This window comes from Carassius gibelio, chromosome A11, assembly GCF_023724105.1.
Source record: "Carassius gibelio isolate Cgi1373 ecotype wild population from Czech Republic chromosome A11, carGib1.2-hapl.c, whole genome shotgun sequence".
In the NCBI taxonomy this organism is placed as follows: Eukaryota; Metazoa; Chordata; class Actinopteri; order Cypriniformes; family Cyprinidae; genus Carassius; species Carassius gibelio.
Genome location: NC_068381.1, coordinates 1117872 through 1189960, shown reverse-complemented (window position 1 = coordinate 1189960; position 72089 = coordinate 1117872). Strand labels below are relative to the sequence as shown.

The 72089-nt window shown below is 37.3% G+C and overlaps 3 protein-coding genes across 5 annotated transcripts in view; 1 reads left to right on the top strand and 2 right to left on the bottom strand.

The window, feature by feature from the left end:
* Positions 1-37091: 37091 nt before the first annotated feature.
* Positions 37092-40167, bottom strand: LOC128021951 (stonustoxin subunit alpha-like). The gene is made up of 3 exons (XM_052609055.1): positions 39271-40167; positions 38653-38700; positions 37092-37879 (listed from the first exon to the last, which is right to left on the bottom strand). Exons 1-3 carry the CDS (start codon positions 39557-39559, stop codon positions 37332-37334), a joined length of 885 nt encoding a protein of 294 aa, XP_052465015.1. The 5' UTR covers positions 39560-40167; the 3' UTR covers positions 37092-37331.
* Positions 40168-40300: 133 nt separating this feature from the next.
* Positions 40301-55648, bottom strand: LOC128021950 (LIM domain-binding protein 1). 3 transcript variants are annotated; one of them, XM_052609053.1, is made up of 10 exons: positions 55519-55648; positions 46241-46343; positions 45692-45736; positions 45456-45531; positions 45153-45255; positions 43914-44209; positions 43741-43824; positions 42445-42568; positions 42209-42357; positions 40301-42094 (listed from the first exon to the last, which is right to left on the bottom strand). In XM_052609053.1, the coding sequence occupies exons 1-10, from the start codon at positions 55544-55546 to the stop codon at positions 41864-41866; spliced, it is 1239 nt and encodes a 412-aa protein (XP_052465013.1). In that variant the 5' UTR covers positions 55547-55648; the 3' UTR covers positions 40301-41863. The 3 variants fall into 3 exon arrangements, with proteins under 3 accessions (XP_052465013.1, XP_052465012.1, XP_052465014.1); XM_052609052.1 differs by lacking the exon at positions 55519-55648 and adding an exon at positions 51089-51238; XM_052609054.1 differs by lacking the exon at positions 55519-55648 and adding an exon at positions 49464-49704.
* A 10399-nt stretch (positions 55649-66047) lies between these two features.
* Positions 66048-72089, top strand: part of LOC128021949 (peroxisome proliferator-activated receptor gamma coactivator-related protein 1) — an 8688-nt gene continuing 2646 nt past the window's right edge. The window contains exons 1-9 of the mRNA XM_052609051.1: positions 66048-66210; positions 67450-67707; positions 67810-67869; positions 67995-69096; positions 70321-70371; positions 70595-71114; positions 71335-71514; positions 71588-71654; positions 71735-71856. Coding sequence (XP_052465011.1) covers positions 66124-66210; positions 67450-67707; positions 67810-67869; positions 67995-69096; positions 70321-70371; positions 70595-71114; positions 71335-71514; positions 71588-71654; positions 71735-71856 — 2447 coding nt within the window. The 5' untranslated portion in view covers positions 66048-66123. The remainder of the gene's footprint in view (positions 66211-67449; positions 67708-67809; positions 67870-67994; positions 69097-70320; positions 70372-70594; positions 71115-71334; positions 71515-71587; positions 71655-71734; positions 71857-72089) is intronic.

The following is a 72089-nucleotide window of genomic DNA, read 5'->3' as shown; positions in this document are numbered from 1 at the left end:
GACTACACTGATGAGAGTAATGTTCACTGTGAAGCTTACACTGTGATGAAACTGAGAGAAAACAGAGATGACCATCTGATCTTCACCAGTAACAACAAAGTATTTTAAAGTTTGTGGTTTTACAGAACATCACAGTTATATATGACATGATGATAAGGCCTGAAGTTAGGAAGAACATTTTAAGGAAAATATAATTATATTTTCATAATGATTTTTTCCTTCTCAAATCTTGTATGTGGTGTAAAAACACCCCTGTCTGATGAAAACAACGGGTTTATGATCGTGATTATTCTCTGATTCAATGTTTGAGATCTGCAGTGTGGATTTAATGATGATATTCACTGAATATTCTCTGATCTTTTATTCCTGTTCAAATAAATGTAGTCGTGGTGATATATACAGTAAATATATATATATATAGGCTATACACACACACACACACACACACACACCATAAATCAAATATATGGAATATAAAAAATCTTCTGCAAAGAAAACCAAATATAAAACATTTAAATGTATTTTTTTTAGTTGTTTATTTTTTGTATAATTTATAATAAGGACAAAAACCCTGATAAAATATGTATGTATGTATATATATTATATATAGTTATTATTTTTTTGCAAATAACTATAGTTCATTAGTGTGTGTGTGTATACATTCTGTGTGTATACACGATCCTGCGATCGTGAATTCAGATCTCTTTCAGCAGTTCCTGCACTTCAGCAGTCAAAAATACACACTATGTCTCGTAACTTTGAACGCTCCTCTGGTTTCAGTTGTGTTTTTATTTATTTTGGTGACGTATAAATAAAGTCTTCCCATCTGCCTGCACTTGAGTCTTCGCCTCTTGCGATCCGTGACACTACGTCCTTAATAACAATGGATGAAAAGTTTAGAGCCCTACTGATGATTAAGTCTAGAGTGTGTCCACCTTTGTGTGTGGGTCCATGTACATGCTGAATCGACAGGTAAAAAAAAAGCCTCAAGTCCAAATATTCATTTATCACCAATTAACTGTTTGACAAACACTTCCTGCTTCGATGTCCAGATCTGAATTTAAAAAAATCTCAAACATGCCCCGAAGTCCCGATCTGAATCAACCGAGTCGCGAACAGGCTCCGAAGCGCCGATCTGAATCAACCGAGTCGCGAACAGGCTCCGAAAGTGCCGATCTGAATCAACCGAGTCGCGAACAGGCTCCGAAGTGCCGATCTGAATCAACCGAGTCGCGAACAGGCTCCGAAGTGCCGATCTGAATCAATCGAGTCGCGAACAGGCTCCGAAGTGCCGATCTGAATCAACAGAGTCGCGAACATGCTCCGAAGTGCCGATCTGAATCAATCGAGTCGCGAACAGGCTCCGAAGTGCCGATCTGAATCAACCGAGTCGCGAACAGGCTCCGAAGTGCCGATCTGAATCAACAGAGTCGCGAACATGCTCCGAAGTGCCGATCTGAAAACTTTGACCAAAGAATTTAAAAAATAACTCTATTTCTCTAATAACTCTAATAACTCTACAACTCTATGAAAGACTCAGATCACGTATCTAAAAATAAATCGCTATAGTAAAAGAGAAATAATAAGAGGAGTGAAGTTTCCTACCGTTCTGCTGTGTTTGGTCCTCACGCGCGTCTGACGCTCCGCGGCGCGTCTCCGCCCCTCACACGCGCGTTTACAGCGCTAAATTAATCATCTTTGCTAATTATTATACATTTACTTCATTGTCAGCTTCAGGTACTTCATTTATTATTGTTCAATGAACTGTTTGAAACAAAAAAAGGTTGTATTTCAGTAATAGTTCTAAATGATCAAAATAAAATATATAAAATAATGGTTTCTATTTTAATATCCTTTAAAATATAATGTATTTCTGTGATGCTCCGCTGTATTTCCAGCATCATTCCTCCAGTCTTCAGTGTCACATGACCTTTAGAAATCATGAAAATATGATGATTTATTATTAGAACTATTAATAGTTGTGCTACCAAATATTATTTTGGAATCTGCGATACTTTTTTCAGGATTCTTCGATGTATAATTTAATTTAATTTTAGAATTATCAACCGTTTTGCTGATAAATATTATTTTCGAATCTGCGATACTTTTTTCAGGATTCTTTGATGAATAAAAAGTTAAAATTAAATAAATAAACTTGAGTAAAAGTACAGATACGTATAATAAAATATTACTCCAGTAAAAGTAAAAAAGTACTGAAAGATAGATGTTTGCAATTTTATATAGGCTAATTTAGTTTTATATTAGCACATTTTTTTCTTTATAATCCTACTGCTCAAAATACCTGGGATTTTTTCCAAAATAACCACTATGGAGTCAAGATATATTTTTGTTGTTGATATGGACTACACTGATGAGAGTAATGTTCACTGTGAAGCTTACACTGTGATGAACCTGAGAGAAAACAGAGATGACCATCTGATCTTCACCAGTAACAACAAAGTATTTTAAAGTTTGTGGTTTTACAGAACATCACAGTTATATATGACATGATGATAAGGCCTGAAGTTAGGAAGAACATTTTAAGGAAAATATAATTATATTTTCATAATGATTTTTTCCTTCTCAAATCTTGTATGTGGTGTAAAAACACCCCTGTCTGATGAAAACAACGGGTTTATGATCGTGATTATTCTCTGATTCAATGTTTGAGATCTGCAGTGTGGATTTAATGATGATATTCACTGAATATTCTCTGATCTTTTATTCCTGTTCAAATAAATGTAGTCGTGGTGATATATACAGTAAATATATATATATAGGCTATACACACACACACACACACCATAAATCAAATATATGGAATATAAATATCTTCTGCAAAGAAAACCAAATATAAAACATTTAAATGTATTTTTATTTCAGTTGTTTATTTTTTGTATAATTTATAATAAGGACAATCACCCTGATAAAATATGTATGTATGTATATATATTATATATAGTTATTATTTTTTTGCAAATAACTATAGTTCATTAGTGTGTGTGCGTGTGTGTATACACGATCCTGCGATCGTGAATTCAGATCTCTTTCAGCAGTTCCTGCACTTCAGCAGTCAAAAATACACACTATGTCTCGTAACTTTGAACGCTCCTCTGGTTTCAGTTGTGTTTTTATTTATTTTGGTGACGTATAAATAAAGTCTTCCCATCTGCCTGCACTTGAGTCTTCGCCTCTTGCGATCCGTGACACTACGTCCTTAATAACAATGGATGAAAAGTTTAGAGCCCTACTGATGATTAAATCTAGTGTGTCCACCTTTGTGTGTGGGTCCATGTACATGCTGAATCGACAGGTAAAAAAAAAGCCTCAAGTCCAAATATTAATTTATCACCAATTAACTGTTTGACAAACACTTCCTGCTTCGATGTGGCGATCTGAATTTAAAAAAATCTCAAACATGCTCCGAAGTCACGATGTGAATCAACGGAGTCCCGAACATGCTCCGAAGTGCCGATCTGAATCAACGGAGTCACGAACAGGCTCCGAAGTGCCGATCTGAATCAACCGAGTCGCGAACAGGCTAAGCGCCGATCTGAATCAACCGAGTCGCGAACAGGCTCCGAAGTGCCGATCTGAATCAACCGAGTCGCGAACAGGCTCCGAAGTGCCGATCTGAAAACTTTGACCAAAGAATTTAAAAAATAACTCTATTTCTCTAATAACTCTAATAACTGTACAACTCTATGAAAGACTCAGATCACGTATCTAAAAATAAATCGCTATAGTAAAAGAGAAATAATAAGAGGAGTGAAGTTTCCTACCGTTCTGCTGTGTTTGGTCCTCACGCGCGTCTGATGCTCCGCTGCGCGTCTCCGCCCCTCACACGCGCGTTTACAGCGCTAAATTAATCATCTTTGATAATTATTATACATTTACTTCATTGTCAGCTTCAGGTACTTCATTTATTATTGTTCAATGAACTGTTTGAAACAAAAAAAGGTTGTATTTCAGTAATAGTTCTAAATGATCAAAATAAAATATATAAAATAATGGTTTCTATTTTAATATTCTTTAAAATATAATGTATTTCTGTGATGCTCCGCTGTATTTCCAGCATCATTCCTCCAGTCTTCAGTGTCACATGATCTTTAGAAATCATGAAAATATGATGATTTATTATTAGAACTATTAATAGTTGTGCTACCAAATATTATTTTGGAATCTGCGATACTTTTTTCAGGATTCTTCGAAAATTAAATTTAAATAAACTTAAAATTAAATAAATAAACTTGAGTTAAAGTACAGATACATATAATAAAATATTACTCCAGTAAAAGTAAAAATACTCCTTTTTCAATTTTACTCAAGTGAAAGTAAAAAAGTACTGAAAGATAGATGTTTGCAATTTTATATAGGCTAATTTAATTTTATATTAGCACATAATTTTTTTTTATAATCCTACTGCTCAAAATACCTGGAATTTTTTCCAAAATAACCACTATATGGAGTCAAGATATATTTTTGTTGTTGATATGGACTACACTGATGAGAGTAATGTTCACTGTGAAGCTTACACTGTGATGAAACTGAGAGAAAACAGAGATGACCATCTGATCTTCACCAGTAACAACAAAGTATTTTAAAGTTTGTGGTTTTACAGAACATCACAGTTATATATGACATGATGATAAGGCCTGAAGTTAGGAAGAACATTTTAAGGAAAATATAATTATATTTTCATAATGATTTTTTCCTTCTCAAATCTTGTATGTGGTGTAAAAACACCCCTGTCTGATGAAAACAACGGGTTTATGATCGTGATTATTCTCTGATTCAATGTTTGAGATCTGCAGTGTGGATTTAATGATGATATTCACTGAATATTCTCTGATCTTTTATTCCTGTTCAAATAAATGTAGTCGTGGTGATATATACAGTAAATATATATATATAGGCTATACACACACACACCATAAATCAAATATATGGAATATAAAAAATCTTCTGCAAAGAAAACCAAATATAAAACATTTAAATTTATTTTTATTTCAGTTGTTTATTTTTTGTATAATTTATAATAAGGACAATCACCCTGATAAAATATGTATGTATGTATATATATTATATATAGTTATTATTTTTTTGCAAATAACTATAGTTCATTAGTGTGTGTGCGTGTGTGTATACACGATCCTGCGATCGTGAATTCAGATCTCTTTCAGCAGTTCCTGCACTTCAGCAGTCAAAAATACACACTATGTCTCGTAACTTTGAACGCTCCTCTGGTTTCAGTTGTGTTTTTATTTATTTTGGTGACGTATAAATAAAGTCTTCCCATCTGCCTGCACTTGAGTCTTCGCCTCTTGCGATCCGTGACACTACGTCCTTAATAACAATGGATGAAAAGTTTAGAGCCCTACTGATGATTAAGTCTAGAGTGTGTCCACCTTTGTGTGTGGGTCCATGTACATGCTGAATCGACAGGTAAAAAAAAAGCCTCAAGTCCAAATATTCATTTATCACCAATTAACTGTTTGACAAACACTTCCTGCTTCGATGTCCAGATCTGAATTTAAAAAAATCTCAAACATGCCCCGAAGTCCCGATCTGAATCAACCGAGTCGCGAACAGGCTCCGAAGCGCCGATCTGAATCAACCGAGTCGCGAACAGGCTCCGAAGCGCCGATCTGAATCAACCGAGTTGCGAACAGGCTCCGAAAGTGCCGATCTGAATCAACCGAGTCGCGAACAGGCTCCGAAGTGCCGATCTGAATCAACCGAGTCGCGAACAGGCTCCGAAGTGCCGATCTGAATCAACAGAGTCGCGAACATTCCGATCTGAATCAACCGAGTCGCGAACAGGCTCCGAAGTGCCGATCTGAATCAATCGAGTCGCGAACAGGCTCCGAAGTGCCGATCTGAATCAACCGAGTCGCGAACAGGCTCCGAAGTGCCGATCTGAATCAACAGAGTCGCGAACATGCTCCGAAGTGCCGATCTGAATCAACCGAGTCGCGAACAGGCTCCGAAGTGCCGATCTGAATCAACCGAGTCGCGAACAGGCTCCGAAGTGCCGATCTGAATCAACCGAGTCGCGAACAGGCTCCGAAGTGCCGATCTGAATCAACGGAGTCGCGAACAGGCTCCGAAGTGCCGATCTGAATCAACAGAGTCGCGAACATGCTCCGAATTGCCGATCTGAAAACTTTGACCAAAGAATTTAAAAAATAACTCTATTTCTCTAATAACTCTAATAACTCTACAACTCTATGAAAGACTCAGATCACGTATCTAAAAATAAATCGCTATAGTAAAAGAGAAATAATAAGAGGAGTGAAGTTTCCTACCGTTCTGCTGTGTTTGGTCCTCACGCGCGTCTGATGCTCCGCTGCGCGTCTCCGCCCCTCACACGCGCGTTTACAGCGCTAAATTAATCATCTTTGCTAATTATTATACATTTACTTCATTGTCAGCTTCAGGTACTTCATTTATTATTGTTCAATGAACTGTTTGAAACAAAAAAAAGGTTGTATTTCAGTAATAGTTCTAAATGATCAAAATAAAATATATAAGATAATGGTTTCTATTTTAATATCCTTTAAAATATAATCTATTTCTGTGATGTGCAGCTGTATTTTCAGCATCATTCCTCCAGTTTTCAGTGTCACATGACCTTTAGAAATCATGAAAATATGATGATTTATTATTAGAACTATTAATAGTTGTGCTACCAAATATTATTTTGGAATCTGCGATACTTTTTTCAGGATTCTTCGATGTATAATTTAATTTAATTTTAGAATTATCAACCGTTTTGCTGATAAATATTATTTTCGAATCTGCGATACTTTTTTCAGGATTCTTTGATGAATAAAAAGTTAAAATTAAATAAATAAACTTGAGTAAAAGTACAGATACGTATAATAAAATATTACTCCAGTAAAAGTAAAAAAGTACTGAAAGATAGATGTTTGCAATTTTATATAGGCTAATTTAGTTTTATATTAGCACATTTTTTTCTTTATAATCCTACTGCTCAAAATACCTGGAATTTTTTCCAAAATAACCACTATATGGAGTCAAGATATATTTTTGTTGTTGATATGGACTACACTGATGAGAGTAATGTTCACTGTGAAGCTTACACTGTGATGAACCTGAGAGAAAACAGAGATGACCATCTGATCTTCACCAGTAACAACAAAGTATTTTAAAGTTTGTGGTTTTACAGAACATCACAGTTATATATGACATGATGATAAGGCCTGAAGTTAGGAAGAACATTTTAAGGAAAATATAATTATATTTTCATAATGATTTTTTCCTTCTCAAATCTTGTATGTGGTGTAAAAACACCCCTGTCTGATGAAAACAACGGGTTTATGATCGTGATTATTCTCTGATTCAATGTTTGAGATCTGCAGTGTGGATTTAATGATGATATTCACTGAATATTCTCTGATCTTTTATTCCTGTTCAAATAAATGTAGTCGTGGTGATATATACAGTAAATATATATATATATAGGCTATACACACACACACACACCATAAATCAAATATATGGAATATAAAAAATCTTCTGCAAAGAAAACCAAATATAAAACATTTAAATATATTTTTTTTAGTTGTTTATTTTTTGTATAATTTATAATAAGGACAATAACCCTGATAAAATATGTATGTATGTATATATATTATATATAGTTATTATTTTTTTGCAAATAACTATAGTTCATTAGTGTGTGTGTGTATACATCCTGTGTGTATACACGATCCTGCGATCGTGAATTCAGATCTCTTTCAGCAGTTCCTTCCCTTCAGCAGTCAAAAATACACACTATGTCTCGTAACTTTGAACGCTCCTCTGGTTTCAGTTGTGTTTTTATTTATTTTGGTGACGTATAAATAAAGTCTTCCCATCTGCCTGCACTTGAGTCTTCGCCTCTTGCGATCCGTGACACTACGTCCTTAATAACAATGGATGAAAAGTTTAGAGCCCTACTGATGATTAAGTCTAGAGTGTGTCCACCTTTGTGTGTGGGTCCATGTACATGCTGAATCGACAGGTAAAAAAAAGCCTCAAGTCCAAATATTAATTTATCACCAATTAACTGTTTGACAAACACTTCCTGCTTCGATGTGCCGATCTGAATTTAAAAAAATCTCAAACATGCTCCGAAGTCACGATGTGAATCAACGGAGTCGCGAACATGCTCCGAAGTGCCGATCTGAATCAACCGAGTCACGAACAGGCTCCGAAGTGCCGATCTGAATCAACCGAGTCGCGAACAGGCTCCGAAGTGCCGATCTGAATCAACGGAGTCACGAACAGGCTCCGAAGTGCCGATCTGAATCAACCGAGTCGCGAACAGGCTCCGAAGCGCCGATCTGAATCAACGGAGTCACGAACAGGCTCCGAAGTGCCGATCTGAAACAACCGAGTCGCGAACAGGCTCCGAAGTGCCGATCTGAATCAACCGAGTCGCGAACAGGCTCCGAAGTGCCGATCTGAATCAACCGAGTCGCGAACAGGCTCCGAAGTGCCGATCTGAATCAACGGAGTCGCGAACAGGCTCCGAAGTGCCGATCTGAAAACTTTGACCAGAGAATTTAAAAAATAACTCTATTTCTCTAATAACTCTAATAACTGTACAACTCTATGAAAGACTCAGATCACGTATCTAAAAATAAATCGCTATAGTAAAAGAGAAATAATAAGAGGAGTGAAGTTTCCTACCGTTCTGCTGTGTTTGGTCCTCACGCGCGTCTGATGCTCCGCTGCGCGTCTCCGCCCCTCACACGCGCGTTTACAGCGCTAAATTAATCATCTTTGCTAATTATTATACATTTACTTCATTGTCAGCTTCAGGTACTTCATTTATTATTGTTCAATGAACTGTTTGAAACAAAAAAAGGTTGTATTTCAGTAATAGTTCTAAATGATCAAAATAAAATATATAAAATAATGGTTTCTATTTTAATATTCTTTAAAATATAATGTATTTCTGTGATGCTCCGCTGTATTTCCAGCATCATTCCTCCAGTCTTCAGTGTCACATGATCTTTAGAAATCATGAAAATATGATGATTTATTATTAGAACTATTAATAGTTGTGCTACCAAATATTATTTTGGAATCTGCGATACTTTTTTCAGGATTCTTCGAAAATTAAATTTAAATAAACTTAAAATTAAATAAATAAACTTGAGTAAAAGTACAGATACATATAATAAAATATTACTCCAGTAAAAGTAAAAATACTCCTTTTTCAATTTTACTCAAGTGAAAGTAAAAAAGTACTGAAAGATAGATGTTTGCAATTTTATATAGGCTAATTTAATTTTATAGTAGCACATAATTTTTTTTTATAATCCTACTGCTCAAAATACCTGGAATTTTTTCCAAAATAACCACTATGGAGTCAAGATATATTTTTGTTGTTGATATGGACTACACTGATGAGAGTAATGTTCACTGTGAAGCTTACACTGTGATGAACCTGAGAGAAAACAGAGATGACCATCTGATCTTCACCAGTAACAACAAAGTATTTTAAAGTTTGTGGTTTTACAGAACATCACAGTTATATATGACATGATGATAAGGCCTGAAGTTAGGAAGAACATTTTAAGGAAAATATAATTATATTTTCATAATGATTTTTTCCTTCTCAAATCTTGTATGTGGTGTAAAAACACCCCTGTCTGATGAAAACAACGGGTTTATGATCGTGATTATTCTCTGATTCAATGTTTGAGATCTGCAGTGTGGATTTAATGATGATATTCACTGAATATTCTCTGATCTTTTATTCCTGTTCAAATAAATGTAGTCGTGGTGATATATACAGTAAATATATATATATAGGCTATACACACACACCATAAATCAAATATATGGAATATAAAAAATCTTCTGCAAAGAAAACCAAATATAAAACATTTAAATGTATTTTTATTTCAGTTGTTTATTTTTTGTATAATTTATAATAAGGACAATCACCCTGATAAAATATGTATGTATGTATATATATTATATATAGTTATTATTTTTTTGCAAATAACTATAGTTCATTAGTGTGTGTGCGTGTGTGTATACACGATCCTGCAATCGTGAATTCAGATCTCTTTCAGCAGTTCCTGCACTTCAGCAGTCAAAAATACACACTATGTCTCGTAACTTTGAACGCTCCTCTGGTTTCAGTTGTTTTTATTTATTTTGGTGACGTATAAATAAAGTCTTCCCATCTGCCTGCACTTGAGTCTTCGGCTCTTGCGATCCGTGACACTACGTCCTTAATAACAATGGATGAAAAGTTTAGAGCCCTACTGATGATTAAGTCTAGAGTGTGTCCACCTTTGTGTGTGGGTCCATGTACATGCTGAATCGACAGGTAAAAAAAGCCTCAGGTCCAAATATTAATTTATCACCAATTAACTGTTTGACAAACACTTCCTGCTTCGATGTGCCGATCTGAATTTAAAAAAATCTCAAACATGCTCCGAAGTCACGATCTGAATCAACGGAGTCGCGAACAGGCTCCGAAGTGCCGATCTGAATCAACCGAGTCGCGAACATGCTCCGAAGTGCCGATCTGAATCAACCGAGTCGCGAACAGGCTCCGAAGTGCCGATCTGAATCAACCGAGTCGCGAACAGGCTCCGAAGTGCCGATCTGAATCAACCGAGTCGCGAACAGGCTCCGAAGTGCCGATCTGAATCAACCGAGTCGCGAACAGGCTCCGAAGTGCCGATCTGAATCAACCGAGTCGCGAACAGGCTCCCCAGATAGCAAACAGTCATTGAAACTATGTTGAATCAACATTCTGTTGTCAACGTTAAGTCATTGATTCAACATCATTTTGCACCCTGATTTAATATTGAAACAATGTTGAAATTCTGTCCATAGATCAACGGAATTTCAATGGTATTTCAATTATCAGGAATATTGAAACAATGTTGAAATTTCAACTGAACTAAGGATCAACGTGATTTCAATGGAATTTCAATCGTTTTTAAATGTTAATTTTAAATGTAATGCCATAAATTAAATAGCCTGCTTTATCTACAGCCAGGATGTTAAAAATTAATGGAACGTTTTAAATCTTGAATAAAACACAGAACACACCATACAATTTAAAATCAAATTAATGTTTATTAGCCTCTCTACTCTTTATTTACACTTCACTGTCATCTGATGCCTGCATAAGTTGTCGCCCAGTCCCTCCTGCCCCGGTCTGGCGCATAGCGCAGCCACTTTTGGGTGTAAATTGGGTGATGGTAGCTGTCCCCATCTGCTGAGTAAGAGTATCTAAAAGAGAAGATAAAATCACAATGCAAAAAAAATATAGCATTTAAGTTAAACAGAACATATACTTGAACTAATTCAGTAGTGCAGTAGGAGCAGCAGTGTTGTAGGCTAGATCATATTTCCCCTATATTCAAAGCACTTTTCAAAACTGCCTGTTCATGGATGTATATTGACTCAAAAAAAATGAATTAGTTTATTATTTTATTAGTTCAGAAGTAGTTGTTAACACCACAAATTTAATATAAATAACTGGATACTAATTAAATAGTTAATGTAGATTAGAGTTACCATAGACAAAAGATGCTTTGACAAAATAATCATAGACAAAAACCGTTGCATTCAGTTTTTGACGAGGTTTTGGGCTGGAAAACCAATTGCAAGTGATGCAAGAATTGCATTCAAGAAATAAATGTAAAATATAAGAAACAAAATACACTTTAATGTAGGCCTATAAAATATAAAATTCTCATTAAAGCTAATGAATTACGCCCCATTAACTGGACTCCCCCGCCCTCTCAGATCACCATAAATGTGTAAGAGATTTTAATGCTAAAATATGCTATTTTTTATGCTGCACTTTCTTCCTATAGTGAATATCAAGCTACAATATATCTGTTTGTCAGCTCAAATGTTTCAGTGGTAGAACTTTTGCCTAGCGTGTCAGAGGTCCGGGTTTGGGTTTTAAACCACACTTGTATGTTGTTTTTTTTTAATGTATTTATCAAAACTGATTATGTTTATCAGTTGTTGTATATCAGACAGGGATACGTTTGTGTATATTTATGTTTAGTAATTTCACCGGAACGAATAGACCGTCTGGTCTCCACAACGGATTGAAGCGCGTGTCCGAGTGCAGACCTTATACAGTGCAGACTGTACACAGCATCCAGGCCACTGATCGCAGCGACAACAAACACTTTGATCACTTGATAAAAAAATAATAAAAAATAAAACATTTCAACTCTAGATCGCCTCTTATTAAATTAAACTTATTGTACTAACGTACAATTGATGCTCAGCTAAATAACTGGAGATGTTATATTTATTTGTATTGATACATTCGTGCCGCAAGATGTTTCTATTATGAAGACTGGAAGACTCTAATAGACTGGACTCTGAGGTTTTGCTAACTTTATAACATAGAAGACAACCACGAAGTACTTTTGGCAGATTTTGACATATTGGTAAAATGAAAATCAATTTCAGTGAATGCAGCACTGCGTCGGTTAACCAACTCAAACAGTACACTGACTGAACTGCTGTGAAGAGAGAACTGAAGATGAACACAGAGCCGAGACAGATAACGAACAATAGACTGACTCGTTCACAAGTGAAGAACCGGTTGCATCGGTTTTCGGATCACCAGTAGTTCTTTCGGACAGTTCGATTCAATAAACCGGTTGAAGAAAACAATTCACCGGTTCTTTTGCACTCGACGTAATGGCCTTCGGTTTACCTGCGCTCATAACACTAGCACAGAATCAGTTCGGTTCAGGCACTCTGTGTGTCAGTCTGCTTCACGCTGAATCACACATGCGCAGTATCATCAGCTCCTCGATTCTTCTTATCTGTCTCGGCTCGCTGTTCATCTTCAGTTCTCTCTTCACAGCAGTTCAGTCAGTCACTGTTTGAGTACATGAATTACTCCGGGATATTGGTTTGTTTGAACTCAGAGGGAGTGTCAGCCACATTAAAAAAGTGAACAGTTTAAGTAATTTGTGGATTAACGCGTATTGGAGATGCGAACCGTTTAAAACGATTCAGTTTGATTTGGTGAACTGAATGATTCTTTCGCGAACCGGATATCCAGACTGCTTTGTTTTGAACTCTCTCACAACAGACACGGAAGAGAAGACAATGCTAAATAAAGTCGTTGTTTTTGCTATTTTTGGACCAAAATGTATTTTCGATGCTTCAAAAAATTCTAACGGACCCTCTGATTTCACATGGACTACTTTGATGATGTTTTTCTCACCTTTCTGGACATGGACAGTAGACCGTACACACAGCTTCAATGGAGGGACTGAGAGCTCTTGGACTAAATCTAAAATATCTTAAACTGTGTCTGAAGATAAACGGAAGTCTTACGGGTTTGAAACAACATGAGGGTGAGTTATTAATTACATAATTTTGCTATCTGGGTGAACTAACCCTTTAAGCATGACTGTTGAAATTAAATTGTAATACTTAACAATAAGGGTCCATTTGTAACATTAAGGAAAGCTGCAGAAGTATTGTTCCTTGTTAGAGTGTGTTCATTACTATTACTAATAGGTTTCCTTTTTACATTTTAAAGTTTTTTTTTTTTAACATTGGTAATCTATGAAATAACTTTAATGATCAATATAATAATTAATATTAATATTAAATTTTTATTCATTTACAAAGTATGGTTCAGTACTTTTACTGATTTTTTTTTTTTATAGTAAAGCTCTATTTTAGTTTTCATTCAGTATCCATTTTAAAAACTATTGGTTGACAAATTTGGTATATTGGCCAGTGTGGTCCAACCTAGCTATCAGTATCGGTAAAATCCACTATTGGTCAATCTCTAGTTGATAATACTGTGGTGCGGTGTGTGGATGTCCAGCATTTGTACAGTTCTGCTGCTTTGGGCGTCGTCATTCCCGTCACCAGTGTATTGGCTGATTACTTTTACTGAGCATGTAGGGAAATTTACTCTGCATTTAAAGGGATGGTTCACCCCAAAATGAAAATTTGCTGTTAATTTACTCACCCTCAGGTCATCCAAGGTTTTTGCAGTAGAACAGTAAAGGTTTTTAGGTGAAACCGTTGCCCTTGGTGATTCTTAAATGCAAGTCAGCGGCTGCCGGTTTTTGAGAAAAAAACAACAGGACCAAATACCGGTGGCTCCTGGTGACACATTGAGATCTAATGAAAATAAATTATTGGTCTGTACAAGAAAATGAACACTACTTACAACAGTATTACCTTTAACCCAAAGCCTGGGCAACCACGGATGCACGCACGAGATACTGGAGCTCATGACGCTGTTTGCCGGCGCAGCATCGTGATGTCTATCAGCCATCGGCGATGGACGATGGAATCGTCTATCGGCCCAACCCTAACCAGGATGACATAATTAAACAATTGTACACCATTTTGAATACATTTTTAATATTTGTTAGCTAAACAAATGCACAGCTTCCACCAAGAAAAAAAAGCAAGCACACCAGGTCATGTGACTAGAACCGACTCAATCAGCTTCCTTCGGGGTGAAATTCCCCGTTGTTTTTGAAAAACGGGGTGCACAAAAACACTGCAGGGTTTGTTTTACTTTTCTTCGAAAATAAATCCTGTACCAGAGTTACAGCAAGGGTTTTTCAGTGGTGGAAATCCTTTACTGAAATGTCCTTGTTGTAACGGAGATCCCAGCTGATGGATGCCTAGCAACGACAGACACCTCAGGCACGTGCGTGTGTGTTAACTGGGCGCATTGACACACGCAACCACACGCCTACAGACATATTTAGCTGAGCAAGCCAAATGAAGCGAGCGAAAAGACCAATTTCGACAAAGGGCAATGAAGTTACTTAATATGTTGCGCGGTATTAAAATGAAGTAAAATACTTGTGCAAGTACAATGCTGTATCATTTGCGATGCAAACATCCACAAGCAAATGAAAGCCGATGAGTACAACTGATGAGTAGTTTACACCTTAGATTGGGGGGTGCAGAAAGCTTTGTAAATGATTTATAATGTTTATTGAGATAATAGTACAATGTTGACATTTCAATGATTTATAAGTGACTAATAATATATTAACTAGTAACTATTAACCCTTAAGGATTTTGTTTGATTCAGTTGTTTACTGAAGGCCCTGACTGAAACCCCAGGGTACTCAGGGTACTTACTGTCTGACAGCAGGTTCACTCAGACTCTGCTCATCAACACTGAAGAATCCAGGAACAAAATAAGCCATCTGACACAGAGACAACAATATTTACTCTGCAGTTCCAGGTTCATTAGAAGGAAACAAGCTAGAGTAGAGGTGAAATGCAGATAAACGACAGAATAATATATATAACAACAATAATAACATATGTGATATAAAAATTATACTAATAATAATATAATCTTAAAATAACGGAATCTATATTTTTAATTTTAGGTTGAGTGTGACTTACGTTTTGATGTCAGGGACTTCTTAAAATTGGTGAAATATATTCTGAAAAAGGCATATTAATGTATTTCATGCAGGGGCGTCGCACCCGTGGGGGATGTGGGGGTTTTAACACCCACACTTTTCCCGGTGAGAGGGTTCGACACCCGCACATTTTCTGCAGTTTTTCCGCAGTTTTGCACAAACGCTTTACTACAGTCGTTCCTCCGTTTCTCTGACCGCTCTGTGTCTGCGCTCGCCGCGGCTGCCTCCTCCCCCCTCCCTCTCAAACTTGACACCGGCTTTGAGTGTGATCGGCTGATGATTGGCTGTTCTGCCTTAAGTCCCGCCTCTCTTGGTGTTATCGGTCAGCTCGTGCTGAGGAGGCGGGAACTTAGGGTTATTTACATCTCCCTTTTCCAGGTACTTTGAGTGTTTATGCTTTAGAGGTTTTTAAATAAGCTTGATATGTGTTTGGGAAGATGTTCTTTTAATCGTTTTGTTGACATGTCGAGTGTTTTCGGTATTATATTTCGTTTTTTTGACTAATGCTAATTGCTATTATTGGGATATTGTTTGCATACCTGTTGAAGAACTATGAAATTAAAGTGTATATTATTTTAATGTTTAAAAACAGTAAATTGTTACATTATTTATACCACCAGAAAAAATATTTGTGTGGGCGTTTTTTTCTCTCCTTTTCTGATTTTGCGTTTTTTTCTCCCCTTTTCTGATTTTTTTTTTTCTTTTTTTTTTTTTATGTAGGATTATTTTTTTCCCAGCCAAACGCTGCAAGCCGGAAATTCCGCACAGTGCCAGAGAACTTTAAGCCCTGCATTTTGTACCCCTCTGTCAATGTGTTCATCATTTTTGTTTATAAACAAACCACATCCATCCCCCACACTTTTGAAAAGCTTGCTACGCCCCTGATTTCATGAGCTTCTTTCATGAGTATTTCATGAGCTTTTTGAGTTCACCTGTATTTCTAAGTCAGTATCTCCCGTCAGCAACATTTCTGAAGGGAGATACTGACTTAGAAATACAGGTGAACTGAAGAAGCTCATGAAATACATTAATATGCCTTTTTCAGAATATATTTCACCAATTTTCTTTTCAAAAATCTTGGAGTTTCACTTTGTTCTGTAGAGTTTCTTTCTGTCATCCTGAAATCACAGAACAATTTGTATTAATATCTGTTTATCATGAAATATCAAAACTCATGTGAACTTGTTTTCAGCCGATTAACGTTACACTCAGTGTAAGCGACGTCATCGATTCAGTAAATCAGCCTTTTCCCAAAAAATACACTGACAAATCAACAGCAAAACATTCAGAGCCATCAAAATATCTCATACACACACACGAAGATTTGATTTAAAGCCCAGAGTTTCATCAACAAGAGCTAAATCTATAGAGTTAGCCTACCTGAAAACTGCTAAGACGCTAACGGATTTTTCGAATACATTAAACCATTTCTATAAAATAAATTTAATTGAAATATGCAATAACAAGTAAGAAACGTGTCAGGAACATTTGTATATCATATTTGTATGATTTTAGCGACTAAACTTACCTAAAACAGTGTAAACCCCAGCGAGAGACGGAGATTAACGTTACTGCTTGCCAGTAACGGTTTTTGTGTTGACGCCCCGTTTCCATGGCAACTCTGCTCCCCGCTCACGCAGAACTCACCGCACACACAGCATTCACACAAACAAACATCTCGAGTTAAAACATTACATTTATAATGTACAGCCTCATTCAATAATCACTCACTATAGAGACGGATTCTTTCTGGCAGCCTGTAAAAGAGTGAAAAACACGACGATAAAGCAGTCAGGACTTCTCTTTAATAAACCGCTTTTACATTTTCCCTCCGAGAAACTGCTGGAAAACGCAAGGCTTTAACATTAATTTACCGTGACCGTTGTCTAAACAAGTTAACGGTAACATTATTTGAAAATGAGCCAGTCTCTTCAGCTGCCCACAGACTGTATAAAAACACACCGCGTGCCTGTGCTGTCTGGGTTCATATCGAACATTAAGCAAGCTTACCTGTACTTGTGCCAAGGGTCCAGAAATGAGCTGTGTCCGGTGCAGTACGTTGGGTATACCACCCGTTGATCTCCCGGTCAACCAAAAATCGAGGGATTTTCAATCATATTTCCCGGTCAACTATATTTCGATGCATTTTCAATCATATTTCCCGGTCAACTATATTTCGATGCATTTTCAATCATATTTCCCGGTCAACTATATTTCGATGACTTTTCAACAACCGCATCGTTTCTCTGTCCACTATAAATCAATTACTTTTCAACACATTCAGGGATCACCCGCGGTAACCAAATATCAATGATTAATCAATCATAAAGATAACTATAGATCAATGTTGTTCCAATATTGTTGCCATCAACATTAATAACATCAGGTTTTCATCGATATGGTAATGGTGATTCAACATTTATTTTGCATTGAAATTTCAATATCAACCATAATGATGATTCAGATAGAAAAACAATGTTTATTCAATGTTGGCTTGCTGCTGAAGCGGCGATCTGAATCAACCGAGTCGCGAACAGGCTCCGAAGTGCCGATCTGAAACAACCGAGTCACGAACAGGCTCCGAAGTGCCGATCTGAATCAACCGAGTCGCGAACAGGCTCCGAAGCGCCGATCTGAATCAACCGAGTCGCGAACAGGCTCCGAAGTCACGATCTGAATCAACCGAGTCGCGAACAGGCTCCGAAGTGCCGATCTGAATCAACCGAGTCGCGAACAGGCTCCGAAGTGCCGATCTGAATCAACGGAGTCGCGAACAGGCTCCGAAGTGCCGATCTGAATCAACGGAGTCGCGAACAGGCTCCGAAGTGCCGATCTGAATCAACCGAGTCGCGAACAGGCTCCGAAGTGCCGATCTGAAACAACCGAGTCGCGAACAGGCTCCGAAGTGCCGATCTGAATCAACCGAGTCGCGAACAGGCTCCGAAGTGCCGATCTGAATCAACGGAGTCGCGAACAGGCTCCGAAGTGCCGATCTGAATCAACTGAGTCGCGAACAGGCTCCGAAGTGCCGATCTGAATCAACGGAGTCGCGAACAGGCTCCGAAGTGCCGATCTGAATCAACCGAGTCGCGAACAGGCTCCGAAGTGCCGATCTGAAAACTTTGACCAAAGAATTTAAAAAATAACTCTATTTCTCTAATAACTCTAATAACTGTACAACTCTATGAAAGACTCAGATCACGTATCTAAAAATAAATCGCTATAGTAAAAGAGAAATAATAAGAGGAGTGAAGTTTCCTACCGTTCTGCTGTGTTTGGTCCTCACGCGTGTCTGATGCTCCGCTGCGCGTCTCCGCCCCTCACACGCGCGTTTACAGCGCTAAATTAATCATCTTTGCTAATTATTATACATTTACTTCATTGTCAGCTTCAGGTACTTCATTTATTATTGTTCAATGAACTGTTTGAAACAAAAAAAGGTTGTATTTCAGTAATAGTTCTAAATGATCAAAATAAAATATATAAAATAATGGTTTCTATTTTAATATTCTTTAAAATATAATGTATTTCTGTGATGCTCCGCTGTATTTCCAGCATCATTCCTCCAGTCTTCAGTGTCACATGATCTTTAGAAATCATGAAAATATGATGATTTATTATTAGAACTATTAATAGTTGTGCTACCAAATATTATTTTGGAATCTGCGATACTTTTTTCAGGATTCTTCGATGTATAATTTAATTTAATTTTAGAATTATCAACCGTTTTGCTGATAAATATTATTTTCGAATCTGCGATACTTTTTTCAGGATTCTTTGATGAATAAAAAGTTAAAATTAAATAAATAAACTTGAGTAAAAGTACAGATACGTATAATAAAATATTACTCCAGTAAAAGTAAAAAAGTACTGAAAGATAGATGTTTGCAATTTTATATAGGCTAATTTAGTTTTATATTAGCACATTTTTTTCTTTATAATCCTTCTGCTCAAAATACCTGGGATTTTTTCCAAAATAACCACTATGGAGTCAAGATATATTTTTGTTGTTGATATGGACTACACTGATGAGAGTAATGTTCACTGTGAAGCTTACACTGTGATGAACCTGAGAGAAAACAGAGATGACCATCTGATCTTCACCAGTAACAACAAAGTATTTTAAAGTTTGTGGTTTTACAGAACATCACAGTTATATATGACATGATGATAAGGCCTGAAGTTAGGAAGAACATTTTAAGGAAAATATAATTATATTTTCATAATGATTTTTTCCTTCTCAAATCTTGTATGTGGTGTAAAAACACCCCTGTCTGATGAAAACAACGGGTTTATGATCGTGATTATTCTCTGATTCAATGTTTGAGATCTGCAGTGTGGATTTAATGATGATATTCACTGAATATTCTCTGATCTTTTATTCCTGTTCAAATAAATGTAGTCGTGGTGATATATACAGTAAATATATATATATATAGGCTATACACACACACACACACACACACACACACACACCATAAATCAAATATATGGAATATAAAAAATCTTCTGCAAAGAAAACCAAATATAAAACATTTAAATGTATTTTTTTAGTTGTTTATTTTTTGTATAATTTATAATAAGGACAATAACCCTGATAAAATATGTATGTATGTATATATATTATATATAGTTATTATTTTTTTGCAAATAACTATAGTTCATTAGTGTGTGTGTGTATACATCCTGTGTGTATACACGATCCTGCGATCGTGAATTCAGATCTCTTTCAGCAGTTCCTGCACTTCAGCAGTCAAAAATACACACTATGTCTCGTAACTTTGAACGCTCCTCTGGTTTCAGTTGTGTTTTTATTTATTTTGGTGACGTATAAATAAAGTCTTCCCATCTGCCTGCACTTGAGTCTTCGCCTCTTGCGATCCGTGACACTACGTCCTTAATAACAATGGATGAAAAGTTTAGAGCCCTACTGATGATTAAGTCTAGAGTGTGTCCACCTTTGTGTGTGGGTCCATGTACATGCTGAATCGACAGGTAAAAAAAAAGCCTCAAGTCCAAATATTCATTTATCACCAATTAACTGTTTGACAAACACTTCCTGCTTCGATGTGCCGATCTGAATTAAAAAAAATCTCAAACATGCCCCGAAGTCCCGATCTGAATCAACCGAGTCGCGAACATGCTCCGAAAGTGCCGATCTGAATCAACCGAGTCTCGAACAGGCTCCGAAAGTGCCGATCTGAATGAACCGAGTCGCGAACAGGCTCCGAAGTGCCGATCTGAATCAACCGAGTCGCGAACAGGCTCCGAAGTGCCGATCTGTATCAACAGAGTCGCGAACATGCTCCGAAGTGCCGATCTGAATCAACCGAGTCGCGAACAGGCTCCGAAGTGCCGATCTGAATCAACCGAGTCGCGAACAGGCTCCGAAGTGCCGATCTGAATCAACCGAGTCGCGAACAGGCTCCGAAGTGCCGATCTGAATCAACGGAGTCGCGAACATTCTCCGAAGTGCCGATCTGAAAACTTTGACCAAAGAATTTAAAAAATAACTCAATTTCTCTAATAACTCTAATAACTGTACAACTCTATGAAAGACTCAGATCACGTATCTAAAAATATATCGCTATAGTAAAAGAGAAATAATAAGAGGAGTGAAGTTTCCTACCATTCTGCTGTGTTTGGTCCTCACGCGTGTCTGATGCTCCGCTGCGCGTCTCCGCCCCTCACACGCGCGTTTACAGCGCTAAATTAATCATCTTTGCTAATTATTATACATTTACTTCATTGTCAGCTTCAGGTACTTCATTTATTATTGTTCAATGAACTGTTTGAAACAAAAAAGGTTGTATTTCAGTAATAGTTCTAAATGATCAAAATAAAATATATAAAATAATGGTTTCTATTTTAATATCCTTTAAAATATAATGTATTTCTGTGATGCTCCGCTGTATTTCCAGCATCATTCCTCCAGTCTTCAGTGTCACATGATCTTTAGAAATCATGAAAATATGATGATTTATTATTAGAACTATTAATAGTTGTGCTACCAAATATTATTTTGGAATCTGCGATACTTTTTTCAGGATTCTTCGAAAATTACATTTAAATAAACTTAAAATTAAATAAATAAACTTGAGTAAAAGTACAGATACATATAATAAAATATTACTCCAGTAAAAGTAAAAATACTCCTTTTTCAATTTTACTCAAGTGAAAGTAAAAAAGTACTGAAAGATAGATGTTTGCAATTTTATATAGGCTAATTTAATTTTATATTAGCACATAATTTTTTTTTTATAATCCTACTGCTCAAAATACCTGGAATTTTTTCCAAAATAACCACTATATGGAGTCAAGATATATTTTTGTTGTTGATATGGACTACACTGATGAGAGTAATGTTCACTGTGAAGCTTACACTGTGATGAAACTGAGAGAAAACAGAGATGACCATCTGATCTTCACCAGTAACAACAAAGTATTTTAAAGTTTGTGGTTTTACAGAACATCACAGTTATATATGATATGATAATAAGGCCTGAAGTTAGGAAGAACATTTTAAGGAAAATATAATTATATTTTCATAACGATGGAATATAAAAAATCTTCTGCAAAGAAAACCAAATATAAAACATTTAAATGTATTTTTATTTCAGTTGTTTATTTTTTGTATAATTTAAAATAAGGACAATCACCCTGATAAAATATGTATGTATGTATATATATTATATGTAGTTATTATTTTTTTGCAAATAACTATAGTTCATTAGTGTGTGTGTGTGTATATACATTCTGTGTGTATACACGATCCTGCGATCGTGAATTCAGATCTCTTTCAGCAGTTCCTGCACTTCAGCAGTCAAAAATACACACTATGTCTCGTAACTTTGAACGCTCCTCTGGTTTCAGTTGTGTTTTTATTTATTTTGGTGACGTATAAATAAAGTCTTCCCATCTGCCTGCACTTGAGTCTTCGCCTCTTGCGATCCGTGACACTACGTCCTTAATAACAATGGATGAAAAGTTTAGAGCCCTACTGATGATTAAGTCTAGAGTGTGTCCACCTTTGTGTGTGGGTCCATGTACATGCTGAATCGAAAGGTTAAAAAAAGCCTCAAGTCCAAATATTAATTTATCACCAATTAACTGTTTGACAAACACTTCCTGCTTCGATGTCCAGATCTGAATTTAAAAAAATCTCAAACATGCCCCGAAGTCCCGATCTGAATCAACCGAGTCGCGAACAGGCTCCGAAGCGCCGATCTGAAACAACCGAGTCGCGAACAGGCTCCGAAGTGCCGATCTGAATCAACCGAGTCGCGAACAGGCTCCGAAGCGCCGATCTGAATCAACGGAGTCACGAACAGGCTCCGAAGTGCCGATCTGAATCAACCGAGTCGCGAACAGGCTAAGCGCCGATCTGAATCAACCGAGTCGCGAACAGGCTCCGAAGTGCCGATCTGAAACAACCGAGTCGCGAACAGGCTCCGAAGTGCCGATCTGAATCAACCGAGTCGCGAACAGGCTCCGAAGTGCCGATCTGAATCAACCGAGTCGCGAACAGGCTCCGAAGTGCCGATCTGAAACAACCGAGTCGCGAACAGGCTCCGAAGTGCCGATCTGAATCAACCGAGTCGCGAACAGGCTCCGAAGCGCCGATCTGAATCAACGGAGTCACGAACAGGCTCCGAAGTGCCGATCTGAATCAACCGAGTCGCGAACAGGCTAAGCGCCGATCTGAATCAACCGAGTCGCGAACAGGCTCCGAAGTGCCGATCTGAAACAACCGAGTCGCGAACAGGCTCCGAAGTGCCGATCTGAATCAACCGAGTCGCGAACAGGCTCCGAAGTGCCGATCTGAATCAACCGAGTCGCGAACAGGCTCCGAAGTGCCGATCTGAATCAACGGAGTCGCGAACAGGCTCCGAAGTGCCGATCTGAATCAACGGAGTCGCGAACAGGCTCCGAAGTGCCGATCTGAAAACTTTGACCAAAGAATTTAAAAAATAACTCTATTTCTCTAATAACTCTAATAACTGTACAACTCTATGAAAGACTCAGATCACGTATCTAAAAATAAATCGCTATAGTAAAAGAGAAATAATAAGAGGAGTGAAGTTTCCTACCGTTCTGCTGTGTTTGGTCCTCACGCGCGTCTGATGCTCCGCTGCGCGTCTCCGCCCCTCACACGCGCGTTTACAGCGCTAAATTAATCATCTTTGCTAATTATTATACATTTACTTCATTGTAAGCTTCAGGTACTTCATTTATTATTGTTCAATGAACTGTTTGAAACAAAAAAAGGTTGTATTTCAGTAATAGTTCTAAATGATCAAAATAAAATATATAAAATAATGGTTTCTATTTTAATATTCTTTAAAATATAATGTATTTCTGTGATGCTCCGCTGTATTTCCAGCATCATTCCTCCAGTCTTCAGTGTCACATGATCTTTAGAAATCATGAAAATATGATGATTTATTATTAGAACTATTAATAGTTGTGCTACCAAATATTATTTTGGAATCTGCGATACTTTTTTCAGGATTCTTCGATGTATAATTTAATTTAATTTTAGAATTATCAACCGTTTTGCTGATAAATATTATTTTCGAATCTGCTATACTTTTTTCAGGATTCTTTGATGAATAAAAAGTTAAAATTAAATAAATAAACTTGAGTAAAAGTACAGATACGTATAATAAAATATTACTCCAGTAAAAGTAAAAAAGTACTGAAAGATAGATGTTTGCAATTTTATATAGGCTAATTTAGTTTTATATTAGCACATTTTTTTCTTTATAATCCTACTGCTCAAAATACCTGGGATTTTTTCCAAAATAACCACTATGGAGTCAAGATATATTTTTGTTGTTGATATGGACTACACTGATGAGAGTAATGTTCACTGTGAAGCTTACACTGTGATGAACCTGAGAGAAAACAGAGATGACCATCTGATCTTCACCAGTAACAACAAAGTATTTTAAAGTTTGTGGTTTTACAGAACATCACAGTTATATATGACATGATGATAAGGCCTGAAGTTAGGAAGAACATTTTAAGGAAAATATAATTATATTTTCATAATGATTTTTTCCTTCTCAAATCTTGTATGTGGTGTAAAAACACCCCTGTCTGATGAAAACAACGGGTTTATGATCGTGATTATTCTCTGATTCAATGTTTGAGATCTGCAGTGTGGATTTAATGATGATATTCACTGAATATTCTCTGATCTTTTATTCCTGTTCAAATAAATGTAGTCGTGGTGATATATACAGTAAATATATATATATATAGGCTATACACACACACACACACACACACCATAAATCAAATATATGGAATATAAAAAATCTTCTGCAAAGAAAACCAAATATAAAACATTTAAATGTATTTTTTTTAGTTGTTTATTTTTTGTATAATTTATAATAAGGACAATAACCCTGATAAAATATGTATGTATGTATATATATTATATATAGTTATTATTTTTTTGCAAATAACTATAGTTCATTAGTGTGTGTGTGTATACATCCTGTGTGTATACACGATCCTGCGATCGTGAATTCAGATCTCTTTCAGCAGTTCCTGCACTTCAGCAGTCAAAAATACACACTATGTCTCGTAACTTTGAACGCTCCTCTGGTTTCAGTTGTGTTTTTATTTATTTTGGTGACGTATAAATAAAGTCTTCCCATCTGCCTGCACTTGAGTCTTCGGCTCTTGCGATCCGTGACACTACGTCCTTAATAACAATGGATGAAAAGTTTAGAGCCCTACTGATGATTAAGTCTAGAGTGTGTCCACCTTTGTGTGTGGGTCCATGTACATGCTGAATCGACAGGTAAAAAAAAAGCCTCAAGTCCAAATATTCATTTATCACCAATTAACTGTTTGACAAACACTTCCTGCTTCGATGTCCCGAAGTCCCGATCTGAATCAACCGAGTCGCGAACAGGCTCCGAAGTGCCGATCTGAATCAACCGAGTCGCGAACAGGCTCCGAAGTGCCGATCTGAATCAACCGAGTCGCGAACAGGCTCCGAAGTGCCGATCTGAATCAACCCAGTCGCGAACAGGCTCCGAAGTGCCGATCTGAATCAACCGAGTCGCGAACAGGCTCCGAAGTGCCGATCTGAATCAACCGAGTCGCGAACAGGCTCCGAAGTGCCGATCTGAAAACTTTGACCAAAGAATTTAAAAAATAACTCAATTTCTCTAATAACTCTAATAACTGTACAACTCTATGAAAGACTCAGATCACGTATCTAAAAATATATCGCTATAGTAAAAGAGAAATAATAAGAGGAGTGAAGTTTCCTACCGTTCTGCTGTGTTTGGTCCTCACGCGCGTCTGATGCTCCGCTGCCCGTCTCCGCCCCTCACACGCGCGTTTACAGCGCTAAATTAATCATCTTTGCTAATTATTATACATTTACTTCATTGTCAGCTTCAGGTACTTCATTTATTATTGTTCAATGAACTGTTTGAAACAAAAAAGGTTGTATTTCAGTAATAGTTCTAAATGATCAAAATAAAATATATAAAATAATGGTTTCTATTTTAATATCCTTTAAAATATAATGTATTTCTGTGATGCTCCGCTGTATTTCCAGCATCATTCCTCCAGTCTTCAGTGTCACATGATTTTTAGAAATCATGAAAATATGATGATTTATTATTAGAACTATTAATAGTTGTGCTACCAAATATTATTTTGGAATCTGCGATACTTTTTTCAGGATTCTTCGAAAATTACATTTAAATAAACTTAAAATTAAATAAATAAACTTGAGTAAAAGTACAGATACGTATAATAAAATATTACTCCAGTAAAAGTAAAAATACTCCTTTTTCAATTTTACTCAAGTGAAAGTAAAAAAGTACTGAAAGATAGATGTTTGCAATTTTATATAGGCTAATTTAATTTTATATTAGCACATAATTTTTTTTTATAATCCTACTGCTCAAAATACCTGGAATTTTTTCCAAAATAACCACTATATGGAGTCAAGATATATTTTTGTTGTTGATATGGACTACACTGATGAGAGTAATGTTCACTGTGAAGCTTACACTGTGATGAACCTGAGAGAAAACAGAGATGACCATCTGATCTTCACCAGTAACAACAAAGTATTTTAAAGTTTGTGGTTTTACAGAACATCACAGTTATATATGATATGATAATAAGGCCTGAAGTTAGGAAGAACATTTTAAGGAAAATATAATTATATTTTCATAACGATGGAATATAAAAAATCTTCTGCAAAGAAAACCAAATATAAAACATTTAAATGTATTTTTATTTCAGTTGTTTATTTTTTGTATAATTTATAATAAGGACAATCACCCTGATAAAATATGTATGTATGTATATATATTATATATAGTTATTATTTTTTTGCAAATAACTATAGTTCATTAGTGTGTGTGTGTGTATATACATTCTGTGTGTATACACGATCCTGCGATCGTGAATTCAGATCTCTTTCAGCAGTTCCTGCACTTCAGCAGTCAAAAATACACACTATGTCTCGTAACTTTGAACGCTCCTCTGGTTTCAGTTGTGTTTTTATTTATTTTGGTGACGTATAAATAAAGTCTTCCCATCTGCCTGCACTTGAGTCTTCGCCTCTTGCGATCCGTGACACTACGTCCTTAATAACAATGGATGAAAAGTTTAGAGCCCTACATCACAAGGCTCCGAAGCGCCGATCTGAATCAACCGAGTCGCGAACAGGCTCCGAAGTGCCGATCTGAATCAAAGAAGTCGCGAACAGGCTCCGAAGTGCCGATCTGAAAACTTTGACCAAAGAATTTAAAAAATAACTCTATTTCTCTAATAACTCTAATAACTGTACAATTCTATGAAAGACTCAGATCACGTATCTAAAAATAAATCGCTATAGTAAAAGAGAAATAATAAGAGGAGTGAAGTTTCCTACCGTTCTGCTGTGTTTGTTCCTCACGCGCGTCTGACGCTCCGCTGCGCGTCTCCGCCCCTCACACGCGCGTTTACAGCGCTAAATTAATCATCTTTGCTAATTATTATACATTTACTTCATTGTCAGCTTCAGGTACTTCATTTATTATTGTTCAATGAACTGTTTGAAACAAAAAAAGGTTGTATTTCAGTAATAGTTCTAAATGATCAAAATAAAATATATAAAATAATTGTTTCTATTTTAATATCCTTTAAAATATAATCTATTTCTGTGATGTACAGCTGTATTTCCAGCATCATTCCTCCAGTCTTCAGTGTCACATGATTTTAGAAATCATGAAAATATGATGATTTATTATTAGAACTATTAATAGTTGTGCTACCAAATATTATTTTGGAATCTGCGATACTTTTTTCAGGATTCTTCGAAAATTAAATTTAAATAAACTTAAAATTAAATAAATAAACTTGAGTAAAAGTACAGATACATATAATAAAATATTACTCCAGTAAAAGTAAAAATACTCCTTTTTCAATTTTACTCAAGTGAAAGTAAAAAAGTACTGAAAGATAGATGTTTGCAATTTTATATAGGCTAATTTAATTTTATATTAGCACATAATTTTTTTTTATAATCCTACTGCTCAAAATACCTGGAATTTTTTCCAAAATAACCACTATATGGAGTCAAGATATATTTTTGTTGTTGATATGGACTACACTGATGAGAGTAATGTTCACTGTGAAGCTTACACTGTGATGAACCTGAGAGAAAACAGAGATGACCATCTGATCTTCACCAGTAACAACAAAGTATTTTAAAGTTTGTGGTTTTACAGAACATCACAGTTATATATGACATGATAATAAGGCCTGAAGTTAGGAAGAACATTTTAAGGAAAATATAATTATTTTTTCATAACGATTTTTTCCTTCTCAAATCTTGTATGTGGTGTAAAAACACCCCTGTCTGATGAAAACAACTGATTTATGATCGTGATTATTCTCTGATTCAATGTTTGAGATCTGCAGTGTGGATTTAATGATGATATTGACTGAATATTCTCTGATCTTTTATTCCTGTTCAAATAAATGTAGTCGTGGTGATATATACAGTAAATATATATATATATAGGCTATACACACACACACACACACACCATAAATCAAATATATGGAATATAAAAAATCTTCTGCAAAGAAAACCAAATATAAAACATTTAAATGTATTTTTATTTCAGTTGTTTATTTTTTGTATAATTTATAATAAGGACAATAACCCTGATAAAATATGTATGTGTATATAGTTATTTTTTTGCAAATAACTATAGTTCATTAGTGTGTGTGTGTATACATTCTGTGTGTATACACGATCCTGCGATCCTGAATTCAGATCTCTTTCAGCAGTTCCTGCACTTCAGCAGTCAAATATACACACTATGTCTTGTAACTTTGAACGCTCCTCTGGTTTCAGTTGTGTTTTTGTTTATTTTGGTGACGTATAAATAAAGTCTTCCCATCTGCCTGCACTTGAGTCTTCGGCTCTTGCGATCCGTGACACTACGTCCTTAATAACAATGGATGAAAAGTTTAGAGCCCTACTGATGATTAAGTCTAGAGTGTGTCCACCTTTGTGTGTGGGTCCATGTACATGCTGAATCGACAGGTAAAAAAAAAGCCTCAAGTCCAAATATTAATTTATCACCAATTAACTGTTTGACAAACACTTCCTGCTTCGATGTGCCGATCTGAATTAAAAAAAAATCTCAAACATGCTCCGAAGTCACGATCTGAATCAACCGAGTCGCGAACATGCTCCGAAGTGCCGATCTGAATCAACCGAGTCGCGAACAGGCTCCGAAGTGGCGATCTGAATCAACCGAGTCGCGAACATGCTCCGAAGTCTCGATCTGAATCAACCGAGTCGCGAACATGCTCCGAAGTGCCGATCTGAATCAACCGAGTCGCGAACAGGCTCCGAAGTCTCGATCTGAATCAACCGAGTCGCGAACAGGCTCCGAAGTACCGATCTGAATCAACAGAGTCGCGAACATGCTTCGAAGTCCCGATCGATCTGAATCAACCGAGTCGCGAACATTCTCCGAAGTGCCGATCTGATTCAACCGAGTCGCGAACAGGCTCCGAAGTGCCGATCTGAATCAACCGAGTCGCGAACAGGCTCCGAAGTGCCAATCTGAATCAACCGAGTCGCGAACAGGCTCCGAAGTGCCGATCTGAATCAACGGAGTCGCGAACATGCTCCGAAGTGCCGATCTGAATCAACCGAGTCGCGAACAGGCTCCGAAGTGCCAATCTGAATCAACGGAGTCGCGAACATGCTCCGCAGTGCCGATCTGAATCAACCGAGTCGCGAACAGGCTCCGAATTGCCGATCTGAAACAACCGAGTCACGAACAGGCTCCGAAGTGCCGATCTGAATCAACCGAGTCGCGAACAGGCTCCGAAGTGCCGATCTGAATCAACCGAGTCGCGAACAGGCTCCGAAGCGCCGATCTGAAAACTTTGACCAAAGAATTAAAAAAATAACTCTATTTCTCTAATAACTCTACAACTCTATGAAAGACTCAGATCATGTTTCTAAAAATAAATCGCTATAGTAAAAGAGAAATAATAAGAGGAGTGAAGTTTCCTACCGTTCTGCTGTGTTTGGTCCTCACGCGCGTCTGATGCTCCGCTGCGCGTCTCCGCCCCTCACATGCACGTTTACAGCGCTAAATTAATCATCTTTGCTAATTATTATACATTTACTGCATTGTCAGCTTCAGGTACTTCATTTATTATTGCTCAATGAACTGTTTGAAACAAAAAAAGGTTGTATTTCAGTAATAGTTCTAAATGATCAAAATAAAATATATAAAATAATGGTTTCTATTTTAATATCCTTTAAAATATAATCTATTTCTGTGATGCTCCGCTGTATTTCCAGCATCATTCCTCCAGTCTTCAGTGTCACATGATTTTAGAAATCATGAAAATATGATGATTTATTATTAGAACTATTAATAGTTGTGCTACCAAATATTATTTTGGAATCTGCGATACTTTTTTCAGGATTCTTCGAAAATTAAATTTAAATAAACTTAAAATTAAATAAATAAACTTGAGTTAAAGTACAGATACGTATAATAAAATATTACTCCAGTAAAAGTAAAAATACTTTTTCAATTTTACTCAAGTGAAAGTAAAAAAGTACTGAAAGATAGATGTTTGCAATTTTATATAGGCTAATTTAATTTTATATTAGCACATTTTTTTCTTTATAATCCTACTGATCAAAATACCTGGGATTTTTTCCAAAATAACCACTATATGGAGTCAAGATATATTTTTGTTGTTGATATGGACTACACTGATGAGAGTAATGTTCACTGTGAAGCTTACACTGTGATGAAACTGAGAGAAAACAGAGATGACCATCTGATCTTCACCAGTAACAACAAAGTATTTTAAAGTTTGTGGTTTTACAGAACATCACAGTTATATATGACATGATAATAAGGCCTGAAGTTAGGAAGAACATTTTAAGGAAAATATAATTATATTTTCATAACGATTTTTTCCTTCTCAAATCTTCCATGTGGTGTAAAAACACCCCTGTCTGATGAAAACAACGGATTTATGAATACACACTATGTCTCATAACTTTGAACGCTCCTCTGGTTTCAGTTGTGTTTTTGTTTATTTTGGTGACGTATAAATAAAGTCTTCCCATCTGCCTGCACTTGAGTCTTCGCCTCTTGCGATCCGTGACACTACGTCCTTAATAACAATGGATGAAAAGTTTAGAGCCCTACTGATGATTAAGTCTAGTGTGTCCACCTTTGTGTGTGGGTCCATGTACATGCTGAATCGACAGGTAAAAAAAGCCTCAAGTCCAAATATTCATTTATCACCAATTAACTGTTTGACAAACACTTCCTGCTTCGATGTGCCGATCTGAATTAAAAAAAAATCTCACACATGCTCCGAAGTGCCGATCTGAATCAACCGAGTCGCGAATAGGCTCCGAAGCGCCGATCTGAAAACTTTGACCAAAGAATTTAAAAAATAACTCTATTTCTCTAATAACTCTAATAACTGTACAACTCTATAAAAGACTCAGATCACGTATCTAAAAATAAATCGCTATTGTAAAAGAACAGGCTCCGAAGTGCCGATCTGAATCAACCGAGTCCCGAAGTGCCGATCTGAAAACTTTGACCAAAGAATTTAAAAAATAACTCTATTTCTCTATTAACTCTACAACTCTATGAAAGACTCAGATCACGTATCTAAAAATAAATCGCTATAGTAAAAGAGAAATAATAAGAGGAGTGAAGTTTCCTACCGTTCTGCTGTGTTTGGTCCTCACGCGCGTCTGATGCTCCGCTGCGCGTCTCCGCCCCTCACACGCGCGTTTACAGCGCTAAATTAATCATCTTTGCTAATTATTATAGATTAACTTCATTGTCAGCTTCAGGTACTTCATTTATTATTGTTCAATGAACTGTTTGAAACAAAAAAGGTTGTATTTCAGTAATAGTTCTAAATGATCCAAATAAAATATATAAAATAACGGTTTCTATTTTAATATCCTTTAAAATATAATGTATTTCTGTGATGTGCAGCTGTATTTCCAGCATCATTCCTCCAGTCTTCAGTGTCACATGATCTTTAGAAATCATGAAAATATGATGATTTATTATTAGAACTATTAATAGTTGTGCTACCAAATATTATTTTGGAATCTGCGATACTTTTTTCAGGATTCTTCGAAAATTACATTTAAATAAACTTAAAATTAAATAAATAAACTTGAGTAAAAGTACAGATACGTATAATAAAATATTACTCCAGTAAAAGTAAAAATACTTCTTTTTCAATTTTACTCAAGTGAAAGTAAAAAAGTACTGAAAGATAGATGTTTGCAATTTTATATAGGCTAATTTAATTTTATATTAGCAGATAATTTTTTTTTTACAATCCTACTGCTCAAAATACCTTGAATTTTTTCCAAAATAACCACTATATGGAGTCAAGATATATTTTTGTTGTTGATATGGACTACACTGATGAGAGTAATGTTCACTGTGAAGCTTACACTGTGATGAACCTGAGAGAAAACAGAGATGACCATCTGATCTTCACCAGTAACAACAAAGTATTTTAAAGTTTGTGGTTTTACAGAACATCACAGTTATATATGACATGATGATAAGGCCTGAAGTTAGGAAGAACATTTTAAGGAAAATATAATTATATTTTCATAACGATGGAATATAAAAAATCTTCTGCAAAGAAAACCAAATAAAAAACATTTAAATGTATTTTTATTTCAGTTGTTTATTTTTTGTATAATTTATAATAAGGACAATCACCCTGATAAAATATGTATGTATGTATATATATTATATATAGTTATTATTTTTTTGCAAATAACTATAGTTCATTAGTGTGTGTGTGTATACATCCTGTGTGTATACACGATCCTGCGATCGTGAATTCAGATCTCTTTCAGCAGTTCCTGCACTTCAGCAGTCAAAAATACACACTATGTCTCGTAACTTTGAACGCTCCTCTGGTTTCAGTTGTGTTTTTATTTATTTTGGTGACGTATAAATAAAGTCTTCCCATCTGCCTGCACTTGAGTCTTCGCCTCTTGCGATCCGTGACACTACGTCCTTAATAACAATGGATGAAAAGTTTAGAGCCCTACTGATGATTAAGTCTAGAGTGTGTCCACCTTTGTGTGTGGGTCCATGTACATGCTGAATCGACAGGTAAAAAAAAAGCCTCAAGTCCAAATATTCATTTATCACCAATTAACTGTTTGACAAACACTTCCTGCTTCGATGTGCCGATCTGAATTAAAAAAAATCTCAAACATGCTCCGAAGTCACGATCTGAATCAACCAAGTCGCGAAAGGCTCCGAAGTGCCGATCTGAATCAACCGAGTCGCGAACATTCTCCGAAGTGCCGATCTGAATCAACAGAGTCGCGAACATGCTTCGAAGTCCCGATCTGAATCAACCGAGTCGCGAACATTCTCCGAAGTGCCGATCTGAATCAACCGAGTCGCGAACAGGCTCCGAAGTGCCGATCTGAATCAACGGAGTCGCGAACATTCTCCGAAGTGCCGATCTGAATCAACAGAGTCGCGAACATGCTTCGAAGTCCCGATCTGAATCAACCGAGTCGCGAACATTCTCCGAAGTGCCGATCTGAATCAACCGAGTCGCGAACAGGCCCCGAAGTGCCGATCTGAATCAACCGAGTCGCGAACAGGCTCCGAAGTGCCGATCTGAATCAACCGAGTCGCGAACAGGCCCCGAAGTGCCGATCTGAATCAACCGAGTCGCGAACATTCTCCGAAGTGCCGATCTGAATCAACCGAGTCGCGAACATTCTCCGAAGTGCCGATCTGAATCAACCGAGTCGCGAACAGGCTCCGAAGTGCCGATCTGAATCAACCGAGTCGCGAACATTCTCCGAAGTGCCGATCTGAATCAACCGAGTCGCGAACAGGCCCCGAAGTGCCGATCTGAATCAACCGAGTCGCGAACAGGCCCCGAAGTGCCGATCTGAATCAACCAAGTCGCGAATAGGCTCCGAAGTGCCGATCTGAAAACTTTGACCAAAGAATTTAAAAAATAACTCTATTTCTCTAATAACTCTAATAACTGTACAACTCTATGAAAGACTCAGATCACGTATCTAAAAATAAATCGCTATAGTAAAAGAGAAATAATAAGAGGAGTGAAGTTTCCTACCGTTCTGCTGTGTTTGGTCCTCACGTGCGTCTGATGCTCCGCGGCGCGTCTCCGCCCCTCACACGCGCGTTTACAGCGCTAAATTAATCATCTTTGCTAATTATTATAGATTAACTTCATTGTCAGCTTCAGGTACTTCATTTATTATTGTTCAATGAACTGTTTGAAACAAAAAAGGTTGTATTTCAGTAATAGTTCTAAATGATCAAAATAAAATATATCAAATAACGGTTTCTATTTTAATATCCTTTAAAATATAATGTATTTCTGTGATGCTCCGCTGTATTTCCAGCATCATTCCTCCAGTCTTCAGTGTCACATGATTTTAGAAATCATGAAAATATGATGATTTATTATTAGAACTATTAATAGTTGTGCTACCAAATATTATTTTGGAATCTGCGATACTTTTTTCAGGATTCTTCGAAAATTAAATTTAAATAAACTTAAAATTAAATAAATAAACTTGAGTAAAAGTACAGATACATATAATAAAATATTACTCCAGTAAAAGTAAAAATACTCCTTTTTCAATTTTACTCAAGTGAGAGTAAAAAAGTACTGAAAGATAGATGTTTGCAATTTTATATAGGCTAATTTAATTTTATATTAGCACATAATTTTTTTTTATAATCCTACTGCTCAAAATACCTGGAATTTTTTCCAAAATAACCACTATATGGAGTCAAGATATATTTTTGTTGTTGATATGGACTACACTGATGAGAGTAATGTTCACTGTGAAGCTTACACTGTGATGAAACTGAGAGAAAACAGAGATGACCATCTGATCTTCACCAGTAACAACAAAGTATTTTAAAGTTTGTGGTTTTACAGAACATCACAGTTATATATGACATGATGATAAGGCCTGAAGTTAGGAAGAACATTTTAAGGAAAATATAATTATTTTTTCATAATGATTTTTTCCTTCTCAAATCTTGTATGTGGTGTAAAAACACCCCTGTCTGATGAAAACAACGGGTTTATGATCGTGATTATTCTCTGATTCAATGTTTGAGATCTGCAGTGTGGATTTAATGATGATATTCACTGAATATTCTCTGATCTTTTATTCCTGTTCAAATAAATGTAGTCGTGGTGATATATACAGTAAATATATATATATAGGCTATACACACACACACACACCATAAATCAAATATATGGAATATAAAAAATCTTCTGCAAAGAAAACCAAATATAAAACATTTAAATGTATTTTTATTTCAGTTGTTTATTTTTTGTATAATTTATAATAAGGACAATAACCCTGATAAAATATGTATGTATATATAGTTCTTTTTTTGCAAATAACTATAGTTCATTAGTGTGTGTGCGTGTGTGTATACACGATCCTGCGATCGTGAATTCAGATCTCTTTCAGCAGTTCCTGCACTTCAGCAGTCAAAAATACACACTATGTCTCGTAACTTTGAACGCTCCTCTGGTTTCAGTTGTGTTTTTATTTATTTTGGTGACGTATAAATAAAGTCTTCCCATCTGCCTGCACTTGAGTCTTCGCCTCTTGCGATCCGTGACACTACGTCCTTAATAACAATGGATGAAAAGTTTAGAGCCCTACTGATGATTAAGTCTAGAGTGTGTCCACCTTTGTGTGTGGGTCCATGTACATGCTGAATCGACAGGTAAAAAAAAAGCCTCAAGTCCAAATATTCATTTATCACCAATTAACTGTTTGACAAACACTTCCTGCTTCGATGTGCCGATCTGAATTAAAAAAAATCTCAAACATGCTCCGAAGTCACGATCTGAATCAACCGAGTCGCGAACATGCTCCGAAGTGCCGATCTGAATCAACCGAGTCGCGAACATGCTCCGAAGTGCCGATCTGAATCAACCGAGTCGCGAACATGCTCCGAAGCGCCGATCTGAATCAACCGAGTCGCGAACATGCTCCGAAGCGCCGATCTGAATCAACCGAGTCGCGAACAGGCTCCGAAGTGCCGATCTGAATCAACGGAGTCGCGAACAGGCTCCGAATTGCCGATCTGAAAACTTCGACCAAAGAATTTAAAAAATAACTCTATTTCTCTAATAACTCTAATAACTCTACAACTCTATGAAAGACTCAGATCACGTATCTAAAAATAAATCGCTATAGTAAAAGAGAAATAATAAGAGGAGTGAAGTTTCCTACCGTTCTGCTGTGTTTGGTCCTCACGCGCGTCTGATGCTCCGCTGCGCGTCTCCGCCCCTCACACGCGCGTTTACAGCGCTAAATTAATCATCTTTGCTAATTATTATACATTTACTTCATTGTCAGCTTCAGGTACTTCATTTATTATTGTTCATTGAACTGTTTGAAACAAAAAAGGTTGTTTTTCAGTAATAATTCTAAATGATCCAAATAAAATATATAAAATAATGGTTTCTATTTTAATATCCTTTAAAATATAATGTATTTCTGTGATGCTCCGCTGTATTTTCAGCATCATTCCTCCAGTCTTCAGTGTCACATGATCTTTAGAAATCATGAAAATATGATGATTTATTATTAGAACTATTAATACCAAATATTATTTTGGAATCTGCAATACTTTTTTCAGGATTCTTCGATGTATAATTTAATTTAATTTTTATTATTAGAATTATCAACAGTTTTGCTGATAAATATTATTTTGGAATCTGCGATACTTTTTTCAGGATTCTTTGATGAATAAAAAGTTAAAATTATAGTTGACGTGGAAATATACTGTTAACAACTGTAAAACCTTATTTGACCCATAATGCATTGCGAATTACAGCTGCATCTTGTAAAATGTTTATACAGTAAAATTCTGTAAAATTATGCTGTAGAAACTACAGCAGTTTTTTACAGTGTATCTCTAATCTAACTTTGAAAGTTTATTACAGATCAGTCAAAATGTTGGTTTTGTGACAACATTTATACAAACATAAATAATCACAGTTCAAAATAAACCTTTAATGTACGCCATCCCATTAATAAAGTTAACACCATTTATTGGATTATATATCTTTAAATAACTTAATCAATATACAAATGATTGATGTGAGAGAGATTCAACACACAAACACTGATCTCTATGAGGATTTCTTACACATTTATTCTTACTGTTATGTCAGTAAGAGTTAATGTGATGAAGAGACTCTATAACATCCCACTGTCACTGATTCATCATGCAGTTCAAAGCATCATGGGTAGAATCTCTCATCAATCTAGAGTTTCACTGATGATCCATAATAATGAACTCTAAACCCAGGATAGAGCGGCTGAGTGAATGTGGTCTGGACTGTGTGGATGAGACTCATTGTGTCAGAGACGCTGTAGAAGGACAGAGTTCCTGCTCTGTGATCCACAAACACTCCTATTCTCCTGACAACATCATCATACACTCCTGTTCTGCTGCGGATGGGCTTCACAGAGACATCCGTCTGTATGTTATTGTGTGTGAATGAGAAACTGTCAGGAAAGCAGATCAAACTCCAGGACTGATCATTACATCCAAACACACACTCATAACCTGCTCCTTTCCTGCTGATGCTCTTATATGACACTGATATACGCACACCTCCTCTCCACTCCATCTCCCAGTAACAGCGTCCACACACACTCTCTCTACACAACACCTGAGGCACAGGATCAAATCTGTCCGGATGACCAGGATGCGACTGATCTGTGTCAGTGAATGTAATCACTCTGTTGTTCTCAGACAGATGGAGGTATTCATTCACTGTGTTCAGATCCAGAGTGAGCTGCTGGGAATCTGATGGAGATCAAACACATAGGAATTATGAATCTTTTCGTGTACTCTTCATGTTCAGTGTATCATACAGGGGTGTACATTTTGTTTAAAAGTTTGGAGGAGACAATAAACATCAAATTTCTCAAGAGCGGTTTTCCCGTGAAATTGGGCTGTTTTATCCCTGGTCACATAGCGACCCCAATAATGTGAATTTTATCCCCTGAAACATGGGGGATGAGACGTGGTTAATTTGGGCTAGATTTGAATAGCAATTGGGAGTGTTTTGTTGTGAACACCTGGCATCCCTTTCCATCAAGAAGGTAACTTTATTATTACTAACATAGCAGACTCATCGGAAAATACACTGGCATCATGTATTAGAGAGAACATAATCACTTTATACAACATTTAAGTGAATAAAAGGCTTACTTACTGGAGATCCACAATTGTTGACATCTATCTTACAGGATTTTGTGTGTGTGTGTGTGTGTGTGTGTGTGTAGGTGACGTAAAAGAGCAAAGCAGATATTTGGACCAAAGCACTTGCGAGACTGAAAATATTTCTAAAGGTTTGTGTTGTTTTACTACTTACACAATTATTTAAAGTATAAAAGTTGTAATTTATAATATACAGCATGGTTTTTAATCATAATTTCAGGGGTAACAAGCCTCAGATGGGGGGGGGGGGGGGTTTACACATATGATCTTATACAGATAAACAGATATCCTGTTCAAATCATCATTTACATCATCAGTTATAAAACTCTTCTTTCTCCTTCTTCTTACTGACTTACACTGTAGGAAGTCGTTCCTGGTCCAGAGATCAATGTTGGTGAATGTGACTGTGGAAATCAACAGACATGAACAGTGTGATTATCATGATCCTGTATCTATTCCTAACATATTTCTAAAGAGATTGGACCTTGAAGTTGGCATTCGTGATGGTGCACTAGGAATTTCTGGGTGGAAATCGGAGAATTTTTATCAAGCTCAGTTCCCGTCACTTGTGGGGTGCCCCAGGGCTCAATTCTAGGTCTAATCTCATTTTCCTTATACTTACTCCCTCTTCGTTTCATTTTTGAGTCCCATAAAGTTACATATCACATTTATGCCAATGACACTGTATTTTCTATTAAAATCAGGTACTGATTCAGTTTCCGCTCTGCTAGCTTGTTTAGAGGACATTATGGCTTGGATGGACAATAATTTCCTTCAATTAAATCAGAAGATTGGGCTCCAACAGGGTCAGGATCCTTAATACTGTTCAAATACTGATATTAAACTACACGAACACATCAGCTTATTCTGTAAACATTCACTGTGTCAAACAATTTAGAAAAATCAATTATTAAGCCTATGTTTTTATTTTTTTTAAGGCAGTTAACAATTTCAGTTTCACTTTAACGTGTTACCTCGCTTGTGTGTCTTCTCTAACTCTTCAGCCAGATAGTTCTGGTTCATCTTTCTCAGGATGTCCACCGTGATCTTCACAGCTTCTTCTGGTCCACAATGCTTTATCATCAGATCCACTGTGTCAGAAGTGTCTACCTTCTCCAGATCAGCTGCTGAAATGCCATAATAATTCTTTAAATACCATTTAAACATCTTCAGTTTATCTGCGTCTAGTTCATCCAGAGCGGCCAGAAGCTGCCCTGAAACAGATGCCATCATCCTCCGGTTCTGATACACGGATGCAATCATCCTTCACGGATTACCTCCTGCAGAACAAGCAGAAAAAGATCTTCAGTTTTACTAATGAGCCCACAAACTATACATCTCGAGAAAAATCTCTGAAACTCCCCCCTGGGAAAACAAGTGAAACTAGTTTTTCAAGAGACACAAAAAGAGTTCTGGGGAAAAATGACAGTCTGTCAAATCTAGATCCAAGATGGCGGATGCAGCAGGTACTGAGATCCCAAAAACGGTGTTCACAGAAATCACCTGTGTCCTATCTAAACAACATCATCCCGTAGCAATGACTCCAGTCATGATGAAGTGCTTCGAGAGGTTAGTCATGCACAACATAAAATCCAGCATCCCCAACACACTTGATCCGCTCCAGTTTGCATAGCATCCAAACCTCTCTACACTTCACTGCCATATAATGCAATAGGTTCAACGACTGATTGGAATATTTTGAGCCAGATTTGAATTGGTATTTCAATTTGGATAGATTTTATGATGGCATTAAAGGCCCTTCTTGCTTTCTCTTTCAGTTCATTCACAGCCAAATTTAGTTTACCAGTTGCACTTATTTTCACTCACACTCTCTCTCTCTCTCTCTTTCTTTTCTTCACACACACACACACTCACAAACCCACTCTCTCTCTCGCACACACACTCTATCATTCACTCTCTGTCACTCTCTCTCTCACTCATTTTCACATTTCTACATTTTTATATATTTAAATAAACTATAAAATCACACAGGCGAAGAAATCCTTAAAGTGAAAATTCATATTTTATTGGTTCCATACATTAATTTAATCAAGGGCAGAAATTAAGAAAACAAAAGTTATATCAAACAAAAGCATCTACAAGATTAAAGGTGGAAAAGATCACCAGTTTGTTTCAATTACAAGTGCAGACCTTTAATCCATTCAGATCGATCCAGCTGCTCGGAAAGAGAGAGAAAACAATCAAATAGTACAAAAACTGAGTTTCAGCAGTATTTGGGGTGTGTGTGTGTGTGTGTGTGTGTGTGAAACAAAACCACTAACATGTTAATTAAACATGACTAGCTGATCACAGTTTGTCTCCATTAAACAAACGAAGAAACAGACTGATAGAAAACAAACACTGAATCTGTTTAAAGCGTCTTCAGAAACAGATTTCGATCAGGCAACAAACACAACGCCCCTGATTTCAATTCATCAGTCGAACGCATATTAAAAAGATAATCAAGAGGGGGAAGGACGAGGTTGGTGTGTTTTCATTTTTTACACGTTAGATCAGAATGGCTTTATGTAACTCTAAGGAGGAATACATCTCAATACAGTTATACACAACTCTGCTACTACCTTAAATATACAAGCACAAGTACACGAAAACCAACTCTCTGTTAAACAGAAGACAAACCAACAGAATCTGAGGCTTCAACTCTTTAAGGACCTCCACGGTTCTCTTACTCCTTGGTTTGCAGCTTTCAACATCGGTAAAAAAAAAAAGAAGAAAAAAAATAAACATTCTAGGGAAATAGAAGCTGGTATAAAACACGGATAAAACGCTCTTCATGTGATATTAAACATCCTCCAGCGATCAGAGGAAGATGCGAGACTGTCGACATTTCAGTCCAGAAATCAGACAATGACATCTTGCTGAAAGAAAATAACCATTAGATTATTGTGTTGTTGTTTGCATTAAAATGATGATTAAACATTTCCCCGCATCTCATTACTGTAACGCAAATCAAAGAGATCGGTAGTGTTTAGACTTTTGCTGATTTATTTATACATATTTTTTAATCTCTCATTGTAACGCAGTCACAAAACTATGGAAGCTTGATTCTTTTCTTTTTTTTCTTGCAATGCTGACTTTTCTCAGAATTGAGATCATACTCATAATTGTGAGTTTATATCACCAAATCTGAGAAAACAGTCAAAATTGATGAAAAGTTGTTGTTTTTTTTCCAAGTGGCAGAAACAAGCTTCCATTAAAACACTATTAAATTAAAATATATATATATATATTTTCCTCATGCAATATGTCATTTCTTGTGAGTGTAACGGGAGCTGGATGTGTCTTGGTCTTGTTGGTGTTTTACGTGCTTCATCTGAACTATGCACAGGCTCCTCATAAATCACCAACAAAACCAGGAGCGTTGAATAAAAACTGTCCTGTGACGAGTAAACGCTGTCACGCTCATCTCTGGTCTCCGGGGTCACTTCCTCTGCTGACAGGAAGACCAGCTACTGCAGGTAGATGAATGAGTCGACCGCACCTCTTTCTTCCCATTGGATGCTGACGCTCCCTGGCTCCGCCCCCGGCTCCGCCCCCGTCCGAGTCTCACTGAGACGGCTGTGAGGTGGGGTTGTCGTTCTTTCCCTCCTGGCTGGACGGAGGCTTGTTGTTCCAGGGGCTGTTGGCTCCCAGCGCGGGCGAGTTGTTAAAGCTGTCCTCGTCGTCGATGCCGTTAGCCGCGTCGAACTGTGTGTTCTCCAGCCGCGTGATCAGACGCTCGTCCTCGTCCCCGAACTCTCCTCCCATCAGCGTGGGCTCGCCCACCACCATCACATCCTGAGCCATCAGAAACACACCATTAGTGTTACTTCAGTTAACCCTGACCGGCGGGTGTGTGCTGCTTCAGTAAACTGACTGTAGCGTGATGATGACGTGTGATTGGCTACTCACCGGGACCTGACTGGACAGCGGGAAGCTGTTTGCTGGGCTCTTCTTCTTGCTGTTGCTGTTGTTGTTGGAGCCGCCGCCGGCGCTCATGGTGCTGCCGCCCGACATCTTACGCTTCCGTCTCTTACTGGGCGCTTGTCTGGCCGGCTCCGCTGCGGACACACACACACACACATGAGCTCACACACACACTACACAGACACCAGCTGAGTCTCTGAGACACACGAGCGTCTCCTGACCTGGAGGAGCCACCATCCTCTGCCACTTCTGGAACAGACACGTCTTCAGACAGTCTCGGGGACTCAGACTGTACGTCTTGTGTCTGGACATCAGCTCCTGCATGGGCTCCAGGATCACACACAACTGAGACAGAGACGCACAACAACACAAGACAGTTACCGATAGGGCTCTCTGATGTGCCGAATGATATAATTCATCACACATCAATTTGGGCTGAGAAAAGATCATTTAAAACAGTTACTGTCTTAAGTTAGAAAAGCACTGAATAAAAAAAAAAAAAGTATCTTTAGAAATAAATATTGTTGAAGCTACAATGAAGACTTTACATTATTTCCAGAAGCTGCATCTGAAGTGGCTCAGAGAGAGTTGAACCTGAATCTAAATTGTGTAGAAAATGCTGAAATTAATGGGTTTTAAATGGACTTTAGTAGATTTTAAAAATGTACTCGGTTTAATGAACAAGTCATTCATTCAACTCATTTGGTCCAAAACAAAACAAGTGATTGGATCCATGAATGAGTCCCTGAATCGACTCATTTGATTCCTTTAAACACCCGATTCATTCCGAAATGAAGCAAGTGACTCTTTATGCACGAGTCACTGAATCATTTACTCATTTGATTCCTTTATACACCCGATTCATTCCGAAATGAAGCAAGTAACTGTCTTTATGAACGAGTCACTGAATCATTGACTCATTTGATTTGTTCAGAGAGAATCTGTGCATGGCAGTGAAGCCACACAACTGACAACAGTTGTGGTCAAGTTAGTGGTCAATAAGTAATTAAATATTTATAATATGTACCTACTCAAGAGAGTATGTGATTTCAGACACAGCTACTGTCTTCATGAACGAGTCACTGAATTGTCGACTCACTTGATTCCTTTAAACAGCTGATTCATTCAGAAATGAAGCAAGTGACTATAAATGAGTCACTGAATCATTGACTCACTGAATTCATTAAAAAAAAATGGATTTGTTCACAGCAACAACAGACAATAGTGTGTTTAAACACAACATTAACTCCTTGTTTATTGAACTCTTGTATCAAATCAATATGCAGATATTGGGGAAAAGCAGCACTTTTGCTGATGTGATATTGCTAAACTATATCATATGATATTGAATTCTGCTTCATCACACAGTCAGTCGTCCTATGTCAAATCATTTTAACACATTATTTTTTCCATAATTATATCACACCAAATTAAGATGTTGAATTGACAGCCCTAGTTACTAATCAGCTGAATGAAAGCTGTAGATGTCGTCTCAGTGTGGTGTTGTGTGTTCGTACTCGGAGGTAGTTGAGGGTGGAGTTTGACAGGCCGCATCTGGTGATGTTTTTGGACAGCTGATCCAACATCTGCGGGTCCTGAGCCTGAGACGGACACAAAAATCACAGCATCATCAGGAGTGAAACACCAGCTAGAAGAACCAACACTGTGAGACGCAGGAAGAGGAACGTACATGCATGGCCAGGATGCTCCGGGGGATGAGCTCTCTGTGCTGCCGGATGCTGAAATGCCACGTCTTTATTCTCATCATGTCATCGAACATGAACTCCAGGTACAGACGGCCCTCCACACACACCTGTGTGAACATGGGCTTGCCGTTCTGCGTGACCATCGTACACTGATCACAGTCCAGAGACACAAAGTTGCTGTGGAAGGACTCTTTAGGATGCTTGAGAATGTAGTAGAGCTCAGTGGCGCCGCCTTCAAACACACTCCTGAAGTAACGAGGAATCAGCGTCCGGCCGATCGCTGGGAGACACAAGAAGGACAAATATTCAGTTCTGGTGTTATTTCTTGAAAATCTGTGACTAAATAAGAAGTGTTGACCGTTTATGTGCTATTTAGTGCTGGTGCTAAGGTGGGAAAAAGATCAGCTGCAAGCTTCAAATCAAATAAGTTAACACTCTCCATCCAATTCTGAAAAAGCCTAATTTAGATCCAACAGTGCCGACTAATTTTATGCCGGTCTCAAATATTTAATGTCTTAAAGTTTAGAGAAAATAGTGTTTCACCAACTACAGAGCTTTCTGCTTAATAACAATATTTTCTAAGTGTTACAATTGGGTTTATGCTATCAGTTTTACATCGGATGCAGCACCTGTTATGCGTGGTGTCCCTCAAGGCTCTATTCTAGCTCCGATTTTATTCTCCTTGTATATGCTTACCCTGGAGGTTGATCTTTAAGAAACATGGTATCTCCTATCACTATTACGAGGATAAACCCAAATCTATCTGCATCTGGGATCATATAACATGGGTTTGGATACTCTGTGGACTTATCTAGCAGATGTTATGGCATCGATATCCTTAAAATTTTCTCACCTCAAAGAAGGCAAAACTGAGATTATAGCTTTTGAACCTTCTTGGCTAAAATTTTGGCCATTTGTCTTACTGTGTGAAACCACTTGTGAAGCATTTGGGTGTGTATCTTGATAGTGCTCTCAAATTTGACAAACAGATTTGTACGGTAGTCAAAACCATTTTTTTCCCATCTCAGAGTCTTAACTAAAGTAAAACCATTTCTTATTTTTTAGGACTTATATTTCAACAAGGCTTGATCATTGTAGTTCCCATGAATCAAGCAGCTCTTAAATCATCTCTATATGTGTTAACTGTTTCAAAGTAAACCCTGCACTGAACAGAAAACTTGCAATCAGATCTCTGGATATAACTCTTGATACGTAAAACTCACTGTATCGCTTAGGACCGTCCTCCAGACAAAACGTGATGGTGAGCATAGCATCATCCTCAAAGAATTCAGTAGTAAAAGCATCCCACCACAGATTATCACACTCCTGAGAGAGAAAAACAGTATGAGATATCTCTCTGATATCATTCAGCCAGCTGAAGCTGATAGATGTTTCTGTGCTACCATTATAGGGTTTATGTCAGACATATGAAAAGCATCTTAAATTATTAAAATGTTTAAAGCGCTGATAGTTAAGACTGAGAAACACAGAGCGATAAATGTAAACAGAAAAGCAGATCGCCTCACCTCTGTCCAGTTCTGAAGCCGCTTGTTGAGCTCAAATATCCTGTAGTCTGTCTGATTCCCATAAGGTGTGTGTCTCCTGAGAAACAAAGACTGTTTTAACCCTCAGACACACACGGAGACCTCACGAACTCTACATACACTAATAGAATCAATCATATCTCATATTTGATATGCAAGGTCTCTAAATGATTGACATGATCAAACTCTGCTATCATACTCCAATGTGAATGTCTCACCCGATGCCCGGCTCCAGGTATGTGGGGGGATACATGGGTGTCGGACTGCAGGAACAACCACAAAAAAATCATGTCAAACCTCATGAAGTTCAATAACATGCTTTATACACGCCATAAAACAGACTAACACAAACACACACATGCAGTTCTCTGCCTGTAGGCACCATCACAGACAGGAAGAGAGTCGTTTTCTGCATTTATCAGTGTGCCACAGCAGATATGACACCCACTCAACTGCACTGTCCTGCCACAAGGGAAGCCCCTCCCACTTCCTGGACGCTGTCCAGTTCTAAACACACTGTGAACACGAGTGCTTCCTGCTCCGCTATCTAACAGAAACATGCCCTGACTGCTGATGCTGTCCTCACAGACGCCTACAGGAGCTCAGCATCCCAACTACTGACTGATCTGAAACACTCTCATGCACATCATTAAATATTCCTTATGGATCGTTTTTAGCACTGTGTACTTAAGAGTTGATTCTGAGCTCATACGGGTGATCCCGCTTCTGGTTTCTGCTGTGAATGACACTGAAACAGACGCACTCACCCCAGGTCTCGGTCCAGCATGGTGCCGGGGTGGAAGGGGGGGAAAGCGCTTCCGTTGGGGGGCTCCTTTGGGGAGTACAGCTTGAACGACTTGGAGGAACAGCCTGAGCGCGGAGAGAAAGAGAGATGCACGTTCAGCGGTGATTCAACAACAGAATGCATTAGTTTGACAGAATCACAAAGGCTGCGTTTATATGAACAAAAATAGAGTTTAAAAATTAGAAATATTAATGTAACGTAAATCATCTGTTTTCTGTGTGAATCTGTGTTAAAGTGTAATGTATTTCTGTATTTTCAGCATCATTCCTCCAGTCTTCAGTGTCACATGATCTTCAGAAATCAGAATAATATGATGATTTACTGCTCGAGACACATTTCTGATTATTATCAATGTTGAACACAGTTGTGCTGCTCAATATTTCTGGATATTTCAGATTTTGCATTGAATTTTGTGAAAGAGTGCATGTATAGTGTGTGTGTGTGTGACCGTCTCACACACTCGAGCAGTAAAAGCCCTGCATAAACAGAACACGGGGGCAAAGGTCAGCCACACCCCTCCCTCTCTCCATCCCGCCAATTAAACACATCTATAACACGATGCATTCAGCCACAATGAGGTCACGACCCCTGTCGTCGCGGGAACAGCTCCGACTCATAATGACTTGCAAATAAATCTGAGAGCCGTCAACGACACGACGCATCGTAAAATGAAGACTCTAATTGAATTACACTAACAATACGGCTGATAAACCCACCGGAGCGACCTCTAAAAGACCGTACGGGAGGACAACCACGAGAGTTTTCATGAGAGACAACAGAACGTCAGTCCAAACCTCGATCTGAAAACAGACACATCGCACGTCTCGGCATCAGAGCACATCCTTCATTAAACATTCATCAGTCTTTGAGCAATTAAATATTCACTGGACACAAGTTAGTCCTGTTCACAGACACAAATCCATCTCACAACAGCACTGCACTTATCAATATTACACGGGAAACACGCAGCACTTCTGTACGTCTGATGAAGGCTTTCTAAGAACGAGCCTGGACAATGTGAGTAATAATAAACAGAAGAGGTCAATATAGGTCTCCTAATGTACATGTCTTGTATTAGCAACACCTCAAAGCTTGAAAACTACAACTTTTCAATTCAGTTTCCAAATAAACAATAGCTTTAGAAGATCTTCTAATCGCACTGCTCTTCGGTATCTTTTACCATAACTACAGAAGCACAATATCAGAAGACAGAAGTCTTGTTTTAGGAAAAATAACGTCAAAATGCATGACTCTGGTTATTTATCAATGGTTTTATGAAGAGCAGCAAGACTAATTCGACCATGCATGTGTATAAATCTGAAATTAATAGCATTAAAGACGATCTAGAGTATGAAATGTTTATTCGTGGGCGAAAAAGCTTTAAAAATGTATCTGAAATACCACAAATAAATCAGTTTACTTGTGAAATAAACTGAATGAGATGGTCTTCTTTGTGAAATAACAGCAGACTGATAAAAAAAAGTTAAGTTTCTGATAAAAAAAAAAAGCAAAACAAGTTTTTATACTCAATTGCATCTTAATTTAACACTTACATCTCAAGTAAATGCACCTTGATTTCAGAATGTTTAGATATTTATACTGAGATTTTTGCAGTGTGTTCAACACTTAACATCACGACTACCAATTTAAGACTTTCTGCTGTTTTATTTTAAGACCTTTTCAGGTTTAATCCGTGTCTTTAAGACCCACAAAAACCTTTACAGTTCACAGATCAGCAACACGCACAGATTTCATAATATTTCAGATTTATTATCAGACTTAAACATCGAACCGACGCAAAGCAGGAAGCATGCAAAACGAAATCAGCCCGTCCAGTCATTTAGTAAGTATTAGATCTTAAGAGCGTCCCATTAAGAGATATCATTCAACGGCTGCTTAATGACTTTCTAAATCAAATCAGACAACAAACTCAAACTTCCCGTTCTTTCTTGAGTGCATACAGGACAGACGTCATACAGATCACATACACACGCGTGTTGGTGTAAGGGCTAATGGTCCATCGCATGTGAAAGAGGGAAACGATGATCATATGATTGACTAATGACTGTTTTCACCACAACACCCTCGAGATGATGCTGATGGCTTCCAGTAAATGGAAACGACTGCGAATCAAGAGGAAAAACACTTTACAGAGTGAAAGCGTGTGCTGATACAGGAATATTGGACTCCTATTATAAGAACAGAAACAAAAAAGCACAGATTTCTCCAATAAACATGTGGAAATGCACGACTCTGGTTGTCTATCAATGGTTTTATGAAACAAAGCAAGACAAATTAAAACCATGCATGTGTTTATACATTTTTAAAGATGATTTAGTAGGCTTTAAGTAGCTGATGTAGTTTAAAATGTGTATTTTTAGGCTGAGAAACATGCATCTGGAAAAACAATAAATAAAAAGGCAGTTTACTTGGGAAACAAACACAATAAGACTCTTTTCTGTGTGAAATGCACAGCAGATTGATCCAAATGAAGCTTGTTTATTATTAAAGCATGAATAAATCGGCTGATGAATCTATTTAATGAGAAATAAAAACAATGCTGATGGCTTCCAGTGAATGGAAATGAAAACAGAGTGAAAGTGTGTGCTGATACAGGAATATCGGACTCTTATCAGAACAGAAACAAAGCAGATTTCTCCAAATAGCGTCAAGTTTTAAGAAATGCAGCAATACACATTAAACCGTGCTTGTGTATAAATCAGAAATAAAGTTTAAATAAATACAGATTTTAAAATCAAAACTAGTTTATTCATGCGCTGAAAAAAAGTATATCTGAAATACAAGAACTATATCCTCGTGAAATAAACCGAATCTGAGACCCTTGAGCTCATCTGAGCGGATCAGTCAGTATCTCACACACATATATTCACTAACTCAACACGTTTACAGAGAAATCTGAGTCTGAGAGACTTTAAGAAGCCTAGAGTGTAGTGAAACTGTTTTATAGACTGAACGAGCTCGAGTGTTGATCTCTGCTGAGGCCCGAGGCTAACATTACATGCTAATGCTAGCGGCGCGATAAAACCGTTGAAACAAAACACCAAAACAAGATCCGAGAAAAGCGCCAAACCCGTCAAAATAAAAGTCGACAATGAAATTGAAACAAACCCCATCAGTGACGTTAAATAACGGCGTGTAATTAAAAAAAAAACCCTCAGTTTTACCTGAAACACTGCTGACCGGAGGACCGAGCGACTCCACACGGGCTTTATGAGGATCCCGGGACGCGGAGAATCACGAGAATCGGTGTGAAATCATGGGAAACGGCGGTTAATGAATGAAGAATCGTCCGGTGTACGTTAAGACGCGCAGGTCCCGCGGCGCTCGTGCTCGACGAACCGCCTCAAGAGTCTTTGTGTTCACGCGCAGAGCGAACAATAGACGCGCGCAGGCCTGAGTGATGCTCTCTCTCTCTCTCTCTCTCTCTCTCTCTCTCTCTCTCTCTCTCTCTCTCTCTCTCTCTCTCTCTCTATTTACAGTATATCTTATGCCTTGATAAATGTATACTTTATATGATGTATCTATATAGTATTACACTAAGATGCAAAATAATGAATAAAAAAATTTGATAAATTAATAATATAATATAATATTATTTTATAGAAAAAGAGAGCAGGAAATAGTATTAAATAAAATAAGGTGCAAAAAAAAAATATGATAACAATAATAAAATGTAATTATATTTATAAAAAAAATTGTGTATAGTATTCAAATAATGTGTTAATAAATTGAATAATGGATATAAATAAAAAAATATATAATTTTTAATTTCTACATAGTTATATGTTTATAATATATAAACAGAATTCAAATAAGGTGCAAAATAATGAATGTAAGATAAATGAAAAAGATGATATATATATGTGTGTGTATATATATATATATATATATATATATATATATATATATATATATATATATATACAGACACACACACATGCACACACATGCACAGACAAATAGTATTAAAATAAGGTGCAAAATAATGATAAAAATAATATTTATAAATATATACATACATTTCTAAATATATATATAATTATATAATTTATACATTTTTAATAATTACTTTGCATCGCATTTTATTACTTTTGTATTCACATTTAATTTTCTTGTCATCACTTGTGTGTATAATGCTCTGGCAATACTCTACAAGCAAAATAATGCTAATAAAGTGCTTTAAACTGAATATATTAAGGACCAGGCAGCTGGATCAATGTTTCTGTATACTGAGCCCCATCTGAATGTCCAGCTCAGCTGAATGTAGTCTGTTCTAAAAGCGTGAGAGAGAGAGAGAGAGAGGTACAGCGCTGTCTCTCTCAGCGAGACACTTTTCACATCTCTGTCTGTCATCACTTCACATAAATCATGACTTACAAATGCATGCATCAACTCAACAGCAGTAAGTGCAGCTTACATTACGATGCAGAGGCCTTTAAAACACATGCATATGCAGCTTTGTTGTTAATTGCCTAAACTCAATATATATCACAATATAAAAGCATTTATAACACCGTAACACACACTTGAGGAGATTAGCATACTTGAGACTGTCAAACCAAATCAATGATTCAGTTACACACGCTAACATCTCAAACATGCATTAGTCCTCTTCATAGTCTGACGAGCGGACGATAAATGACTATTACACTGCTGGGAGTTTCAGATAATCAATTCTGACCCAGGTCGATGGTGAGCCACTTAACACAGAGCTGGATAATCAATGACATCACGCTCCTGCATTACAGACCAAAGAATCAAATAATCCAGAAGAAAGCTCTTTCCTCACCCAGTACGTCCATCATGCTGCGTCTAAACACGGTAAACACACGCGTGTGGATCGGAGTATCTCTGCAGGCCAGGCTGAGGACTATCTGACCCGTCAACAGGAAGTCAAGAGAACACATCTGTCACAGGCTTGATAACAGACGCCCCACTCCGACACCGGCCCCGGATTGTGATAGGGGGTTAAATTCAGGAAAACAATATTAATAATAATAATCTAATATGATTTTGAATTCTGAAAATGTTAATTATAATATTGTAATATTATATAAAAAAATTAAATAGCACATTTTAATAAAAAATGTTTATCTGAAAATGTGAATAATAATAATGTAATATTATATAAAAATAGCACATTTTAATAAAACGTTTAATTCTGACAAAATGAAATAATAATATTGTAATATTATATTAAAAAAAATCAAATAACACATTTTAATAAAATGTTGAATTCTGACAAAATGTGAATAATATTGTAATATTATATAAAAAAATAAAATAGCACATTTTAATAAAAAATTAATTCTGAAAATTTTTAATAATACTATTGTAAAATTATTTAAAAAATAAAAAAGACATTTTTTATAAAATTTGTAATTCTGTAAAATGTGAATAATAATATTGTAATATGTATAATAAAATGGATTCCTATTGAAATCTGGATTTTGACTTTGAAAATAATAATAAACCTTAAGAATGACTATTAATTTGTAAATGTAGTAGTTATTGCACCTATTCTCCATAAGCAGTGAGAATGTGACCCATAATGCACTGCACACACTCATGACAGCTCTAACCAGTCAAGCCCCTCCTCCCTCCTCTGACACAAAGAGGTGGGCGTGGCCCTGTGTTGATTGACAGGTCTCCCGCAGGGCCCTTTAAAGTGCTGATCACAGTGTTTGGATCAGAGGCTCAGGTGTTCAGACTGAGCTCAACAGAGACACCTAGTGCTGAGAGTCAGGAACGACTGACAGAACACTGACTACTGCCAACAAAAAAAATATAATATAATAATAATAATAATAATTAAGTTAAAACCCACTAGATGTATGAAACACCCCAATATATATATATATATATATATAATTCTAAAATTAAAATGGGATGGAAAACAAAAAAATAAAAACATTAATAAAAACTATATTATTTATCTAGACATTTGTGATCACTTTGTAATTCAGCTGTGTATAATCTGAACGATCAATTCACAAACTGAAATAAACAGTCCTGATTAATCAGGCCAAAGAAATTACTTTTTAGAATTTTATTTATTTAAGATTTTTAAGATATATTTTTGTAAAATGGCAAATTTAGCATATAACAAATAATGTTGCATTTTATTCATGCCAAGTCAATTTTGTTACTAATAAAGACATGAAAAATGAAATGAAAATAAAAATGAAATGAAAAATAAAATGTAAGACTTTTAAAAATAAATTAAAAAATAAAAACTCAATTAAAATATTAACAATATTATATTTATTATATTATATTATATTATATTATATTATATTAATGACTATAAAATAAAACTGCAGCTCAATTTTTTGTCACATTTAAAGATGCATTAATTTCCCCAAATTAATTCCAAATCAATTAATATAAAACAGACCATGCAAGATAAATGTTATAAAACAAATAAATCATGGTGAATTATGACTTAATAAAATGTCAAATAGATGATGTCTTTATGCTGAACTGTGTTTTAGAGACTTGTCAAGAAAACCAGACGGTTTGATGAGTCTAATAACACGACAGCGCTCGGTGAAGGATCACGGTGTGTGTGTGTGTGTGTGTGTGTGTGTGTGTCTGGGGCTGATGGGTAACGTCACATCGCTCTGATGCTGCACAGGAAGACATTTTGTTCCAGATCTGTGGCATTGTGCAGGAGACAGCAGAAACAGCCTGACCAATGACAGATCAGCGTGCCCGACACACACACACACACACACACACACACACCTCCTCTCTGTCTGGCTGCGGTTGTGTTTTCACGGCACTCTGCTTTAACTGGTTTCCCTCTAATCAAGCAGATCATGTGACTCAGACAGAGAGGACAGAGCACGAGACAAACTCAGTGTTCAGTGTCACAGACGTATATCTGGAGAAATACACAACAACACACTGTATGAGACACAATTATACATTTCTCTTTTATGACAAAAATCATAAGGACATTAAGTAAAGATCATGTTTCATGAAGATATTTAGTACGTCTCCTACCGTAAATATATAAAAACTTCATGTTTGATTAGTGATATGCATTGTTAATAATTCATTTGAACAACTTTAAAGATGATTTCCTCAATATTCAGATGTTTTTGCTCCCTCAGATTCCAGATTTTCAGATAGTTGTATCTCAGACAGATATTGTCCTCCGAACAAACCACACATCACTGAGAGATCATTTATTCAGCTTCAGATGATGCGTTAATCTTAGATTCAGACAGATTGACACTTAAGCACTTAATGCAATTTATAACGTAATGAATGTAACTATATTACTGATAATATGAGTAATTTATATTGTAATAGTAATTTATAAATCGCACTTTAATATTACAGTATTACACAAAAAGAGGCAGAAATATTTTTATAATATTTATTATATTTTATCCACCTTATTTCATCAGAGAAGATATTTCAATAAAGGTAATTTTTTTGATGATAAATAATGATGTGCACAGATATATAATTTATAATTTTTTATAAATAGAAGGAATATATATATTCTGCATAAAAAAAATATAAAATCTAATTCCTGGATGATCAGTCTTAAGAAATTATTTATTTGAATATATATATTTATTTTTACAATTTTTAATAATAGATATTTCTTTTCAAGTTGAAAATTCAGTGTATAATAATAATAATAGAAAATGTTTTTTATACATTTTATTATACATATAAAATTTTATTTCTTGGTGACTTTTAGTCTAGAAATTGTATGAGTTGATTTAAACAGAGACTGTTATGATCGTGTGGAATATGATGCTTAACTCAATCAATGTCTGATATAAGACGCATCAAAAAAAGTCATCAGTGTGTTTGCTGAAAGTCACACACACACACACACACACACACTCTCTCTCTCTCACACACACACACTGTTATTGTGGACTTCAGTGTGTAATGACGTCTGTGTGTTCAACAGTTTTCAAGCCAAACAGTTTTAAAAAACTTTAAGAATAAAAACTTTAAGATAAACTAGTAAACACATGCAAATATTGGGTAAATATTTATTACAAGAGATGAACCATATATTTATGGTATTACATATTTTTGTAAAATAATATATAACCATATTTAAATAATATTTTAGGTATTAAATGCATCTTGCTTATGTTAATAAGCCAATAAACTGATGCAAATACTGGATGTAATATTTAATGTTTAACTAGATTTTAGACTATTTTCTATCCATTTTTTTTATAGTAAATGCACTGTAATATTATATATAAAACATATCATGTTAATAAACTAATGAGGACATGCAAATATTAGTTAACATCCTTTATTTTTGATTAGAAGTGAACTATTTTCTGTCAATGTTTTTAGTATTAGAAGCATAATGTTATACTATATAATTATAAAACCGAGAGTTCCGCTCCTTGATTCTGATTGGCTGAGCTGCTCCTTGATTCTGATTGGCTGAGCCGCGTTCGAAGCTGTTGTGAATTACGCTACAAAGTAACACACACCTTTGTTTACTTCTGTGTGTTGCTCGGCAACCACTTTGTAGGAACCTCAACTGTTTCTGAGGAGCTACATTGTTTAGTGGAAGAAACTGTTTTTATACTTTATTTGCTCTGTTTTATTTTTTGAAACCTTACTGTGTATATGGAATAAGTTTTATAAAAGCATTAATCCCAGTGAAGCCGTGATTTACACTGAATTTATAACCGCCCCTAAGCTGTTCACTGTAAACCATGACCTTAACATATACAGTAGTTGGACAATGTAGTGTTAATATATTAATAAGAACATGCACATTTTGAGTTGTTGGCGTCGAATGCATTGTGCTATCCAAACACTTGTTGATTTTCTGTCTGTCTAACAAACACACTCACAAATATCTGTTCTCATCCGCTGAGAAACTACAACACAAACACACGACTCAATCATGAAACGTCTGAGATGAGACAGAAAACACGTCTGATGCTGTGTGTGTCGAGTTTAAAACACAGCGTGACCTTTCATCAAGCCACTTCACTAACTCCCGCTCCTCCTCTGATTTATCTGAGGGTCTCAGCTTTAAAAGCAGCAGATCTGCCGTCTAACACAACAGAGATCTAGGCCACGAAACGCTGTAAATGTCAGCGACGCAAACCAGCTGTTGGAGCAGATGAAAAGTCAGACGTCAGGAGACGGGCAGCCATGTTTCTGCACATCTAACCTCAGCGTGTGTCACTGCAGAGAAAGCCTGGAGCTTACCGGGACACGCACAGCCTCCCACCGACATCTTCTCACATCCCCGTCACCGAACGCTGGAACAGAGGCGAAGAGATCCTCCCGCTGCTGCTGCTGCTGCTCACATGGGCGTCTGATCCACACACACACACACACACACACACACACAGCGGCACGGAGAGACAGAGAGGGAGGAGAGAGTGGAAACAGACAGAGAGAGAGAGAGAGAGAGAGAGAGAGAGAGAGAGAGAGAGAGAGAGGGGTTAGAAAAGAGCAGGCACAAAGGAATGAGAGCAGAGTGAGTCACAGAAGCATAAGAAGCGTGTGCATCATTATCATCACCAAGCATCGAATCAATCCTTTCCATTCTTTAGATGCTAAAGACCCCAAATATGATCCCCCCATCTTAAAATGTGAAGGGCATCTTTATAGTTTCTTGTATGAAGATCCAAAGACATCATGAAAAAAATATCTACAATATTATTGGGAAACATATTGAAGGTTGTATTATATTACTGCTGTGATTTTATGTATTTGTTTGTTTGATCAAAATGTAATAATTTATTATTATTTTTTATTATATTATTTTTATTTCATTATTTATTTGTTTATTTTAAGCTATTACATTTTGGGGTTCATTATTTAATAACTACTAATTATTTATTTTAATAATTGAATTATTTAAATTTAACTGATTAATTTGTAATGATGTTTTATTATTTAATTATTTATAATTTTGTATTTACATAGTTTTATCTAATTCTCATGTACTTGTTTTTTTATAATTTATTAATGATGAATGTATATGTATTATTTATTTATCTTGTTATTATATTATCTATTTTATTTATTTGTTATATTTTTTATTTGTCATATTTAATGACTTATTTATTTTTATTATTTAATTGTTTATTAAAAATAATAACTTTTTTATTAAAAAAAATATTTGGTTTTATTTGTTAAAATTATAGATTTATTTTTTATATTTATTTAAAATGTTTTATACATTTATTTAATAACTTTTTTTTTTTTTTTTTTACACCATTTTTGTCACGGTAGGAAATCCAGTGTTTCCTCCGTGTCATGTTTTGTGATTGTTTTTGTACTTACGTTGTCTCCATGTGCTCGTTTAGTTGATTGTCATCACCTGGGTGTTGATTGTCTCGCTCCAGCTGATCTTCATCACACCTCAGCTACTTATACTCACCTCGCTCTCTCTCTGTTGTCAGATCCTCTCTCATGTCTCCGTGTCCTAGTTGGATTACCGTCTTCCGTGTTCGTGTGCTGGATTGGATTCGTGTTGTCGTCCTCGTGTCAGTGTTCCGGTCTGTTCCTGGTTTCAACCATTGACCTCCTTCACCTGCACCATCGACTTCACCATCCAGCTCTTCTCACGCCACCGTAGACCTTCCTTGCCATTGCCAACATTCTGGACTCTCTTTCTAATAAACATCATCTGATTGCCTGCAATTGCTTCCTCCTCTTTTACCTGTCGTTACAGTAGGATCTGACCATCATGGAAGCAGCAGGCGATCGCTCCCCATCTCATCTGGAGGAATTTCTGCAGAGAGCCGTGGGTCGTATGGATCGCCAAGACAAGGCGATAGATGAGATGGGTCGAGCCTTCCAAGCAATGGTGACGAAGGTGTCCGAGCTCGCTCTCCAGACTCAACACCAACAACAACAGCCACCCGCTGCGCCTCCCACGCCACCCACACCGCCGATCGTCTCCGGGGGTATTTCCCAGCCCGAGCCACGCCTCCCCATCCCGGAGAAATATGCGGGTGAGCCAGAGTTTTGTCGATCATTCCTGTCTCATTGTTCTCTGCACTTCGCCATGCAGCCCCGCACGTTCTACACCGAGGAAATGAAGGTGGCATTCGTCTTGTCACTACTGACGGGAAGGGCTGCCCTCTGGGGGACGGCGGTGTGGGAGAATCAAGACAGCTGCTGTGCCTCGTTCCACGCCCTTTCGGAGGAGATTAGACGGGTCTTCGACCGCTCCGTCGCCGGGAGGGAAGCAGCTAGACTTCTCACGGACCTACGTCAAGAGGACAGGTCCGTATCCGATTACTCGATTGAGTTCCGCACCCTGGCGGCGGAGTGTAAGTGGAACGAAGAGGCGCAGTGGGATCACTTCCTGCATGGGTTGGCTGACCGCATCCAACAGGAGATCCGCGCCGTCGAGCTCCCCACTTCTCTCAATAGCCTGATTGATCTCACCATCAGAGTTGACAACCGTCTCGATCAAGCCGCCAGACGGAGGGGGAGAGCAGTTCTCGCGAACAGACCGGAGGCTCAGTGTCAGCGCTCAGAGGTTGCGGTCAGCCCACCGGGAGATCTTGAACCCATGCAGGTGGGGCGAGCTCGGCTCTCCCGGGAGGAGAGGATCAGGCGGAGATCCCTGGGACTATGTTTATACTGCGGCAGCCAAGAACATCACATCCAGCGTTGTCCGGTAAAAGACCAAGCCCGATAGTAAAACAGAGGCTACTATCGGGTGGGATCTCTGCCAGGAAGACCTCATCTACATCGACACTCCTTCCGGTGAGTCTACGGTGGTCCACCCACGCACTCGATCATCACGCTTTGTTGGATTCTGGGGCAGAGGGTAGCTTCATGGACTTCAAATTCGCTCGTAAGCTTAACATTCCTCTCACCTCCCTCAAACACCCCATTGCACCCTTTGCTCTCAACGGACACAGATTACCAGTCATCACACAGACCACCTTACCTGTTTCTCTCATCACATCTGGCAACCATACAGAGGAGATCTCATTTTACATCACGGACTCACCTCAATCCCCCATCGTTCTCGGTCACACCTGGCTTCAGAAACACAACCCCAGGATCAATTGGCGCCTTGGATCTGTGGTTAGCTGGAGCGAGGAATGTCATTTGTCTTGTCTTTTGTCTGCTGGTGTTAATGTTTCTGAGTCTGTGTTTCAGGGGGAAGCAGTGGATTTGGCTAGCGTGCCCGCGGAGTACCACGACCTGAAGGAGGTGTTCAGTAAGTCTCGTGCTGATTCTCTTCCTCCTCATCGTCCCTATGACTGTGCGATAGAGTTATTGCCAGGTACTTCTCCGCCTAAGGGCAAGTTATATTCTTTGTCTATTCCAGAGACGGCGGCCATGGAGAAATATATATCCAGTTCTCTAGCAACGGGGTTTATCCGCCCTTCTTCTTCTCCAGCGGGGGCGGGGTTCTTTTTTGTGGGAAAGAAGGACGGATCCTTGCGACCTTGCATTGACTACCGAGGGCTGAACAACATAACGGTAAAGAATACCTATCCTTTGCCGCTTATGTCTTCAGCTTTTGAGAGGTTGCAGGGAGCGTCCGTTTTCACTAAATTGGACTTACGTAATGCTTATCATTTGGTCCGCATCAGGGAGGGGGATGAGTGGAAGACTGCCTTTAACACCCCTAGAGGCCATTTTGAGTACTGCGTTATGCCGTTCGGGCTAACCAACTCGCCGGCAGTCTTTCAAGCACTCGTTAATGACGTGTTGCGAGACATGGTCGATCTGTTCATATATGTTTACCTGGATGACATATTGATTTTTTCTTCGTCTCTCCAGGAACACGTGCAACACGTACGACGAGTGCTTCTGCGGTTGCTAGAGAATGGATTGTTTGTCAAGGCGGAGAAATGCGTTTTTCATGCACAGTCTGTTTCTTTTCTAGGACACATCATTTCGACTGAGGGTGTTCGCATGGATCCTGAGAAGGTTAAGGCTGTGGTAAATTGGCCATCCCCAGAGTCTCGCAAGGCCCTGCAGAGATTTCTGGGGTTCGCCAATTTTTACCGGCGTTTCATTCGCAATTTCAGCCAACTAGCCGCTCCTCTGACCGCCTTGACCTCCCCTAGTTTGACGTTCAGGTGGTCAAATGCAGCTGAAGCTGCGTTTGCCAAACTGAAAAGCTGCTTTGTTTCGGCTCCCATTCTCGTCACCCCTGATCGCTCACGTCAATTCATAGTGGAGGTCGACGCGTCAGAGGTGGGGGTAGGAGCAGTGTTATCCCAACGCGCATCCTCAGACGGAAAGGTGCATCCGTGCGCGTATTATTCTCACCGTTTATCTCCTGCAGAAGTTAATTATGACATTGGCAATCGAGAGTTGTTGGCAGTCAAACTTGCACTGGAAGAATGGCGTCACTGGCTTGAGGGGTCGGGTGTACCTTTCATTGTATGGACGGACCATAAGAATCTCGAATACATTAGAACCGCCAAAAGACTTAACTCCAGGCAGGCTCGGTGGGCATTGTTTTTCGGTCGTTTCGATTTTACACTTTCTTACCGGCCGGGTTCCAAAAACATCAAACCCGATGCTTTATCCCGTCTTTTTGAGCGTTCCGATCGTACTGCTACTCCCGAGCCCATTTTACCGGGGACCATCATTATCTCCGCGCTCAGATGGGAGGTCGAATCGAAGGTGTTGACTGCCTTAGAAGGGGTAACGCCCCCGGCTCGTTGCCCACCGAACCGTTTGTTTGTGCCGGAGGGGTTACGGTCAGACGTTCTCCAGTGGGGTCATTGTTCCAGTGTTGCTTGTCACCCAGGGGTTAGTAGAACTAGATTTCTAGTCAAGCAACGATTTTGGTGGCCTGGTATGGCTCGTGACGTCCACGATTTCGTCTTGGCTTGTTCAGTTTGCGCTATTGGTAAGACTTCCAATCGACCTCCAGATGGGTTACTCTTACCGCTGTCTGTCCCTTCAAGACCCTGGTCCCACATTTCGCTAGATTTTATCACCGCCCTCCCGCCCTCTAAAGGCAATACGGTGATTTTAACCGTAGTGGACCGGTTCTCGAAGGCGACTCATTTGATTCCCTTGCCCAAATTACCTTCAGCTAAGGAAACAGCGGTAGCTGTCATTGACCACGTCTTCCGCATACATGGCCTTCCGACAGACGTGGTTTCTGACAGGGGTCCCCAATTTGTGTCCAAATTTTGGCGAGAATTTTGTAAATTGTTAGGAGCGACTGTTAGTCTTTCTTCCGGGTTCCATCCCCAGAGCAATGGTCAAACCGAACGAGCCAATCAGGATGTCGAGAGGGTTTTGCGATGTTTGGCTTCCAATAATCCTTCGTCCTGGTGTCAGCAACTCTCAGTTGTGGAGTACGCACACAATTCTTTGCCAGTGTCATCTACGGGCATGTCTCCATTTAAGTGTAGTTTAGGGTACCAACCACCTAATTTTGTCAGTACGGAATCCGAGGTTTCGGTCCCCTCCGCACACGCACTAGTCCAGAGGTGTCACCGCACCTGGACCAGAGCTCGCAGAGCTCTGCTCCAGGCTAGGTCGCGCACCAAGGCTAAGGCCGATCGCCACCGGTCGAAGCCTCCCCGTTACGTCGTCGGTCAAAGAGTGTGGCTTTCTACCCAGAATATTCCTATGCGTTCCGTTTCTAACAAACTTGCTCCCAAATTTATTGGCCCGTTTTCTATTACCAAGATTATTAATCCGGTAACCGTGCGTCTTAGCCTTCCTCCGGCGTACAGGAGGATTCATCCCGTGTTCCACGTGTCCAAAATTAAATCGGTGATTTCTTCCCGTCTTAATCCGCCTGCCCCGGTTCCCCCCCCGCCTCGTCTCGTTAATGGGGAAACCACCTATTCGGTTAATCGTATTCTGGACTCTAGACGGAGGGGACGCGGTTTTCAGTACTTGGTGGATTGGGAAGGTTACGGTCCGGAGGAGAGAAGCTGGGTTCCTGCTCGGGACATATTGGATCACCACCTTATAGATGATTACAATCTACAGGTAAAGCAGGCTGGGAACGTCAGGTGACGTCCTAGGGGAGAGGGTACTGTCACGGTAGGAAATCCAGTGTTTCCTCCGTGTCATGTTTTGTGATTGTTTTTGTACTTACGTTGTCTCCATGTGCTCGTTTAGTTGATTGTCATCACCTGGGTGTTGATTGTCTCGCTCCAGCTGATCTTCATCACACCTCAGCTACTTATACTCACCTCGCTCTCTCTCTGTTGTCAGATCCTCTCTCATGTCTCCGTGTCCTAGTTGGATTACCGTCTTCCGTGTTCGTGTGCTGGATTGGATTCGTGTTGTCGTCCTCGTGTCAGTGTTCCGGTCTGTTCCTGGTTTCAACCATTGACCTCCTTCACCTGCACCATCGACTTCACCATCCAGCTCTTCTCACGCCACCGTAGACCTTCCTTGCCATTGCCAACATTCTGGACTCTCTTTCTAATAAACATCATCTGATTGCCTGCAATTGCTTCCTCCTCTTTTACCTGTCGTTACAGTTTTATTCAAAACACGGACCTCCGCTGCCCTCTTAATTCCTAATTCATTTGATCTAATTAATTTCCTAGTATCCTGATTGATTAATCCAATGAATCAATATACTGCATACCAATATTTTCCACAAAATGACAATAATTCAAAAACATTATTATGGCAGAGTAAATCAGTGTTCAGAAGTTAATAAAATGTTTCTGTCTATATCACTGAAGTCCAGAATATTACTGACAGTGTAATACTAGACTTCATTCACTTCTATTCACACACACATGAACACTGATGAACTCTGACCTGTAAATTATTACCTTGAAAACACAACAGAGGATCTAAACATCACAGACCGACAAACAACACAAACACATTTAACAGCCTTATATATATAATACAGCATCATCAATTTAATTTGAATTATTGGGTTTATTTGAAGATTGTAATCAAATTTTAATGTATTTGTTTATTTATTTTTTACATTTTTCTAATTAATTATTAATTTAATTTATTTGTATTACTTTTAAATTTGTGTTAATGTATTGTTATTTTTTTTATTATCTATTTCTTATTTCATAATTAATATTTGTTTTATTATTTTTATTATTGAATTGTTGTGTTTTTCTAAAAACTTTTCCCCAGACCTCCTAATAAAAATAACCTAAAAAATAACTTCTTTTATTTCCAGTTTTATTTCCAGTTTTAATTCAGATCTTGAATCCCAGATATATATAAATATAATAAAAATGAATTTTAATATTTAACTTAAGTGTGTGTGTGTGTGTGTATATATATATTTTATATTAATTTTCCCTTTTTTTTTTTCAGTCTTTCATTGTTATCAGCATTCAGCAGCCACTAGGGCTGGCGATAAAAACAAATAGATAAATAAATAAATAAATAAATATGAACTAATAAGGAAATATTTATATATATATTTAATATATATTATTTGTAAACAAATATATTCAAAAAATATTAAAATTAATTATTATGTTTACAATAAAAAAATTTCCCCATGTGAGAAACGACTGGAGCTTGTTAAGAGAGAGAGAGAGAGAGAGAGAGAGACAGCAGTGACGGGGTGGGGGGGGGGGCACTGTCACCATGGCAATGTGGCAGATCACACGTGCACATAAACACACGCGTGTTTGCCCTTGACAGACAACCACCCAAACAGCAACTCAATGCAACCGCAGCAGAAACCCTATGAAGACATTATGATCAGTGAGATCTCTTAATTAGAAACGCTGTGATTGGTTCTTGAGGAGCGCACTGATATGATCATAACTGTGTTCAGATTGTAATGGGCAGATATCTCAGACTGTGCTGGAGATCTCAACAAGACACTGTCTGCTGAATAATGAGCTTCAGAACAAACACTAAAGTCAGGGATACAGCCTTATTTAAGGTTTTTCATACAGTCGAGTTAAGGCTGCTCTCGAAACTCAGTCTAAATACACAATGCTGCATAAAAGCCTTAGTTCTGACCTCAAGTATCACAGTAATTCTGCTCTAAATGCATTTTATTTATTTGAGAATGCTGCTTCAGAATTTAATCAGTAACTCTTTATTGTTTTTAAAGTGAAATACCAACATTTACATGAGAAGACATTTATTTTTAATTAATTATTTTTTTATTTTATTTAAAAAAAAATAGTATGGTTATGAAAAATGTATTTGTATTAATCAGAATTTTAATATATTTGTTCAGCTCATGGTTTTAGCCATAAAGATTTCTGAATGAGTCGTTTTTGTAGTTTAATTTCCCAGTAACATGTCTACATACAGAATTTCTGTGTAAATTTGGCATTAAATATCCAGAAATGTGTGTGTGTGTGTGTGTGTGTGTGTTTGTGTGTGTGGTCCTGTACCTCTGTGATCTTTGTCAAAGCCGGTTGTTTCTCCCGTGTCGATCTGTCATGTTTCAGATCTCAGTTTCTCTGTATTTCTGCACACGTTCAGGTTCTCCTCTTCTGCGAGATGATCAGTGAATATAAAGACAGAAAAAGACCTGTTTCCTTTTACATCTGGTGTTTTCAGCTCTCTCTCTCGGGCTGTTCTGGGATCAGATGTTTGCACACATGACAGAGCAGATGATGAGGTGTCAGGTTAAAGGTCAGGGGTCGTCTGTGCTGACTGATGCTCTCTGCAGACCAGAACACACACACACACACACTTCTAGTGACATGATGAATAATAACACAATTTAAAGGGATAGTTCACTCAAAAATTTAAATTCTGGCATAATTTACTCACTTTACTATTGACTTCTGTAGTATGGGGAAAAAAGCTCTTTACTGAATTTTCATCAAGACATTACAGACAAAAACTTTGTTGTCATATTCAGGTCAATTTTGAGATTTTGGTCTATTTTGCTTTCATAACATGTCAGACTAAATACACATTTGAGATTTTGTTTTATTGAACTATCTATTTGTAACTGCAATATATCTTTAAATTGTTTTTTCTCCACTTTAGCAGCACTGATATTCACCAAAACTTACAGTTTTATTCCTCTCTATATTCTGAAGGTTTTTTACTGAGGGGATTTTTCATATATCATTCACACTGATTTATACAACATATTATTCCTAGAAATATAGTGATTTTTATTTTTTTTTTGGCTGTTGACAGTATTTTCTGATTTATAGAGTGATATGTTGCACCAATAACATGTCTTCTTCAGACTAGTGTAAAGAAAACATCCAGAAAACACATTTAAGAGTTTATTTTATAGGACTTAATCTATTTGCAACCGATCTCAATTTCAATATATATCTTTAAAGAGTTTTTTCTCCACTTGTGTAAATCTTACAAACACCAAAACTTACAGTGTTATTCCTCTCTATATTCTGAAGGCTTCTACCAAGGGTTTTTTGGATATATCATTCACTTGAGTTTTTATTCTTAAAAACATATTGAAAATGTGTTTTTTTTTCTGCACGATTCACAGTATTTTCAGATTTATGGAGTGATAAAAAGAGAAATCCAAAATCCCTTCTATAAAAACCTTTAACTCTAATATAAAACAAGAATTTTGGACCTGGCTTTATGCAGTGTTTAGCTTTATGTTATGGAAATGCATGGAAATTAGATAATATTTAATTAGATATTAGAATTAGCTTGTTTATTCAAACATAACATTTAACTTTTCACAAAAAAGTTTGAAATTCTTAATATAATCATTCAGCTAGGGAAACATGATGATGTTTATTAATTCAGTTTTACTCTGTGGTGTCTTGTCTTAAAAATTTAGAAATTTACACCTTTAAAATCACAACCATGAACTCAGAGACTGAGGTTATTTTCATGTTATGGCCAATAACATGCAATTTTGTCTAAATAAATGAAAAATAAAATGCTAAAAACCTAAATCAATCATTTTAAATGCTACATATTAATGTAGGCATTAAAATAACGTACATTATATAGAATAGTGTTAATAAATTATCATAGCCTTTATATTAAAATCAGTTACCACTAGCAATAAATTAAAATAAAAACTAAATTTAAAGATTTTTATTGCTTAAATCATTGGTATTCATTGATATACTGTTCTATTTTTTATATTTTGAATTAGATTTAATTTATATATTTTCTGTTTTAATATATATATATATTTTTTTTTTCTGTTCATATTTTTTAGATTATTTAGTTTTCATTATTATAGTACTTTAACTTAAAATTAAAAAAAATGATAAATGTTGTCTGGGCAACTAGCTGACATAAAATATGTTTAAGTTATATTTATTATATTTCAGTCAATGTTTATTTCTAGTAATTCTTCTTTTTTTTTTTTTACTTAATGGTAATTAACAGTGCTTAAAACAAGTGAAAACAAATCTTCTAATGGAAAGAAATAGTCTCAAAAAAGTACATTAGTTTATGGTCCATTTCTTAATATTTATCTTGACATTTTACTAGGAAATAATACAGAAATGCTGATTTAAATGTGCATTATTTGAACAATTATAATGAAATGCAGAGTTGAAGAAATTAATATTCAACTTAAAAAATAATAATCCATTATTTGGCCCCTAATTAAAGAAATTAAAGCAATGTGAATAGTAAATAATTACTAATAGCGGATCTACTACTACATGACATTCTATTTGTCATCCCAATTACAGAAATCAAATAAATCAAATAAAATATGTAAAATAATAGCAATTTCAAAACCTTAAAGTGACTTTGCTAATTTAAAACGCAGTAAAACGAATATGAGGTAAAACGATTAGACCGTTAAGTTGTTGCCTAGGAACTGCAACGATATTTTTTTAAATCGTATTCAAGGCGAGCTGTCATTTTCCCGGGAATCTCCGCACCACGTGACTCGCCCGGCGCCTCGTGTGCAGCTCCTCTCTCCGAATCAAAATGGCGGCGCCGCATGGCGTAAAACCGAAGGATTTAAAGTGCGATTTTACGGACCACACAGCAGCACAGGCGAATCGGGACTCTCAGGTTTTATACATGTTTCTGTTGTACGCATGCAGATGTTTATATAAAGACGCTGTGGCGACGATCAAGTGTAGAAATGACGCTCGCCATGTGAACACGTGGACGCCAGCGCGTGCTCGAGGCGGATGTGAAGTTATACACGCGTTATAAATCTTGAGAAATGCGATATTAAGATCTTTTAATGAACTCAAATGTGGTTTAAGTGCTCCATTGAGGTTCTTAAACACCACTTTCAGGGTTTAAACTGTTTAAATGATCGTACACCGGTTTGGTTTATGAATATGTCGTTCAAATATATAACCGTGTGAAAAATAAAATGTCCTAAATTCATAATAATGAGTAATTTGAGTAATATCGCAGCGTGTTTGTTTGACAGCTTCTGCACTCAATCTGTATAATCGAGATTAAATGAGTGAATCAAACGAGTTTTTACACCATCATTTCCACTCGTGTTCATATTTAAATGCATAAATGAATGGATGGATGAATGGTTAATAATTAACTTAAGTGTATGTTGATTGTCAGATTACGCTTTGACGCTTCTCAAACCACGCTGACGTGTCTCTCGCGCACACGAGTCTTACTGAAACTGAACCGCACTGAATCCCGTTCAGTCTCAGATCAAGAGTCAATTCGAATTAAACCACTACGATTCACATTTAATTAAGACTCCAGAAAAAGAAATTGAGAGTTTTGCTGAGTTTGTTCTTTAGTCCAATGCATGAAAACTTCGAGTTAGTGTACTACTGAACGTTTTTTGTTATACAATAAAAAAAATAAAATAATAATCGGTTAGTAAAATGTTAACATATGTTATATTTCTTCATTGTTTATATTGTAAATCAAAATGGATAAAAGTTAAATATATTAAATATATAATACATTTGTAATAAATTAAGTCAGTTTTTATAGAAAAGGCTTTTTTATTTTTGGGCAAAGATTATTTAATTTATTTGCAGAATAAACAGTTTGTTATTTATTACACACATGTAAATTTTGAATTAGTGTACTACTGAACGTTTCCATTTTTTGTTCTACAGGTTTAAAATTTAAGTTTCTTTTCTAGTAATTATTTATTAACTTTTAGTTCCGACAGTTAATAATTAATGTTAACATTTATATTTCTTCTTCGATTGTTTTCACTGTAAATCAAAATGGAAGTAAAATATATTAAGTAAAATATAGTAAGGAGCTTTAAGTTCTGCGAGATCTGAATCCCACATTGTTTTGTGTTATCCACAGGATGAATTTGGAAATCACGATGCTCCTGTCTTTGAGCTGGACGTCGGAAGGATTTCTGATGCTCTTCACGGAAGCCTGGATCCGTCCATTTTATCCATGTTTCAGGAGAAGAGGCTGACGGAGAGCGTGGAGAGCGAGGCGTCGCTGTTGTCCGCTCTGACCGAGATGTTGGACAGCGTGGACGTCGAGACGCTGTCTCCGTTCGACACGCTCCCGGACGCAGAGATCTTCGCCGCTCAGAATGGTTCAGATCACACGGTTAGTGAAAAAAAAGAGACTTTTTTTTGCTGTTTAGTGTCTTGCACATGTATGCACATTAGTGTTAATATAATTACTTAATCACATGTGTTTCCATCACAGCTCAGGAATCTGCTTCATTTGAGCCAGACGTCTCCGGATCGGTCCAAAAACTCAGGAAGAGTACGCTTCCTTTGCTCTCTCTTGTTATTGAGCCGATTCAAGGCATCACAGAAATAAACAACAGTTTAATGTATATTAAAATAGAAAAACATTATTTCTATTGTCTATTATTTCTTCTCCATCAGGAGGTTGTGATGTCTGACAGACAGTTGAGACCTCGTCGGCGTTTCCTGACCCAGAGTGAGATTTCCCAGCGAGACGACGAAGAAGATGAGAAGAAGAAGAAGCGCCGCTCTGTGAGAACCTTCCGGATCGAATCCGATCTCGTATTCCCACAGGACGGACGTGAGTTACTGGCAGAATTAGTGAGACACATGCATCCGTACTGCATCAGGACACACCTAGAGAAGGAGACGCGAGCGTCTGTGGAGCAGGAAGAGGAGGAGTTTATTGATGTAGAAGGTTACGAGGAACAGGAAGAGAACATGCTGGACCAATCAGGACACGGAGAAGTCTTGACAGAACAAGACAAAGAACCCAATGCACAGGACACCAACAGCCAGGAAGAAAATGTGAGATCTTTAGAGCAAAGCGTTAAGATGACACCTCAACGCAGCGCTTTAGTCAAACCCGGCGTTGTGGAGATGCGAAGAAAGAAAACGGTGACTTTCGCGTGTAATCTAATCTCCGTTCACGAGATTCCTCCTGATGATGAGGAATCTGATTCTGAATCTACATCCTCTAAAACTGACATCACTTCCCCTCAGAAGCCCAAAGCGCTCAGTCTAGATCAGTACCGTCTCCTCAGACAGAAGAAGCCTCCTCTGGAGGAGAAACGGATGGACTTTCGAACCAAATGGCCGTCGCTTCCCGACCTTCCCAGCGAGCTTCCGCCAATCCTGCTGGATCCAAACACATCTTCTGGTGAGATATCACCAGCTGTTAAAGTGAAAACACCTCCATCCCAGCCGCCCGGGGTCTCACGTCTCTCTCGGAAAGACGGCAGAAAGGCTGTGGAGCTTTGCATTGACCCTCCAAACCCGGTGTTAGTGCCCTTGAAACCCACACGATGCATAAACACAACCCAAGCAGCGCCGCAGAACGCCTCAGAACCAGACGTCTGTGTTTCATGTGAAGAGGTTCGAGTCTCTGAGCTCGTGCCAGTGACATCTGCTTCCATCTCTGTGGACATCAAACACAAAACTTCATCTGAAAGGACACGACCGTCTGTCCGGATGCCCACGACTGTCACAGAGAAGCAGAAGCAGAAAACCGGTGCAGAAATCGGTGAGCAAGAAATAGCCAAGTTTAGAGACCTATCAAACTTGCTCTTCTTTTAAAATTGCTTTCAGAGCAGGGTCATTTTTGTTTACTGAAGCCCTACAAAAACATTGCGTTACTTGAAATGAACTGAAATACTAGTTGCCAGGGCAGCATTTCTCGTTTTCATTCAGTTTAACTTGATTTACTAGAATAATTAAGACTGAAATTAAAATTAATTAACAGTTAAGTATATAAAAAAGTAAAATGAATAAAAAAAAAAAGTTAAAATATTTTTTATTTAATTTTAAACTGTCAAAGATAAAAAAAAACTAATAAAAAAATTCTTAAAGATATATCTAAAATTAAAATTAAAACAAATAAAAACTCAAATTTGATTTTAAAATATTTATAGAACTAATATAAACTAAATTATACAAATAATAATAACAATAACACAAACAACAAAATTTTCTAAAACTAGCTAAAATTAAAACTGAAAATATAAAAATTATTTTAAGATCTAGAACTATAATAGAAACTAAATGGAAAAAAACGAATAAAAAAGTAAAAACAGCATAAATTTAAATAAAAATTACAAAATCACAACAAAAAGAAAAAAATCTTAAAGATTTAACTAAAATGTAAACGAAAACAATTTAAGACTAAATTTAGATTTTAAAATATATTTAAAAAACATTGTAATGTAAAGTAAATAAAAACTAAATTATACAAAAATAAAAATAAAAATTACTACAACTTTAGCTAAAATGAAAAATATTAAAGTATTTTTAAACATTAATGAAAACTATAATAGAAACAAAATAGACAAAAACAAACAAACAAATAAAATGACAACATAACTAAAAATTCATTAAAATTAAAACATATAAAAACAAACATTTGATTTTAAAATATTTATAATAACTGTAATAGAAACTAAATACAAAACTAAATTATACAAAAAAACTAATAATAATAACACAAACAACAAAATCACTAAAACTAGTTAAAATTAAAACGGAAAATATTTTAAAATGTTAATGAAAACTAATAGACAAAAATAGAACATGAAAAAAAGAATTTAAAACAACAACAGCAACAAAATTACTCAAACTTTAAATTAAAGTGTAAAATGTGAACCCCCCCCCCCCCCCCCCCACAAATTGAGAATATTTATAGATCTGCAGTAGTATATCACTGGCACTAGAATCGCAGTCTGAAAGAGTTTAATGCGGTGTGTGTTTGCAGGGATTGAAGCCGCTGATCTGACCAGTCTTCTGGAGCAGTTCGAGACTCAAGGTAAATGATAAATACATGTTCGTTTATGATCAAGACACTATCAGCTCATTTACATCAGATCAGATAAGAACGGTGTTTTTATCAGCACTGAATCATTTCCAGTCCATAAAAGACTCCTCTTGCCTTTTCCTTTCACTTGATCTGTCTAATGTTTGTCTCGTCACGACAGAAGACGATTTGTTTTAGCCTGTGCTTGTGTCACTGATTACTTCCCTTCCTCCAGGACTGACTCCACCCGCTACACCTCCACATCAGATCTGGAGACCCCTGGCGTCGCTCAAAGGGACCAAACATGAATCCATCAAGCCCTCGCCCAGCAAACCCATCCAGATAATCGAACCTCGGCCACTGCCGCCCAGTAAAACTCACCTCAAACCATCCCTTCCCAGCTCCTCTCCAGCGGTGGATCCCACTCCAGCGTTCCTGGACCACGACTACTGTGGGATTCAGAGCAGGGAGACGTCTTCGACGCACACAAGCGCTCTGTCCGATTCAGTGCTGCTGTCTCCTGACAGCTCCCCCTGCAGGATGGAGGCGTTCCAGGAGGCGGAGTCTCTGAGGGGGCGGGGCTTGCACATCTCCTCCCGCTCTCTGAGCCCATTGGACCGCGGGAGGCTGAAGAGGCGGGGCTATGATGGCAGATACCAGCGCTCCAGCTCGAGGTCATGCTCCCCGTGTTCTTCATCTTCATCATCATCATCATCATCTTCTCGTTCCAGGTCTCGTTCGCCGCCCAGAACAAGGTAAATGGAAGCTGCTGACACTCAAATACAGTATAATTTAGTTAAAATATTGTATATAATAATATGAAAAAATAAAATTTTAGGATATATAAAAAAAAAAGTTAACAAATCTTTTTTTGTTATTTAATAATTAATTTTATATGCATCCATTTAGCAATAAGCAGCTTCAAACTGTCCCAGTCTTCAGTCTTCTTTTGTTTAATTACGTCTGTGGCTTTAGGTACAGGTCCAGAAGGCATTCAGGAAGCAGTTCCTCCTCGCGCTCCAGTTCACGCTCGTCTTCTCGTTCTCCTCCTCGCAAGCGAGAACGCCGCTGCTCCAGATCACGATCCGGATCGTCACACCGCTCTCGTTCGGGTTCGGGCTCGCGCTCGCCTGAGTCTCACTGCAGATGGACGAGGTGAGTGTGAACGCAGCACAACACAGTGATTCGTCTGCTGTCGAGTGTGAGTCTAAATCAGTGTTGTTCTCAGTCGCAGAGAGAAGGAGCTCAACCGCAGACACGAGGAGGCTCGTAAACTCCGGCAGCAGAAAGCCATCGTAAGTGGACCAGCGAATGTCTGGCTTTAAAGTGGACGTTGTGTGTGTGTGTGTGTGATGACGACGTGTTTGATCTCCAGGAGGAGCGGAGGGTGGTGTATGTGGGAGGGATCCGTAGAAGCACGTCTCCGTCGGACCTCAGAGATCGATTCTCTCTGTTCGGGAAGGTGGAGGACTGCACGGTGCATCTCAGGAGCCACGGGTGAGATTCACAGACACACCAATAACACGAAATACAATTATTATTATAATAATCAGTTGAGATTTACAAAAACAAACCATCAAATCAATAAAATGACATTTTTCTTAAATACTGAATTTTTAAATTTTACTGTGAAATATTACTTTTTATCATTTATTATTTTTATTTAGTATTTTAGTAGTAGTTTTTTAGTTATTTGTTTATTTTTTTCATTCCTGTTAGTATTAATAACA

Coding starts and splice junctions, on each gene's coding strand:
- LOC128021950 (XM_052609052.1), bottom strand. CDS start 51,206: ATGTGTTCTCTTGACTTCCTGTTGACGGGTCAGATAGTCCTCAGCCTG. Junction 44,210..45,152: donor GGACGGTCCTAAGCGATACA/GTGAGTTTTACG, acceptor TGTGTCTCCCAG/CGATCGGCCGGACGCTGATT. Junction 42,095..42,208: donor CGCTGTCCAGTCAGGTCCCG/GTGAGTAGCCAA, acceptor CTGATGGCTCAG/GATGTGATGGTGGTGGGCGA.
- LOC128021951 (XM_052609055.1), bottom strand. CDS start 39,559: ATGATTGCATCCGTGTATCAGAACCGGAGGATGATGGCATCTGTTTCA. Junction 38,701..39,270: donor AGAGAAGACACACAAGCGAG/GTAACACGTTAA, acceptor TGATTTCCACAG/TCACATTCACCAACATTGAT. Junction 37,880..38,652: donor CAGGAACGACTTCCTACAGT/GTAAGTCAGTAA, acceptor GATCTCCATCAG/ATTCCCAGCAGCTCACTCTG.